We start from the raw sequence: 60,948 nt of genomic DNA on the forward strand, positions 1-60,948 counted from the left end.
CAGATTTAACACTTAGTGTGACCTAGGAAAGTAGTTTTATCCCTCAAATAAGAGGATACTAAGATTCATCAAGATTTCTAAGCATGTCTTGTTCAACAACATTAACATGGTCAGACTATAGAATTCTAATTTATGAGATGCATTAAATATGTTTTTGAAGTGTTAATTATATGCAAAGGATGCTTTCATATGAAATATGACATTTTTTCAAATTTTTCTTAAGTCCAACAAAATAAAAAAGGAGCTATGAAATCAAATTTTTATCAAAGCTTTGAGCTAGGAATGGACTGCAAACCAGAATCTAAGTATCTCTTCTTTTGTTATACTTAAGTTATATCATACACATTACATTAAAACATCATTCTTATGTGATTAAACCCAGTAAATTCCAATATTAAATGATATACAGCATCTAAAATTAATCTCTTTAATTACAACCTGATGTTGGACATGTCAATAACACTTAAATCTCTGTGATAATATTGTCCATAGTAATTTTCTCATAACTCTGATATCTCTGATTTTGTAATGCAAGACATTGAATGAAGATGTATTTTATTGCAAATCATGTTCAATTATAGCAATTATCTACTTCACTGTAAGGAACTGGAGGAATGGCCAATAAAAAAATATGGTTGATTTACTTCATACAAGATGCTCTTGAAACAAGGACTTCTGTCAACTAATATTTAATAAAATTAGAACTAATTGTTTTTATATCTAGCTAATTTTACTGTGAGAGAAGGAGGCTAGAAAGTTGATCTCAAATCTATAACAATGTCATTATTCTGGAAAACTAAAATGAGTTGCATTATTCTGGAAAACTCAAAGTAGCTCTTTGAGTCCTACTCTCAAAAAAGCTGGGAACATACAGTACTAGACATGAAAACAGTATCACAAGCTTTAAGCTTGAGGAAAAGAAAGCTGTGATAACAGCAACCATAAATAGTGTAAGTGGCTACAAGAAGTTATAAATTGCATATACATTATTTCATGTAATCTATATATCTACCTGCAAACTAAATAATTCAGTATTCTTTTATAGATGACACAATTGAGGACCAGCTAGACCTATGAACTGAGCAAGCTCACGTAGTAAATTGCTAGCAGCACCAGGATTATTAAAGTACAAATTTTTCTGTTGCTATACAGTGTGCTGAGCTATTTTCCATTGACTAATCATGACACCCACAATTTTGGAACTGTCATCCCCTAGAAACAATACAAAATAACATGTTTATATATTTGATACTTTTTTTTTCAAATGAAGCTTAGTAGATTAGGAAATTAATATAAAACACACAAAACAAAAACTTTGATGTAGCTTCTAGAGTTATCAGCTAAATAGTGAAATAAATTTTAAATTCACTTAAATCCCTCCATGAGAGAAAAAATAATAATCAAATGGTATATAACCAATAGCTGGTTAATGATTTTCTTTCCTTTCCATAATTTTCCTAAAGTTTAAATACAGCCAATTATTTCTACTCCCCTTATTCTGATTATTATCCCTAATCAAATAAATTAAAATAATTTTCAAATTTATAGCTATTGAGCTAAATATGTAAAGTCTTTCCTATTTCCCATACTGTGTTCCCTTAAATTTCCTCATTCATTCTTTAATTCTGAGTTAACTAAAATAGATATCTCCTAGGTAAATATTAAAACATAAAATCTAGTTTGAGATTCATGGGTATAGCCTCTAAAATATTTTGTAAGTGATGAAAAAAATCTTTCATCTTACCTGAGGAAATGAACTACTAACTCAAAATTATACTCTTTTGGTATAAGAGTCCAATTGCTCAATATTAAGCATTTGGACTCTTATACCAGGTTCTCTGGTTCTTCCTGAAGTCCTCAGGGATGCTTCAAGGACAAAACACACTAATTCACTTCTGGGATAGACAACATGATTTCCTTTTTGTGTGTGATTTAAAAAAGCCTGATTCTATGTGCAATGAACTACATGGTAAAAAATGATTACATGGCTTCACTTTGGCCTCTGGTATAAAATGATGTCTCAGGGGAAGGAAGAGATGCATAGAACTGGAAAAGAGAGCTAATGATATAGGACATAGTCCTAGCTCTGATATTTATAGCTATGCCAATAAGTTGATAATTCACTTTTCCTGAAATCCAGTTCCCTCTTTTGGAGAGTATAAGTTATTATTTTCAGAATTTTATAAGCACTTATATAATGAAATAATATGAAAGCATAACCTAGGGCAGCCTTAATTATCATTAAAGATTACTGTAGATATTTACATTTTAAAGTGCTACTCTTCTAAGTGGTATGAGAGATAGATTTAAGCTTGTTGAGAGTTTAATACTGGAGATATATAAATTAATAAATAGTATCAAAATAACTGTCAAATTTTATGTAGTAAAACATTAGAATATTACAGATCTGGCAGAGATAAAGCTCCAATTTTTGAGTTGTGTTGTCTTGCAGATCCCATGTGATTCTATGGATTATTACCTGGCTTTGTACTAAAAGAAGTTATGTTAATGATTATGAAACTTACACAAATGTTGATATTCTACAGCAAGAGATGCAAAGAAAGAAGAAAGAACAAAAGAAGGAGAAAAAGAAAGAGAGAGAAAGGCTATGGAAAGAAGTGAGGGAGAGAGAAAGGGAGGGAGGAAGGAACAGAAAGAAAGAAAGACAGTGAGAAAAGAAAGGGAAAGAGGGAGGAAGTAAGGAAAAGAAAGAAAGAGAGAGAAAGGAAGGAAGGAAAGAAGGCAGGGAGCAAGGAAGGAAAAAAACAAAGAATGAAAAAATACACTAAACTGAAAATAATCCAAATGTCTATCAACTATTGAATGCATACTGTGTATGCCCTTTGTCTTTACTCATTCTTGAGCATGTTGTTTTATGCTAGAATATCTGACATAGCTACAGTGTTGTCCTGACAATAAGAAACAAAATTTTCTTCAAATGTCATTCTTAGCAAATTAGTCTATCATACCCAACAAACGCATGATTAGGACCCATTTTACTGAAAATAAATAATCACTTATTTAATAACAAATATCATAATAATACCACCCTAAAAATCATTTTGAATATCTTTGTTCCTTTCCTTACTTACTTAGCTATTACATGTTTTGTTTTGTTTTCAAAAAGACATTGGTTAATAAATGTACTGTATAGAAAGTCTTTGGAGAATAATTTATGAATGACTCTAGCTTGTATTTTCAGAAATTTTACCCATTCAACACATCGATGTTAGTTTTTCAGATGTAAAACTTAATCTAATTAAAAATTAGCTTTAGACACTTTACAGAAAGATACTGTATGATTTTGTGTATGGTAACAATTTTTTTTAATGTTTACTCCCCCCAAATTCTAAACTAGGAGAGATTGATCTACCCTAAGAATTGAAGTAGACATCTGAAAAAGGTCAGGTTTTTTTCTTCATCATTTTTTTAATTTCTCTGTTCTACTCTTCTACCGATTAGCCTAAATCTCTGTAGAAATGCTTCAACATATGGCAGAAACATGTTAGTGACATCTCCAGAGTTTTACACCTTATTATTTATTAAATAAAAACACATGAATGTATCCTTTCTTTTTCAAGGAAATAATATGATGTGGATTTAACTATTTTTAACTATTTTGCCCCAATATAGAATTATCTATTTACCAAGATTTCTTGACTTAAGTATGAATTCTTTAGTTGAAGAAATATTAAGAGAAATTAAAATCAATGTACTAGGAAAATTTGTTGCATTATTTTTTCTAACACTTCCTGGTTGAGAAAGATGGCACATGAAAAGCAAGAGTCATTTTAGGGTCTAAACAAACAAAGAGCAATAAGCATTGTTAAGAAAACCAAGTCTTTTCTTTCCTATAGATGTTTTCCTTGAAAACACTATTGACACATTTACATTCATTTTCAATTGAACTGGACTGGTAAATAATGAATGAGGCTCCTTTTAAAAAAATCTATCTCTTCATTAAAAATCATTGTAAAAACAATTTATTTTTGACATAGCCTTTTTTTGCTGTTGTTTTTAGGGTTGCACTGGTGGCATATGGAGGTTCTCAGGCTAGGGGACAAATCTGAGCTGTAGCTGCTGGCCTACTCCACAGCCACAGCAACACCTGATCTGAGCCACATCTGTGACCTACACCACAGCTCGTGGCAATGTTCATGGCAACACTGGATCCTTAACCCACTAAGCATCCTAGGAATCAAACTTACGTCCTCATGAATACTAGACATTCTCCTTTCCACTGAGCCATGATGAGAGCTCCAACATAGCCTTAACGTGTCCAGCTAGTTCTTCTGTTGTTTAGGTACATATCATGGCATCATTAAAATCATCTAAAAAGACAAACATGCAAGCAAATCAAAGCACTAATTTCAGAGGTGAGAATGTTAAATGAGAGTGACTATTGGTCACATGGCTCTATATGGTGCTGATCTAGATGATTAATAGAAGAAAATATACAAAGAAATTTGGTTTTGTAAAAATAATGGGCTGGCTCTATTCCAGTTTTCCATTGTTACACAAAAATATTAGCTTAGAATAATTTTTTTCTGTATCTCATAAATGCTTGGGTCAGGAATTCAGACAGAGCATAGTTAGGGGATTATTTTGTTTCATGTGGTATTAACTGTGGTTGCTCAGGGATATTCAGGTGATGACTGCTGTAACAAAGAACATATAAAATGACTTTGTATTTCTAAATGATATAGTTACAATGGTGTATTAAAGACAAAATCCAGTTGTGTGTAACTTTTATCCTATTGGGGAAAAAATAAAATTGTGTTATTCAATATTTAAAATAATAAAATAAATCAAGTTCAAACTTGTGAATGAGCTTGTATTTGCAGTATTTAGGTGGTGTTAAATTTAGTGTGGATGATCAGAGATTAAGTATTTTCCCCTACCATAACTGGCACTTAATGTACCTCATTTATCAATAAGATTTACAGCTAGAAAACAGATTTAACTTATGATTATGTTAACAAAATAAAGAGGAAGAAGATGCAAAAGAAAATGAAGAAGAGGATAAATAAAAAAATTTTTTAAAATATAATTAAGTGCAGGCCAAGAAGCAGGGAAAATGTGGAGAGTGAAAATTTCTATACTTATATATATATACTTATATATCACTTATATATACTTATATATACTTATATAAGTATATATATATATACTTATATATCACTTTGTCATGTGATATATATAAAGAAAATATATTACAAAATATAAAATGAAATTATCACAGATTATGAATTAGTTTAACATGTTTTCTGAATATAGTAAATAAATAAAAATCAGGAGTTCCCATTGTGGTACAGTGGAAACAAATCCAACTAGGAACCATGATGTTGCAATTTCCATCCCTGGCCTTGCTCAGTGGGTTAAGGATCTGGCATTGTCATGAGCTCTGGTCCTGCATTGCTGTGGCTGTGGCATAGGCCAGCAGCTGTAACTCTGATTCGATCCCTAGACTGAGAACCTCCAATGTGCCATGGGTGCAGCACAAAAATGCAAATAATAATATAAGTTGGTTTCCATATAAAAGATACAAATATAGGTGAATACTAAAATACAATGTAAATATGATTAAATATATAAACTACTTAAGAGTAATTCTAATAAAAATGTGTGAGAAGACTATCCAATAAATTATAAAATAATTTGAGGAAAATTTAAAAGAAATAAATGGATTGATATATCATGTTCCTGTGTTGATTACTGAAAAGAAGTCAATTTTCTCTGATATTAACCACAGATTCAGTGACACACAATAAAATCCCATCTGTGTGTGTAGAGGAGAGGGATGGGAGGGTATGTTTGTGTATAACTTCAGTTGATTGTAAAATTATTATGGAAGTGACAACAACCAATAATAGCCAAGTCATGCTTGATAAAGAGCGAATAAACACACTTCCTATTATGGAATCAAGACTTATCATAGTGCTGCAGAAATCTAATGTGATAGTAATTCAAGGAGAAAAAAAAGGAAGAGTGGAACGAAATATATATCCCATCACTCACAGGACATAGGTGTAAGTGTGCTGAAAAATAAGGAAAGAAAACAAAACAAAACTTAATCCTTAAATCACATCATTTATGCAGAAAATAACTCCAGGTAGTTTTTAAAATTAAATATAAACTATCACACAGAAGAGTATTTAAAGGATAATATAAATAATCTCCATTATTTTTGCAGGGAATTACAAGCCATAGGCAAAAATTAATAAATTGGACTGCATTGAAAAAGAAATAAACTTTATTCAAATAAGGTGGTCAGAGTGAAATTTTTCAGCACAATGTGTTTAAGTATACAACTTATAAATAAATGCTCCATATTAAAATCATAGAAAATGCAAAAGAAAACTTGACAAGAAATTTGAACAAACATCTTATTTAAAAAAAAATCCTAATGGTTAAGAAACAACAGAAGATAACTAGGAAAATTAAAATGACATTCATGACAAGTAAGATCCATGATTGAGAACAAACAAACAAAAACCCCAATCCAAGGTCATGATACACCCATCAGAGTAACACAAACTTAAAAAGCCTGATCATAGCAAGTATATAAAAGATGTGGAGTCATTGGAACCCTCATTCAATGCTGCTGCATAAATTGATACTCAATTATTAAGTACATGCCTTAATCTGGAGAATCTTCTCATAGGTGTGTGTCCAGTAGAATACCATGCATATATACAAGAATGTTCATCTTAGCATCATTCATACTAGTAAACATTTATCAAATTAAAATGGAAAAAAATATTGTGCTAATTTCACATAAAGGAAAAGAAGAGAGTGATAAAAAATGAACAAAACATTTGAGATGAATAAAACATGAGATTGTGCAAAATAAGGCATAAACACAACATGTATGTCTTTAGATCAGGATAGAAGACAATATTTAGGATGCCTACTGATTCAATGACTCTTACTGGGCAGAGGATGAATGGGGTATCTATGTCCCACATATTTTTCTATAACTGACTTGAGCAGGGGTTACAGAATGTTTGCTTTATATAGATTCACATGGCTGACAATTCATAATTTTTTTTTGGAGTGCATATGATTTGAATCAAATAAAACAGTGCCTAGAAAAGATGAAGAGAAATATATCAAAATACTCACACATGAAATTTTTTCTTTTAGTTTTTGCTCTATTGTTTAAATTAACCTTAATCAATACATCACATTCATAATAAAAGCAAAAACCAAAGGCTCTTTACTCTTTTAATGGCATGCTTCTATTTTAGTCCGAAACCAAATCAGTCAAATCAATTTCCCTTTTCTTCAAGACAAACAAACAAATAATTGACTTAAAAATCAATTTTCCAACATTGGTGATACTTCTGCACTATTTTGAGACTAAATCATGAAATCTATAAATGGACATACTTAAAAACAAGCTGCATAAAAATAGGATCATTTAAAACAAGTAGAGAATTAACTTATGATAGTGATACACAGGGTCACAGCAAGCCTTATTTTCCTGCTGAAAACACTAGACAAATTTGGATAAATTATAAAAATTCCATTTTGAGGTCATCAAATACTTTTGGGAGAAAGAGTAGATGACAATATCAAAATGGAAGCCTATTGACACAGGATTAAGATGGAGTAGAGGACTGGAGCTCACCCTCTCTCATAAAAGCAAGAAAATTACCGCAATCAACTACTGAATCACCCTCAACTAAATAGACTGCAAAATACCAAAAAAAAAAAATCCTACTCCAGAAGACAAAGAGGAGGTCACATCAAGGTGGTAGGAGGGGCAATTATTCAATATAAGCAACCCCATACCTGCCAGGTGGGGGGCAAACAGACTGGAAAGTAATAGTATCACAGAGAATCACCTGTGGGAGTAAGAGTTCAGAGCCCTACATCAAGTCCCCATGCCTGGGGACCTGGCATTGGAAGAAGGAGTCCCCAGGGTATTTAGCATTGAAGGCCAGTGGGGCTTGCATGCAGGAGATCCACAGGACTGGGGAAAATGATGACCCCATCCTTGAAAGGCACACACAGGGTTTAATGAGCACTGGGTCCCAGGGCAAAGCAGAGATTCCATAGGAATCTTGGCCATACCTCACTGAAGTTCTTGGAGGATCTCCTGGGAAAACAGGGGGTGACTGTGGCTCATTGTGGGGAAGGATACTGGAGGGAAAAGTCTCTGGAATAATCATCAGTGTGTGTTCCTCTAGAGGTGGCCATTTTGGAAAAATATGGCCCCACCCATCATATCTGAAAAGCCTGAGGCCATACAATAATCCAGGTGGGAACACAGCTCTACCCGTCATCAAACAGGCTGACTAAAGCCCTTCCCCCCAGACACACAGTTGCCTCAAATCTCACCCAGAAAAAACCCCACCCACCAGAGGGATGAGAATCAGCTCCCCCTACCAGTAGGCAGGCACCAGTCCCTCCCATCAGCAAGCCTATACCAAGCCCCTGTACCAACTTTAGTCACAAAGGGGCGAGGCAGACATCAGAAGCAAGAGAGACTACTAACTCTATTGTCAGCAAAAAGGACACATACCAAAAGTCTACACAAATTGAAAAGGCAGAGAATTAAGACTGAGATAAGGGAGAAAGAAGAAACCATAGAAAAACAGCTAACTGATCTGGAGATTATCAAGCTACATGAAAAAGACTTCATACTGATGATAATGAAGATGATTCAAGACTTTGGAAATGAACTTGAGGCAAAGAATGAGAAATTACAAGAAACATTGAACAAAGAAATATAAGATTTAAGGATTGGGCAAGAAGAGATGAAAAATACATTAATGGAAATAAAACATTCATTAGAAGAAACAAAAGCAGAATACAGGAGGCAGAAGAACAAATGAGGTGGAACACAGACTAGCAGACATCACTGATATGTCAGAAAGATAGAAAAGAAATGAAGAAAGTCTAAGAGAACTCTTGAGATAATGTTTAACACACCAACATCCATATTATAGGGGTGCCAGAAGAAGAGAGAGATAAAGGGACAGAAAAAATATTTGAAGTGATAATAGCTGAAAAAGTATCTAACATGGGGAAAGGAATCACTCATTCAAATCCAGGAAGCACAGGTACCATATAAAATAAACCCAAGGATGAACACCCCAAGACACATACTATTCAAACTGACCAAAATTAAAGACAAAGAGAAAATATTGAAAGAAGCTAGGTAAAAGAAACAAATTACATACAAGGAAACCCTGATATGGTAATTGCAGACTTTTCAGCAGAAACTCTACAGGCCAGAAGGGAGTGGCATGAAATACTTAAAGTGATGAAAGGAAAAAACCTTTAACCAAGATTATTTTACCAGCACGGCTCTCATTCAGACTTGATGGAGAAATAAAAAGCTTTACAGATAAACAAAAGCTAAGAGAATTCAGCACCACTAAACCAGCTTTACCACAAATACTAAAGGAACTGCACTAATTGGAAAAGAAAAGGCCACAACTAGAAATGAAAATACTACAAATGACAAGGCTCACCAGAAAAGGTATACATATAGTAAAGGTAAGAAATCATCTGCACACAAATATACTACAAAAATCAGAAACTGTTAGAAGAAGTGAGTACAAATGCAGGACACTGGAGATGCGCTTGCAATTAGGAGACCAACAACTTAAAACAACCTTGTATATATAGAGAGTCCTATATCAAAATTTCAGGGTAACTGCAAACCAAAATCTACAATAGATACATACACAAAAAATAAAAAACAACTCAAATACAGCACTAAGATAGTCATCAAACCACAAGAGAAAAAGGGAAGAAAAAAGACCAACAAAAACAAATCCAAAACAGTTAATAAAATGGCAATGAGAACATACATGTAAACAATTGCCTTAAATGTAAATGCACTAAATGTCCCAATCAAAAAACATAGACTGGCTGAATGGATACAAAAAATAAGACCAATATATATGCTGTCTTCAAGATAGCCACTTCAGTTCTAGGGACACATACAAATTGAAAATGAGAGGATGGCAGAAAATATTCCATACATACAAACAGGAATCAAAAGAAAGCTGGAATAGCAATACTTACCTCAGAAAAAATAGACCTTAAAATAAAAAATATTATAAAATACAAAGAAGGATATTACAAAATGATCAAATGATCATTCCAAGAAGAAGATATAAAAATTGTAAATATATGTGCACCCATCATAGGATCACCTCAATATATAAGGCAACTGCGAATAACTTTAAAATGAGAAATTGACAATAACCCAATAATAGTGGGGAAATTTAACACCTCGCTTGCAGTTATGGACAGATCATCCAGACAGAAAATCAACAAGGAAACACAGGCCCTAAATGATGCATTAGACCATATGGAATTAATAGACATTTATAAAATATTCCACCCAAAACAGCAGAATATACATTCTTTTCAAGTGCACATGGAACATTCTCTAGGATTGATCCATTCTGGGCCACAAATCAAGCCTCAGTATCTAAGAAAATTTAAATCATATCACGCTTCTTTTCCAAGGACAGCACTATAGGATTGGCAATGAACAAAAAGAAAAAAACTACAAAAAACACAAACACATGGTTACTAAACAAGATGCTACTAAGCAACCAATGGATCACTGAAGAAATCAAAGAGGAAATTTAAAAAATATCTAGAAGCAAACAAAAACAAACACAAAAAAATCCAAAACCTATGGGAAGCAGCAAGAGCAGTTGTAAGAAGGAAGTTTATAGCAATACAAGTCTACCCCAGGAAACAAGAAAAAGCTCAAATAAACAACTTAACTTTACATCTAAAGCAACTAGAGAGAGAAGAACAGACAAGACTTCAAGTTAGCAGAAGGGGAGAAATCGTAAAGATCAGAGCAGAAATAAAATAAATAGAAACAAAGAAAACCATAGAAAATATAAATGAAACTAAATCCTGGTTCTTTGAAAAGATCAACAAAATTGATAAACTCTTAGCCAGACTCATCAAGAAAAAAAGAGAGAGAGAACTCAAATCAATCAAATTAGAAATGAAAAAGGAGAAGTTACAACCGATATCACAGAAATACAAAGGATAATAGACTACTACAAGCAACTATATGGCAATAAAATGGACAACCTAGAAGAAATGGACAAATTCTTAGAAAAGTACAATCTTCCAAGACTACACAAAGACAAAATAGAAAAAATGCATGGACCAATCACAAGCACTGAAATTGAAACTGTGATTTAAAAACTTCCAACAAACAAAAGTCTGAGACTAGATGGCTTCATAGGCAAATTCTATCCGACATTTAGAGAAGAGCTAATACGTATGTTTCTGAAACTATCCCAAAAAATTGCAGAGGAAGGAACATTCTTGAACTCATTTTTTTGAGGCCACCATCACCCCGATACCAAAACCAAAGATACCACAAAAAAAGAAAATTACAGGCCAATAACACTGATGCAAAAATCCTTAACACATTACTAGGATTGTGCATCATGATCAAGGGGGATCTATTCCAGTGATGCAAGGATTCTTCAGTACCCACAAATCAATCAGGTGATACTCCACCCTAACAAGCTTAAGAATAAAAACCATTTGACCCTTTCAAGAAATGGAGAAAAAGCTTTTGACAAAATCCAACATGCATTTCTGATTAAAAAAACCCTTCAGAAAGTGGTCATAGAGGGAACATACCTCAACATAATGAAGGCCATATATGACAAACCCACAGCTAACATCATTCTCAATAGTGAAAAGTTGAAAGAATTTCCACTGAGTTCAGGAACAAGACAAGGATGTCCACTCTCACCACTACTGTTCAACATATTTTTTGAAGTCCTAGCCATGGAAATCAGAGAAGTAAAATAAATAAAATGTATTCAAATTAGAAAAGAAGAAGTAAAACTATAATTGTTTGCAGATGACATGATATTACACCTAGAAAACCCTAAAGATGCTACCAGAAAACTGTTAGATCTCATCAATGAATTTGGCAGAGTTGCAGGATACAAAATTAATATACAGAAATCAACTGTATTTCTATTAATAATAACAAAAATCAGAAAGAGAAATTAGGGAAACAATCCCATTTACCATCACACCAAAAATAATGAAATACTTGGGAATAAACCTACCTAAAGAGACAAGAGACCTGTACTCTGAAAAGTATAAGACACTGATGAAAGGAATCAAAGATGACACAAACAGGTGGAAAAATATAGCATTCTCTTGGATTGGAAGAAATAATATTACCGAAATGACTATACTACACAACACAATTCCTAAAAAATTACCAAGGACATTTTTCACAGAACAGGAACAAATTTTTTCTTTGTCTTTTTAGGTCCACACCCATGACATATGGAGGTTCCCAGGCTAGGGGTCAAATGGGAGCTGTAGTTGCTGGCCTATGCCACAGCCACAGTAACACCAGATCTGAGCCATGTCTGCTAGCTACACCACAGCTCCTGGCAATGCCGGATCCTTAATCCACTGAACAAAGCCAGGGATTGAACCCACAACCTCATGGTTCCTACTCTGATTCATTTCTGCTGCGCCATGATGGGAACTCTGAACAAAATATTTTAAAATTTTTATGGAAGCACAGAAGACCCAGAACAACCAAATCTATCCTGAGAAAGAAAAATGAAGTGGAGGAATCAGGCTCCTTGACTTCAGACTATACCACAAAGATACAGTCATCAAAACTATATAGTACTGACACAAAAACAGGAAAATAGTTCAGGGGAACAGGATAGAGAGCCCAGAATTAATCCCACTCACCTACAATAAATGAATCTATGACAAAGGAGGCAAGAATATATAATGGAGAAAAGACAGTCCCTTCAATAAATGGTGCTGGGATAGCTGGAAGCTACATGTAAAAGAATGAAAGCAGAACACTTCTTAACACTGTACACAAAAATAAACTCAAAATGAACTAAAGACCTAAATGTAAGACTGGATGCTATAAAACTCCTAGAGGAAAACATTGGCTGAACACTCTCCAACATAAATAATAGCAATATTTTCTCAGATCCACCACCTAAGAGTAATGACAATAAAAACAAAAATAAACAAATGGGACCTAATTTAACTTAAAGTTTCTGCACAGCAAAGGAAATCCTAAACAAAATGAAAAGACAGCCCAGAGAATTAGAGAAAAATGAAGTGACTGACAAGCAATTAATCTCCAAAATGTATTAACACTTCCTGCAGCTCAATACCAAAAAAACAGAAACAAACCATCAAAAAATGGCCAGAAGATCTAAACAATTTTCCAAAGTATACATACAGATGGCCAAAAAACACATGAAGAAAATGGTCAACATCACTAATTTTATTAGAGAAATGCACATCAAAACTACTATGAGGTACCACATTACACCAGCCAGAATGTCCATCATCGAAAAGTCTATAAACACTAAATGCTGGAGAGGGTGTGGAGAAAAGGCACCTTATTACACTGTTAGTGGGAATGTAAATTGGTGCAACCACTGTGGGAAACAGTATGGAGATTCCTCAGAAAACTAAAAATAAAATTACCATTTGATCCAGCAATCCTACTCCTGAGCATCTATGACTCAAAAAGATACATGTACTCCAATGTTCATTGCAGCACTACATACCATAGCCAAGGCATAGAAACAACCTAAATGCCCATCGACAGAGGAGAGGATAAAGAAGATGTGGTACATATTCATAATGGAATATCACTCAGCTATTAAAACGAACAAAATACCAGCATTTTTAGCAACATGGATGGACATAGAAGTTATCATGCTAAGTGAGGTTAGTTAGACAGTGAGACACCAATATCATATGCTATCACTTACATGTGGCATCTAAAAAAAAAGATACAGAGTTCCCCTCGTGGCTCAGTGATTAACGAATCTGACTAGGAACCATGAGGTTGCAGGTTCGATCCCTGGCCTTCCTCAGTGGGCTAAGGATCCGGCGTTGCTGTGAGCTGTGGTGTAGGTTGCAGACACGCCTTGGATCCCAAGTTGCTGTGGCTGTGGTGTAGGCCGGTGGCTACAGCTCTGATTCAAACCCTAGCCTTGGGAGCGGCCTTAGAAATGGCAAAAAAAAAAAAAAAAAAAAAAAAAAAAAAAAAAAAAAAAAAGATACAAGGAACTTCTTTGCAGAACAGATAGTGACTCAAGGACTTTGGAATATTGATTTCCAAAGGAGACAGTTTGGGGGGTTGGGGAATGGGCTTGGGTTTGGGGATGAAAATGCTACAAAATTGGGTTGCGATGATCATTGTACAACTATCAAATGTAATACAACTCATTGAGCTAAAAAAAATAAAAGCCCATTAATCTGAGAGACAACTCAAGTGATCATTCACACTTGGTTGGTTTATAGTCTTTTGCATGTGTAAACAATGTTGCCAAATGCAAAGTTGCCTAAATTTATATTCTAACAAGTTTTATTGATGAAAAGGAGTAAGTGATGGTTCCTAATTCCTCTCCACAGGGTTTGGGCTTTTGAACTTTCAAAACTACTGTAGCAAATGTATTTTAACACTAGATTATATAGGATATTATTTTAGGCTTTCTTATAAACTAGATCTCTGTCCTCTTAACTATCGTTCCTTTTTTTTTTTTTTGAATGATTTAAGTATCCTCCAAGTGTTTAAAGGAGATTTTTCCCCCTTTGTCTGTGAACTATTACTTCATGTATTTGGCTCATTTTTCTATTTTTGTTTTATTTTGATTTCCTGATAATTAAATAGTGGTTATTACTAAAGGCAAATAGTACTTACCTGATCTATCATGTTTTGTCATCTTTATCAATACATTTTATCTTTACTTTTATAACAAGATTGTTTGTACTCATTAGAATTATTTCTGTGTATTTTTGTCAGTTTTTGTGTTCTGTATTTCCTGAAGTTTCCCCTGCTGTCCCAATACCAGTGTTTTTTAAAAGTCCAATTTCTGTGCTATTCTTATTATATGATACATTTTCATTTCTCTTAGAGTTTTTTTGTCTCAGTGTTGTGTTTTATATCAAATTTGTATGCTATTCTTATTATATGATACATTTTCATTTCTCTTAGAGTTTTTTTTTTTTCAGTGTTGTGTTTTATGGCATCAGAAGATTTTTCTATTTGTGACTGATACTACTTTTTCCACTGTTTTAGGACACTTTCCAAGCATAGCTACTCTTGGATGAGCACCTGCAGGGGCTCAGCTCTGGTTGGGCTCTCACTCCCTTGCTGTGCTTTGTCACATCTTGTCCCCATGTGAAGATTCTCTCACCACTCGCTCCTCACTTGCTTTTCACCCTCTCTGCCACATGGCTCCAAATACTCTGTAATTACCTTCATATTCATTCTCTGTTAGCACATTACTGTAGAAGTTCCCTCTCTTGGAACTATTTTCTCTTCTAATGATAAACACTTTGAAATCACTTTTTACTAAATAACAGGGAAAAAATCCTACTTCTTGACATGAGGAACTGGCTGGAAGCCAAAAATGTTCTTAAACAATCTCAATGTTGTAAATAATTGTCTTTTCCAAAATTGAAGCCCAGGAGACACAGACTATGCTCCTGGCATCTTTCCCACTCTCTCATTTGGGAAATTAAAGTATTTTATTTTATTCCACATAAAGTTTGGTACTATTTCCACCTAAAATTTCATTCATCCTGGAAATGAATTGAGGAAAGATAACATGATGCTGAGTTGGAAAGAAGAGTATTTCCTCTATTAATATTAACAATGATTCCAAAATTAATTTTTAATCTAGGTATAATAATCCAACAGCTGGCTCTTGGATTTCATTTGTGCCCATATAGAAACCAATAATACAATAAAATATAAGCTTTATAGATTAAAATAGTATTTGTCATCAGGACATATACAACTACTACATGTGCAGAACCCTGAATACTCATTAAGGAATCTACTATAGATGTGTTTGTGTGTGTGTGTGTGTGTGTGTGTGTGTGTGTGTACACATATATATATGTGTGTGTGTGTGTGTGTGTATGTATATATATTCTTTCTCTCATACCATCTTCCATCAAGTTCCATGCCAAGAGATTGGATATAACTTCCTGTGATGTGCAGTAGAACCTCACAGATCTTAATGTGGGTGCCCCCTTCCACATTTCACCTGGGCATCTCTTGGCTCACCACTTGCTCCAGCCTGTTTTCAACTCTCTGTCCTGGTGGGATTGGATACTGTCCATCAAGTTTAGTATAGGTTTTATGTAATGAGTGCAGCCCTCCCTGAATGGATTGAATGGAATTATTACCACCTGCTAGTTGTATGAATTCATGCAATTTACACATTCTTCCAGGATGACAGTTCTCCCAGCCAACTACTGTTGCAACATTCTGACTGTCCTGTGACTTAAATAATTTAGTGTACATAAAACGACTTGTACCAGCTCTGGCATTTATATGAAGTCAATATAAGTGTTAGTTACTATTATTATAATGAAAGAAACTAAGTTTTATTCTTCTAGATTTTAATCAAAATACCACACAACATGAAATACTGCTCTAAAATTAGCTTTTCTTTGTATCATGTGATTACTTTGGGAATGGAGTGTGATTTAAAGCAATGGTTAAGGGAGTTCCCATTGTGGCTCAGTGGTTAAAGAAACTGACTTGTATCCATGAGGATATGGGTTCCAATCCCTGGCCTTGCTCAGTGGGTTAAGGATCTGGCATTGCCTCGAGCTGGGCATAGGTCGCAGACATGGCTTGGATCCTATGTTGCTATAGCTATAATGATTGTGGCATAGGCCAGTGGCTACAGCTCTAATTCAACCCCTAGCCTGGGAATTTCCATATGCAATGGGTGCAGCCCTAAAAAAAGACAAAGACATAAATAAATGAATAAATTAATTAATAAATTAATTAATAAAGCAATGGTTAAGTATATGAAAATCCCAAACAAATCAACTTGCAAGTTGCAAATTCTCCATGAATGTTCTGACAATATTGGTTGTTGTAATATTATATTTACTCTGTGTAATCCAACACCTATGCTATGCATCACCATTCAGGTGTTAGTGTTGCAATTTGCCTGGTTGATTTTTTTTTCACCTTTATTGGACATTATGTTATCTGAGAGGTAAAGACTGTGACTGTTTTCCTTCCTGGGATCAATCTAGACCTCCCAAAATTACAGTACACTTAGTACAGTGCTGCGTATTTGATGCTGCAATGAACTAAAGCAGTAGACAGTATTTAAGTGAAATCAGACATTTTATGTTTTCAGTTAAAACCATCATTTGGCACTCTTTATTTTATTTAATTGTTCCCATTCATCTCTCACTCTGCCTAGAGCATGTCCTCTTCAGTCTCTCCGTGGAACAGAATGCAAAGCACATTTTATATCCTGGACATGAACATGTTCTGAGCAACATGAACCCACTGAGCAAGGCCAATCCCTGGCCTTGCTCAGTGGGTTAAGGATCTGGCATTGTAGACCACCCAAAATTGACACACATCCAATTCACTTTATTGTGAGCATTCCTTTTAGAGCCAATGTTCTATGAAACTGAGATCCTACAATTCCCTGAATATGTTTTCCTTATATTCTCCTCTATAGTAGATTCCTTAATGAGTATTCAGGGTTCTGCACATGTAGTAGTTGTATATGTCCTGATGACAAACACTATTTTAATCTATAGAGCTTATATTTTATTGTATTATTGATTTCTACATGGGCACAAGTGAAATCCGAGAGCTAGCTGTTGGATTATTATACCTAGATTAAAAATTAATTTTGGAATCATTGTTAATATTAATAGAGGAAATACTCTTCTTTCCAACTCAGCATCATATTCTTTCCTCAATTGCGGGGAGCCAAGAAGATACAAGGAGCCGAGGAAGGGAGCTTGCCTGAATGGTGAAATTCTGAGGGCAGGCTCCTAATCAGAATAAGGGGCCTGCCAGAACTGTGCAGTTCTGAGGGCAAGCTCCTAATCAGGAAAAAGGACCTGTCTGAACGCTGCAATTCCGAGGGCAGGTTCCTAATCAGAATAAGGGGCCTGCCTGAACAGTGCAATTCTGAGGGCAAGCTCCTAATCAGGAAAAGGGGCCTGTGTGAACGGTACAAATTCAAGGGAAGGTTCCTGAACAAGGGGATGCCTGCCTGCACGGTGCAATTCTGAAGGACAGGCCCCAGAAGACAATAAGGCTTGCCCACGGACATAGGTGGGAAACTAAATTTCCCAAAAAATAATTTCCACTTTGTGTTGCTGAGTGGGGATTGTTCCATGGATGGCTTAGTCTTTTCTGTTATTCACTTGTTATTCAGTTTTCCTCAGTTTTTCCTGATTATTTACTTATTATTTTTATTTCCTATTCTTATTTTCCTGTGGCGATTTGTGATTTAGCAAAATTACAACAATAATATAATAAAAATTTCACCCTGAAGGACTTTTCCCTATTCATATCCAAACTAATTAAAACATAGTGTTTATCTACTAACCAGTTATACAGTAAACTTTAGAGTTAGGATTTTAATGAGGTTCATAGAAGTTAGACATATATTATTCTTGATCAAAAGAAACCCAGCTGTGAGTTTTTTCCTTGATTTTAGAATCTTTTAGCAGTAGCTAGCTAAGTTGATTTGTATTTTCTCACACTGTCTCTCTTCCAAGGACACTTTGAAGATAGACACTAGTCTGAAGACAGGAATTTTTTTGTCTGTAACTTCTTCAGCTTGTGGGAATTGGCTGGCCATGAGATGGTTTGTGCTGGGTCTCCTCTTTCCCACATGATATGATGCACCTGTTTGTCCTTGAATTCTACTCATTAAATTTAGTTAAGTTGAAGATTTTAAAATGCGATGTATCACTACTAACCATGTGATCAAAAAAAAAAAAAAACCTAATAGCTAACCAATGTACTTTTAACACTATGATGCAATCTGTAGTGAAAAACTGTCTATATAATCAATAAAATTTGAGCAGTCCAGCGCCATGAAAGAAGGGACAAAGAGGCTGTCTCCATTGCAAAAGCTGACACTCGTCCCTCTCCTTCAGGAAAAGTGTATACTCCCTGGCAGCTGGAGCTGGCCTCCGGCACTCAATTCATTTCCAGGATGAAGGAAATTTTAGATGTTTAACCCCCTGATACACAGTCTGAGAAATAAGACTGTCTTAATGGCTTTGAGAAAATTGTTACCTAAATGTTTAATACCTCCACTCTGATTTGAACTCATTTTCAGTTTTCCTATTTAATTCTGATATTGTATAATCATAAATTATTGTTTAGTTTATTTCCCTAACTTATTATAGACTCATTATCTCTATTCCTTCCTGAACTTATCATTTTATGCTGGAGTTTAAGATATTCAGGGTTATACCCACAGAGCTGTCCTGTCAATAAGAAACAACATATTCATGCAACCTAATATTCAGTCCTCAGATTTACTGGAAAGTTTATGAAAAATATAGTATATTTTATCTAGGAATGGGTTTCATATACTTTTTTCCCCTAATACCATAATGAAGGCTTTTGACAACCACTTATGTAACTATCGTTTACTTTTTTTTTCTCTTCACAATGGTATTAATAGCAAATGTATTAAGCCTTTAGAGAACATTTATTAAATGTCTATGTGCTGATATTTTTAGACATTTGAACTTTCATCAAATTCAACTGGACTCTTTGTGATTTAGGGAACACCTAAGGAATAATTAAAATGAGAAACTCCCTATAATGATAATTAAAAGTTTTAAATGTAAGAACATATTTTGTACTCTTTGCTTCTCTCTGCATGGCAGTCTGAACTTCTCTTTGTAGACATGCTTTGCATATATATGGCTGAATCATGACTAGGGACATCTTGATATTTTTTTTTGCCTTATCCTTTACTGATGAAATCTATATAAATGCATCTTTGCATTTCAGAGGTCTGATGAGATTGAACTATTTTTCCCCTATAAGGACTCACCAATTCTCTAAGATGTCTTGAGGTTTTCAACATTTTTGGGTGGAGTATATAATTGAAATTAAAAGAGAAATGCATAGATATTTAGAGCATTATTTTGCCAAGTCTTCCTGGTTGAAAACAATGATGCCTGAGAAGAGAGAATAATTACACTAAATAGTTACTACCCCAAAGCAAAAGTATTATATTTCTTCAGATATTTCCCATTGATTATGGACAATCCATTGGATCCATTTTTCAGTCAAACTGGATTGGAAAATGACGCAAACTCTAACATTTCCTTCCTTTTATTTTAGATATGTTTTTAAATCTTTCCCTCTAACATGTGTGTTTAAAAATATTTTTCACATAACCAAAATTTCTCCACCAGCTAGTTTTCTTGTTGAAGAGGATATCATGACATCAGCAAAGATGTTTAAAAATATAGCCCTAAATCAAGGCAGTTGTTTCAGGAGAGAGAATATTCAGATGACAATTGTGGCTAAAACATAGCATCCCTCTAGCAGAATAATGGAAGAAAGGTATGAAAGTTGGTCTTTTAACCATTTTGAAGTTCCTTGTTTCAGTTTTTTAGTGCCCATAACAAATTACATCAAAAGTTTGTAGCTGAGAACAATTTTACATTGTTGTATGATATACATTGTGAGCGATGGAAGCAGCCACCAGCTGTATGACTTCTCAGTTACATGTAGCATTTTCTGCGTTCACTAAGAGTCATTCGGATTGTCACTGGTCTGATTGGTAATGTCTACAATAGTTTTGTATTACTTTACGATGTGCTTACAGTGATGGATTTCAGAGAAGAAAATTACAGTTCTTATATAACTAATACACTCATGGAAAATGTTAAATAATTAGATAAACAAAGTAATAAAACAGTTTAGCATAAAATTATAAAAATAAATCATATAGAATTAAGTGATTTGTATTGCACTGGTAATGTTAGAACTTTCTTTTGGGTAAAGAGAAGTTAAAGAACATTTCATTCCAGGATGTCACTAAATTACTTTCATTTAGCTCATGGATAGGATTCTCTCCTAGAATATAGGATCTTACCTATTATCAAGTAAGGAGTGATCATTAAATGCAAACCATTCAGAAAGGATTAAAAGAGGAAAGGAAGGGTCCCTATATTCAATATTCCATATAGTGGATAGCACATATAGGTGACAATAAGAAGAGACATGTATTATAACATGGGGTGATAAAAATAATTTAGTGAAAAAAAGTTGAAATATATCTTTCTGCAATTAGGACCAAGAAAAGGATGCTCTTTCACAGTTTCATGCAACATTTCACTGTTGATACTAGAGAAAAATGATATACCTTAGACTTGGAATGTCAATTTAATGTAATTTTTTTATTTTTATTTTATTATTTATTTATTTTTATATTTTTTGCTTTTTAGGACTGCACCCACAGCATATGGAGGTTCCCAGGCTAGGGGCCAAATTGAAGGTACAGTGGCTGGCCTACACCAGACCCACAGCAATGCCAGATCCGAGCCACATCTGTGACCTACACCACAGCTCACAGCAATGCTGGATCCTTAACCCACTGAGCGAGGCCAGGGATTGAACCCACAATCTCATGGTTCCTAGTTGGATTTATTTCCACTATGCCATGACAGAAACTCCTAATGTAATTTTTGATAGAGGATATATAATATATATAGAGAAAATATTTCAAAATCTGATGAAATTATTTGAATTAATAATGAATTCAACATGAAAGCTGGATACAGAGTCAATACATAAAATTATTTTACATGTAAAAGTAGCAAAAATAAGGTTGAGATTAAAATGACTGTGTAAATTAGATCAGATATATCAAATACTTGAGAGTAACGAATAAAAAACCTGTAGGAAGTCTATTCAATCAACTATAAAACAGTTTGAAGGAAATTTAGGATAAGGGTAGGTGGATTGCTATAACATGTTCATATATTTGAAACTTCAGTATTAAAATTAATTGATTTTTCCCAATACAAATCACAAGTTTAACATGGAATAAAGTCCCACCTGTGTGTATGTGAGGGAGGATATTTTTGTGTGTAACTTAACAAGGTGATGGTAATATTGTTGTGGAAAATACAACGGTCAATAATAACTAAAGTGTTCTTTTGTTTTTCTGACTATGGAAGTTCCTAGGCCAGGGATCAAACCCATACCATAGCAGTAAACTGAGCCATGGCAGGGATAATGCTGGTTCTTAACCTGCTAAGCTACAAGGGAATTCCTAAAACACTTGACAAGAGCAAATGAAAGAACTTTCTCTCCCAGAATCAAGACATTCTATTTTGATGCAGAAATCCGTTTTTGTCGTCGTTATTGTTGTCTTTTTAGGGCTACCCCTGGGACATATGTAAGTTCCCAGGCTAGGGGGCTAATTGGAGCTATAGCTACTGACCTACACCACAGCTCTGGCAATGCCAGATCCTTAACCACTGAGTGAGGCCAGGGATCAAACTCACATCCTCACAGATACTAGTCAGGTTTGTTATGGCTGAGCCATGATGACAACTCTGATTTTTTTTTTAATTGCAGTGTAGTTGATTTACAATATTATATCAGCAATTTTACAGATTATACTCAAAAATTATTTCAAGATAAGGGATATAAGTTCCTGTGCTATGCAAAATATCCTTATTGCTTACCTATTTTATATGTAGTAGTTTGCATTCTTTAAAATTCAAGAAAATTAAAATAACCACTGGAACATAATAGAGATCCCTACATAAATTGGTACACCTTGTTAGAAAATGTGGCACTGCATAATTGTGGAGAAAAGATGATCTTCAATAACTAACACTATGAAAAGTAGATGCAAATATGCCAAGAAAATGAAATGTTACCCTTACCTCATGTCATTTATGAAAAAAAATTATTTTTAGCTTGTAAACCTAAGAAATGAAACATGGTAAATCTTTTAAAGGATGATATAGATTATCTTCAAAATATTGTTCGGAAAATATTTTTAAATTAAAAACATAGCACAAAGATCCATAATTTTTTTTTGTCTTTTTGCAATTTCTTGGGCTGCTCCCATAGCATATGGAGGTTCCCAGGCTAGGGGATTAATCGGAGCTGTAGCAGCCAGCCTACACCAGGGCCACAGCAATGCGGGATCTGAGCCGAGTCTGCAACCTACACCACAGCTCACGGCAATGCCGGATCCTTAACCCACTGAGCAAGGCCAGGGATCGAACCTATAACCTCATGGTTCCTAGTCTGATTTGTTAACCACTGAGCCACAAAGGGAACTCTAAAATGTCCATAATTTGAACTCTATTGAGTAACACATGATCTTCATCCAATTAAGTCATTCAGCACAGAAGTGCTCCAAATTAAAAACAAAATTCAAAAGAAAAATGTACAAGTAAGTTGAACAAGGACTTTATAAAAAAATAATGATGGGAATTACTGTTGTGGCTCAGTGGGTTAAGGACCCAGTGTTGCCTCCGTGAGGATGCAGGTTCAATCCATGACCTTGCTCAGTGGGTTCAGGATACTGCATTGCCATAAGCTGCAGCATAGGTGACAGATGCTTCTTGGATCCAGTGCTGCTATGGCTATGGCTTAGGCCCCAGCTGCAGCTACAATTCCACCCCTAGCCCAGGACCTTCCATATGCTGTCAATGCAGCTGTAAAATATAAAGAAAAAAATTGCAACAGCTAAAAACAACAGAGAATAACTCATCTGTAACTAAAAAATGCAAATGATGTTCATGACAAATGACATCCATGACCTTAAAAAAAACTGAGTCATGATACACCCATCAAAATGACAAAAACTTGAATAGACTGATCTTAGAGTATATAAAAGATGGACCACTGGATCTCTCATTGAACATTCTTAATACTCCAATTAGAAATTAGCCTTCCTTCACCCAGAGAATCTTATTCACGGGTATGTATTTGGCAGAATTGCATGCACCTCTGTGCCAGGGGACACCTACCAAAATGTTCCTGTATGCATCATACAGGATGGCAAACCTTTATCAAATCTAAATGGAAAAATAGTTTTGTTAATTTCGCATATAGGAAAAGAGGAGAATGATAAAAAAAAAACCCACCATTATATGCAAGATAAAAGAGACATATGGTTGAACATAATGGGCCCTAAACATACTTCATATTTCTTTTAGATCAAATTAGAAGACAATGTATTTGGATACCTATTGATTTCAGGACTCTTACTGGAAAGAAAAATGGATCGGACCTCTGAATGTCTACTTTCTAATGATTCACATGGCTGTCCATTCATAAGTGTTTTCTGTAGAGCTGAGTATTTGAATCAAACAAACGTGTGACTGGGAAATACGAAAAGAAATATATCAAAATGTTCACACGTGAGAGAATTTTTCTTGTTTTATTTTCCCCTCTATTTTCTAAATTTTCTTTAATGAATACATCATGTCTATAATGCAAACCTAATGTTCTTTACTCTTCTGATGTCATGCTTCTATCTTAGCCTAAAACCAAATCAGTCATATCAATCACCCTTTTCCTTGAAACAGGCAATCACATACACACACACAAAAAAAACCATGATCAAACCCTGATGAATTGTTTTGGACATATGAACAAAACCTTATATAAATGAAATACTTAAAAATAATCTGCATAGGAGTTCCCATTGTGGTGCAGTGGTTAATGAATCCAACTAGGAACCATGAGGTTGCAGGTTCGATCCCTACCCTTGCTCAGTGGGTTAAGGATCTGGCTTTTCCATGAGCTGTGGTGAAGGTCACAGATGTGGCTCAGATCCCGAGTTGCTATGGCTCTGGTATAGGCCAGTGGCTACAGCTCCGATTCGACCCCTAGCCTGGGAACCTCCATATGCCATGGGAGCGGCCCTAGAAAAGGCAAAAAGACAGAATAATAATAATAATAATCTGCATATAATTTTCAATATTTAAAACTGATAAAGAAATAACTTCCATTTCTAGTTGTGATGTTCAGGGTCACAGTCAGTCCATCTCCATGCCAAAACTATTAGACAAATTAGAATAAATTACAGAACTCCTATTTTGGAGGTGTCGTGACTGTGGAAGAAAAAAACATAGGTGACAATATCAAGTATATATTCATTCAAGCCACAAGTGATCATTCACACTGGGATATAAACAAGGCTGCCAAGTGCAAAACTACATAAACTGGTACATATGCAAGTTTTATGGGTTCAAGAAGTAAGTGATGGTGCCCAATTACTCTCCAAAGGATGTGGGCACTTGAATTCTCACAAGGGTACATGATGTGTTTTCCCAAGATACTGCAATGCCTTCCTAATAACCTTTATCTCTGTACTCTTTAAAGTTTCATTCCTTTACAATACAAAAAAAAACTTTTAAAAAAGAACTTATTTACAAAACAGAAACAGATTCACAGATTACAGAATCAAATTTACGATTACCAAAGGGGAAACATGGCGGGGGGATAAAAAGGCATTGGAGATTAACATATACACACACTATTTATATACAAAATACACAATTAACAAGGACCTACTGTAGAGCACAGGGAGACTATTCAATATTCTGTTTTACCTATGGTGAAATTGAAAAAGAATAGATACATTGTATGTATAAGTGAATCACTTGGTTGTACACCTGAAATTAACACAATATTGTAAGTCAACTATACTCCAATATATTTTTTAAATTCATTCCTTTTACTTGAAAGTAGCTGAGGATTCCCCCACATATAATGGATGATTTTTCTTCCTTTTCTGTGAGCACTTATTCATCTGTTTGGCCCATTTTTTTATTTTTTTTTAATTCTGATTTAACCAATATTCAATAGTAGTTATTCATAAAGGCAAATAGAACTTTATGTTAGATATTAAATTTTTGTCAACTTTATAAATATATTTTATATTACTTTGGTGCAAGTTTGTTCCTCCCAAATAGAATTACTAATTTTTACGTAGTTTTTTTTTTTCAAATTTTGTGTCCTGCTTTCTAATCTTAAGCCAAGATTAGATAAATTTTCTGTGCTTCAAATTTACAAAAATTTATACTTTGAACTCTTTTATTATTAAATTTTATAAAATATGTAAACATGTGTCATTAAACATGTTTCCATCATGGTCTGAGGTATTAATAAAAATCTATTTTCTTCTCAAAGGTTTCCCAGCTTTGTCAGTAAAGTTTTTTAATGTCCATATTTTGCCAATTTGGTATGCTATTTTTATTGTAGATAAATTTTCATTTGTATTAGAATAATTTTACTTGATATTTTATGTTATGGCATTAGAAGATTTTCTACTAGTGCATAATACCACACTCTGCTGATACAAGGTTTTAGGACATCTTCCCAGCATAGCTTCTTCTTTGATGAGCATTTCCTTTGCTGTACTCTGTCACCTCCTGTCCCCATGTGAAGCCTCTCTCACCTCCTACTCCTCACTTAGCTTCCACAATCTCTACCACATGGCTCCAGATAGTTTACAATTAACTTTCCTAGTCACTCTGTTTTATCACATTTCTAGAAGAGTTATGTATACTGGTGATGTTTTCTTTTTTTCTTTTTTTTTCTTTTGTCTTTTTATCTTTTGAGGGCCACTCCCACAGCATATGGAGGTTCCCAAGCTAGGGGTCAGATGTGAGCTGTAGCTGCCAGCCTATGCCACAGCCACAGCAATGCCAGATCCTTAACCCACTGAGGGAAGCCATGGATCGAACCTGAAACCTCATGGTTCCTAGTCAGATTTGTTTCCGCTGTGCCATGACAGGAACTCCATATTTTCTCTTTGTAATCATAAACCTTTAGAGTCAGTATTTACTAAATAATAGAAAGGAAATCCTATTTTTGATAGGAGGAACTGGGACCAAGCCGAGATTCTTAAATAATCTAAATGTTGGAAATAATTGTCTTTACTAGAATTGAAGCCTGGAAGACATGTACTGTTTTCCTGACAGTCTTCTACTACCTGAGCTGGGAAATTCAATTATTTTATTTTGTGCCACATGAAGTTTTTGGTATTATTTCCACTTCAAACCGCATTCACACTTGGAAATTAAATTGAAGAAAGATGATAAAATGCTGCATTAAAAAGAAGAACCTTTCTCTGTTAATGTTAACATTGATTCCAAATTTAATTTTTAAACTAGGTATAATAATCCAACAGCTACTTTTCATGGTGCTTTGGTGTCCATGAAGAAATCAATAAAATATAAGCATTATAAGTTAAAATAATTGTTTTTATCAGAGCTTATAACTACTACATGTGCAGAGCATTGAATACTGATTATGAAATCTGTTATAGAGAGAATATAAGAAAAACATGTTCAGGAATTTGTGATAGGATCTCAGTTTGATAGAATAGAGCCTGTAGAAGGAGTGTTTATAATAGAGCATGAATTGAATGTGCCTCGGTTTTAAATGGTCTCCAATTTTGATGCTCAGCACCCTATTCATGTCCAAGAAATAAAATGTACTGTGAACCCTATTCCATGGAGAGGCTGAAGAGGAAGTGGTCTGGGCAGAGGGAGAGCTCTTGGGGAAAAATGAAATATAACACAATATAAAGCACTAAAGATGATTTTAATTGGAAATGCTAAGTGTCTGGTCAAAGAGACCTCATGGGGTAGAGAAAGTATTTATTAAGGACCCATTTATTTTTGGAAAGAACAGAATATTTAAGTGAAATGTCTTTGATTAAATATGTGGTTTCAGTCAAAGTAATATAAATATTTAAACTCTCGAAAATAATCATCATCTCAATGAAAATCGTAAATATGAACCATTTTAAACTCATAAGACTTAGTTCATTATTTTTAATTTAAAAATAAATATTTACCATGTAATAGCAAAAGTGTCACCTTAAAATATATTCTACATGTCTCTTATTCAACATAACTTATATTTAAATAATTATCTTAATGAAAAATACTAAATTGTTTTGAAAACTTGAATACCTCATACAATTTTATAAATGTGAGAAATAAGTTAGATAAAATTTATTTTAAGATAAGACTTGGTAACAAGTATTTTTTAACAAATTTTATACTTCATGATATTTTAAAAAGAGATTTACATCAATCCAGTTAATCATTTACAATTTGGGGGGAATCCAAGGAACATTTATTTTAAAGGAAAACATACATTTTAATTTAAAATGTATAAAATAATGTTTTAATCTCAAAATTATTTTTAATCATATATAACTTTATAATTAATCCTAAATATACAGGCATAACTAAGGTAGGTAGAGAAGCTTAATTAATATGACCAATATTAAACCGATTTAAGATCTTGTCACGTATTCCCTTAAACACTGTATTTTTCCAGGGAATAGAGACATGGGTTTAAACACAACAACATTAGAATATTGTTTTATTTTACTTGATTAAAAAAACATATAAACATTTACAAGAAAAGAGAATAATATACTTTTGTGGGTTCACAGAAAGTAATTATTTGCTTTTTCTATTTTGTTTCCTAATGAGCATAATATACATAAATCTTGTGTGTTTTATATTATATGTTGATAAATTAAGTATGAAAAGTTGGACTCATCTGATTAGAAATTATATTTTATTTATCACTGGAAGTGGTTATATTCAGGTAAGAAGAGTGAAATTACTGAAATTAAATTCTACTGATCTTCAAAGTGATACATAAAATTGCTTATTTTTTGTTCTCACCTGTATTAATTATTTTCTCCCTTTTTTGAGCAATGATTTCATTTATTTTTTTATTTTTTTTAATTTTTTTGTTTCTTTTAGGGCTTCACTGGGGCATATGAAAATTCCCTGTCTAGGGGTCGAATTGGAGCTGCAGGTGTACAGCACAACCACAGCAATGCGAGATCCAAGCTGCTTCTGCAACCTACACCTCAGGTCATGGCAACCAGGATCCTGCACCCACTGAATGAGGCCAGGGATTGAACCCCCATTCTCATGGCTGCTAGTTGGGTTCATTACCACTGAGCCACAGCAGGAACTACAAATATTTCATTTAAATAATGTCTACTGCTTTAGTTCATTTCAGGATCTAATACTGAGCACCATATTAAGTGTACTGTAACTTTCTTGGATCTGTATTGGATCCAAGTAGAAAAATGGTAACAGCCCTTTCCACGCACGTAATTTAGTGTCTCTTAAAGAAAAGGCGAATGAAAGGAATTGATGAAATTGCAATACTAAGATCTAAATAGTGATGCATACTATAGATGTTAGAGTCTGCAAAGTAAAGATGATAGCACAAAAAAACTATACTGGCAGAAAATTCATGGAGAATTTACAGCTTGAAAGGTGAATTGCTTAGGGATTTTATAATATTTGATAACTGCTTTAAATCTTACTCCATTCCCATAATCTTCATGTGATACAAAAAAGTTAATTTTAGGTAATGCTTTCAAGTTGTGTAGAAGGCTGAGTAAAATTCAGAAAATAAAATCTTAGTTTTTATTTATAATAACTAGCACACATAGATCTTTATAAATGCCAGAGCTTCTTCAAGGTATTGTACATGAATTAATTGTCTGAAGTCTCATGACTAACCTGAATGTTGGAACAGAAGCTGGGTCACTTAGCTGAGAGCACTGTGGTCCTGGGAGATTGTATAACCTGCATGAGCCCACAGAATTAGCAGGCAGTGAGGAAATAATGCAATTTGGTCATCTGGGGAAAAGTGCACTCCTTACTGGTAATGCTGTATCCATGCTAAATTTGGTCGACAGTGTCCAATCCCACCAGGACAGAGAACTGAAAGTGTCTGGGGCAAGTGGTGAGCCAAGAGATGCTTAGGTGAAATATGGATGGGGGCACCCACATTAAGATCTGTGCAAGTGTGGGATGAGCCCTGAGCAGGACTGAGAACCTGGGAAACTTTGCTTTTTAAGATCCTGGTTCTCTTGATCTAGACCTTACCCAGATGAAAGGTGAGACTGCAAAAAAGTGATTATCAACAGGTGGCCTGATGATTTGTGTTAAATACAGGTTTGCTAGTTATGAGCTATAACAAACAAAAACATAATATAATAATCATAATAATTATACTATATGTCCTAAGTAATAAATAATCAATCTATTTAAATTTGAAAGGTCATAATTTTATCAGCATTATCTCATTTGATTTTCACAAATAAGGAAGCAAAATGTAGAAAAATTTTAAAACTACTTAATATCACCTGAATAAAAAATCAAGGATATGGGATTTAAAACTAAAAAAATTAAAAGGCACTAGTTTGCAATCACAAAGCTACGTAAAATTGGTCAAATTATTCACTTTTAGTGAGTCTCAATATCCTTGTCTCTAAAGAAAGGTGAGTTTAGGGAATTTTATTTTATTTTTCTGAAGTCAGCTCCGTCAGAAGATAATCTAAATAAATTGGTGGAATTTCTTCTCTTGGCCTTAGTTGATGTTCTGCCATTTCCAGTGGTTGCTATTTGGATTGTTTTTCATCATCTATATCATTATCTTCATTGGCAATAGCACCATATTTCTAATAAAAAAATGACCCTGACCTCCAGAAAGCCACATTTTTTTCCTTGTCAATTTTTCTATCTTAGAAATCTGCTATATATGAATTAAGTTCCACACAGTGCTCATGACACTTGGAGGTCGAATAATTTTTTTTTAGTTTAGTCATGTAAATCTTTGAACCTCAGTTTCTTTATCTACAATATAATGTGAGGACATTCACACAATTCAAGATTATTTTAAAATAAGAAAATATTATTAACACAATAGTTGCTTAGTTAAAATCGTCTTTGCTTTGCCAAATATTATTGAATGCTAAAATATGTTAATCACCTGTCTTGCTTAAATACTCATATTGTCCAAGTATATTCCAATATATGGGAAAGTTGAGGCTCTGTACATCCAACTACCTACAGTAACAATATATTTGATCCCATACACTCCAGCTAAAATATATTTTAAACAAATGCCTATTAGCCATAAATAATTCATAATTTCGGTTTTGATTTCCTTCTGTCTTTCCTCATATATTAGTAAAATAATAAAATTTAGTCAAAAATAATTCATCTCACATAGCAAGAAACTGGATAGTAGATTTACTAGGCAGAGTTTCAGAAATCACATCAGTGCAATTCCTTCAAATATGTCATGGTTAATTGAACAGTCAAATAGGTTAGAAAAACATTTTTCAAGCATCTGCTGCATGTTTGGATAACAGGTCTTGCATTATAATGCCTAATGACAGTGGTGTTTATTTTGACAGATAAACGCAAATAGAATGGTTTCAAATAAAGTGTATGCACATATAGTAAGAGTTACAGCTGCACCATAAGAAAGGGAAGAAATGCTGTGTACACTAAAACCATCCATGGAAGAGTTGGGAAATTATCAAAAACTACCATTTCAAAATTTGGCGGTGCTCAACCACTGAAAAAATGTGGTACAAATGTTTCTGCCTCAGAACACCATGTGCTAACATGAGTAGTAAAATGGACTAATTTTTCTGTGTCCCAAAAAGATGAAAAATAAAAACGTAGCATTCTCAAACATCACTTTCATCTGATGTCGAGCCTAGTGTTAGATATTAAATATGTATATACATTTAGAATTTAACATGTGTTCTCCACTGGATCTCAATTGTGGTCTTTGAGATCAGGATATAAAATGCAGTGAAATAGTTGAAGATAGAGTCATATGTGCAGATTCCCCAAAATCCTCTAAGTTTTTAGAATTAGAAAAAAGATCTACAAAGGTTAAGGTCTAATTGCACTGCTTTCACAGATGGACCACCAAAAAGACCTCGTGGATGTAAATCTCACTTCAATAATGGAATTTGTTCTTCTTGGGTTCTCTGATATTCCCAATCTCCAAATGTTTCTTTTTGTGACATTTTTCTTTGTTTATGTGATAACTCTGATGGGAAATGGCATCATCATTTTCATAACCAGGACTGACAAAGCTCTCCAGACACCTATGTATTTTTCCTCAGTAATTTTTCCTTCTTGGAAATCTGTTATGTATCGGTCACTCTCCCCAGAATGCTCGTAAACCTTTGGACTCAGAAAAGACACATTTCTCTGTTTGCCTGTGCCACACAAATGAGTTTTGTTTTCACGTTTGGAAACATAGAGTGCCTCCTTCTTACAGTGATGGCCTATGACTGCTATGTGGCCATTTGTAACCCTTTGCACTATCCTCTAGTCATGAACCACAAGGCCTGTGTCCAGCTGGTGGCTGCCTGCTGGATCACTAGTGCTCTGATTGAGATAGGGCAGACATGCCAGATTTTCTCTCTGCCCTTTTGTAGATCCAACCAAATCAACCACTTCTTCTGTGACATCCCCCCAATACTCAAGCTGGCCTGTGGAGACACTTTTCTGAATGAGATGCTGCTCTTCACAATTGCTGTGGTGTTTATTATGACCCCTTTTCTGTTGATACTTGGGTCCTACAGTCAGATCGCCTCCACCATCCTGAAGTTGCCATAAGCAAGAGGAAAAGCAAAGGCCTTCTCCACTTGCTCTTCACATGTCATGGTTGTGACTTTATTCTTTGGAACTGCAGTCATTGCATACTTACGACCTAAATCCAAACATTCATCCAGAATGGACAAGTTTCTCTCTCTTTTCTACACTCTTGTCACCCCAATGTTTAACCCCCTGATATACAGTCTGAGAAATAAGGATGTCTTGATGGCCTTGAGGAAATTGGTACCTTAATATTTATTTAATCGCCTGCTTGATTTCAACTCAATTTTTGTTTTCTTATTTCATTCTGCTATTGTATAATCAGAAAATACTGTTCAGTTTTTTTCACCCTTTAATATGATTTATTATCTTTACTTATTCCTAGCTTAATGTTTTATGCTGAATTTTATGATATCAGGATTTTATCCACAGGGTGTCTTGCTGATAAGAAACTATGTATTTGGAAATCTTGTATTCAGTTCACAAATTTACTGGTGATTGGAATTTTTATGAGAAAATTAATATTTCTTACTTAGGAATTGATGTCATATACCTCTCCTATACCACAATGGATTTTAATACTTCCCCTCTTATATAACTGTCATTCACTTTTTTCTTTTAATGATTTTTAGATAATAAAATGATAAGCCTTTGGAGAGCATTTGTTAAATATCTATGTGCTTATAATTTTAGACATTTTTACCTTTCAAAAAACTCAATTTAATTCTTTATGATTTATAGCACATCTAAGTAAAGATTAAAAATAGAAAGTCTGCATAAGAATTCTTAAAATGTGGTGGTGTGATAATACAATTCTTACCCTCTACTTATCTCTGAATTCATCTTTGTAGACTTACTTTGTATGCTTGGCTAAATAATGCTTCTGGCATCTCAATAATTTGTTACTTTAATTTTTACTAATGCAAAAAATATGAAAGCATGTTTGCTTCTAGTGATATATTATGTATGGGATTGAACTATTTTTCCCCCATATAGATTCACCCATTGTCTAAGGTTTCTTGACTTATTTTTTATTCTTCTGGTAGAGTATATTGAAATTATATAGAATTATTAAAAAACAAAAACAAAAATTTACCATTAAAAAAAAAGAGTCCTGTATTTCTTCAGATGTTTCCAGTTGATATACAGACAATCCATTGGACCCATTTTCAGTCAAACTGGTTTGGAAATGATGCAATCTGCGTAAGGTTTTTTATTTTAATTTGTCTTTAAAATCTGTCTTTCCTTTAAAGTAATATGCGTTTAAATGATTTATTTTTCACAAAGCCATAATTTATCCACCATTTAGTTCTTTTGTTCAAGTAGGTGTCATGGCATCAAGAAAGGTGTCTAAAAAACACATGCAAAAATTAAGGTAATCATTCGAAAGGAGATAATGTTCAGATGACAGTGACAGATGACAATTGTGTTAATAACATATTACCCATCTTGAAGAAGAATAGAAGTAAAGTTTCAAAAGTTGGCTTTGTAACAATTTGGAAGTGTCCTATTTCAGTTTTCTAGCACTACTTAACAAATTACCTCCAAAGTTTGTGGCTTAGAACAATACCATTTCATTGTATCTCATAGATATCCAGGAATTGAGGCAGGGATCAGCTGCATGGTTATTTTGTCCAATGTAGCATTGAATGTGGTCACTAAGGAGTATTCATAAGGTAACAGGTTTGGTTTTAATGTCTAAAATAGCATTGGCCTACTATATCATGTGGTTATAATGATGCATTACAGAGAATAAAAAACCTGGTTCTTATATAATTTGCATATTCATGGAGAATAAACCATTGAATAACTAGATAAATTAATAAACTTTATTATTAATAAACTTTATTGCTAAAATTTAATTTAGCATAAAATTATAAAATGTCATCTACAGTACATTGATTCACAGTAAATTTGCAATATTAAAATGATGTTCAACCTAGTTTGGGGAGTAACAGGTTAAAGAACATTTTCCATCAAGAGTGATACTGAAGTACCTTTCTTTATCACACCCATAGGGTTGATAAATATAATTAAGTTAAAAATTTTGAAAGGTCTTTCTGAAATTTGGACCAAGAAAGTGATTTTCTCTGTTATAGTATTTATTCAACATTTTACTAGAGATTAGCCTACACAGAGAAAAAAATATAAAGATGAGCAATGGAAAAGTAGATATTAACCTAATTATTGGAAGACGTTACTAATGTACATATGGAAAATATTATTAGACTAATAAATGAATTCTGGATGCAGAGCCAACAAACAAAATCAATTTATTTCCATATAAAAGAAACAAAAATAAGAGGACATTAAGAATACTATTTAAGGAGTTCCCATCATGGTTCAGTGATTAACAAATACAACCAGGATCCATGAGGTTGTGGGTTCAGTCCATGACCTTGCTCAGTGGGTTAAGGATCCATTGTGGCCATGAGCTCTGGTGTAGGTCACAGACGCGGCTGGGATCTGGTGTCGCTGTGGCTGTGGTGTAGGCAGGCAGCTAAAGCTCTGATTAAACCCCTAGCCTGGGAACCTCCATATGCCAAGGGTTTGGCCCTAGAAAAGGCAGAAAGACAAAACAATAAAAAAGAAAGAATACTATTTAAATAGGAATATATCAAAATCTTAAAAGTAATGATAATTTAAAAAAACTGCAGGAAGTTCACAGTGAATCAGAAAATAATCTGAGAGAAATTTAAGATAAAGAAGTAAATGGATCCTATAACACGTTCATGTACTAGAAAACTCAATATTGAAAAGCTGTCAGTTTTCCCCAATACAAATCAATTCAGTGAAATAGAAATTCAACAACAAAGAATAAAATTCCATCAGTGTGTGGGAGGGTGAGGTGGAGGGTGGGGAAGTGTATATTTGTAATTTAGGCTGATTCCAAAACTGTCGTGAAAACAAATACAGTAATTACAGCCAAGGCACACTTGAAGAACAGTAAATTGACAGAACCTACTTTATTGGACAACATTCCTTAGTATAATAGTGTGGAATTCAAACATTGAGATATAACTCAACAATTGACAAGGACAGGAGTGATATATAGTAGAGAGCACAACACATACCCAACACATGCACACACTTGCATATGCAAAAGGGAATACTGCCAAAAAAAAATGTAGAAAAGGTGATCCTTTCACAAACTGTACTAATTTAATTAGAATCAAGTGTATTTAAATAAAAGAGAGAACTCGACCTATAATCATATCATTTCTGAGAAAAAAGGATTACAGAATTCCAGAATTCCACTTTGTAAATCTGATATGAATACAACATATGTAAGCTTTAGATAATAAGATATGTTATCTTCATGACGTTGGTATGAAATAATATTGCATAGATTATTAACTGTAAGGAGAAACAGTGATTGCTCAAACTGCGTTAATTAGGTCATGTTCATCATAAAGGAAACCATTCAGAGTGAAAATTTTCAACAGAAAGGAGTTAGATGCATCGTTAATAAGTGTTCCAGATCAAAACTCAGAAAACTCAGATGAAAAGTTGACAAGAAACTACAGAGTTATAATCCAAATGGCCAGAAAACAAAAGAAAATAACTCATTAGTAGCCAGGAAAATTTAAATAATAACCAAATGAAATCCATCATATATCTATCTGCACAATAAAAATTAAAATGGACTAACTATAGAAAGTATGTGAAACATGAAGCCATAGGAACACTCCTATGAGGCTGGCACATGAATTGGTGTCCAAATTAAAAACAGCGTACACTCATCACAAAAATTTTGCTCCTAGATATGCATCCAGCAGGATTGCATTCACCTGTGTGTTAGGGGATACTATCAAGAATGTTTATCTTAGTGTTATTCAGAATACTAACTACTTGTCCTACTAGTATGGAAAAATGATTCTGATTATTTTATACTAAGGAAAAGCAGAGAGTGATCAAATGGAACAAAACACAATTACAAAAACATGAATGAAACATATTGTTGAGCATAAGCTGTCATTAATATTGTTTATGCCTCTTTAGAAAAGCTTAAAAGACATTATTTAAGGATACCTGCTCATTTAATAACTTATTGGAAAGATGAATGTATGGGGGCATCTGTAACCTCCATATTTTTCCATAGCTGACTTGTGTGGTGGTTGCAAAGGTGTTTGCTTCATAATGTTATACGTATCTGACAATTCATACATTTTTTTTGGTAGGGCATAGGATTTAAATAAAACAAAAATATGCCTACAATAAATGGAAGAAAATACAAAAAGTGCACATGAGAGATAGTTTTATTTTAGTTTTCTATATATATCTACTTTTTAACGAACACATCATGCTTATAATGAAAATAAATCTAATTCTCTTTTTCCTTTTAATGTCATGCTTCCATTTCATGCTACCAGTTAAATAAATTTTCCTTTTCCTTAAAATAAATGCTCACCCATTGAAAAAACATGTGATGCTATTTTATAATTCTAGATAAATAAATGAATCAGTCTTAAATGGAAATACTTGAAGCCATGTATAATTTCCAACATTCAAAACAAATAATGAAATAAGTTCTATTTCTGATTGTGATCGCAGCAAACCACTCTTCCTAATGAAACTGCTAGATACATTTGGATAAATTATAAAACTCTTATTTGGAGGGCATCATATAGCTTTAGAGGAAAAAAGAATAGATGACAATATCAAAATGTCTCATTAATCAGACAGAGATAGCTCATGGGATCATTTATGCTTGGTTGGATTACAGTCTTTTGCAAGTAAAATCAATGCTGACAAATGCAAAATTTATAAATTTTATAAACTCAAGGTTACAAATTTTATTGATTCAGGGGTATTGCTCAATGCCCCTTCCTTGCCAATTGGCCTGTGGATTTGCACTCTCCCTGTCAGTATGCAAATGTGTTTTCCCAGGAGATTACAAAGAGATTGTCAGATATATTAACAACTGAGCTTATATGGTTTAAATTTTATTCTTTTTTCATGAGTGAGTTAAGTAACTTCCCATATGTTTAAAGATTATTTCCCTCCCTTTTCATCTGTTTGTTATGTTTTTCTAATTTTCTTTTTCTTTCTCCCTTCCTTGCTTGCTTGCTTACTTGCTTGTTTTTAGGGCTGCATCTGTGGCACATGGAAGTTCCCAGTCTAGGGGTTGAATCAGAGCTGCAGCTGCCATCCTACACCACAGCAACAGCAATGCCAGATCCAAGCTGTGTCTGCAAACTACACCACAGTTCACAGCAACCCCAGATCCTTAACACACTGAGCAAGGCGAGATTGAACCTGCGTCCTCATGGATTCTAGTCATCTTCGTTTCCCCTGAGCCATGATGGGAAATTCCTATTTTTCTGATTTTGTTTGGACCCTTCCTTGATATATTAAAACAAGTTATTCACAATGAAAAATAGCAAAATATCTGTTTTACAACTTCATCAGTGCTAATTTAACTTTATCTTTGGTGTGTATTTTTTTCCATGAGGTAGAATTACTAACTTTCATGTAGCCATTTTTTCTTCTTTTTTTGCCTTTTTTACTTTTTAATTAAAGTATCACTGATTTACAATGCTGTACCAATTTTTGTTGTACAGCAAAGTGACCCAGTCAAAAATATATATTGTAGTCAATTTTTTTTCAATTCTTGTGTCTTGCATTTTAATTTTGAGCCAAAGTTAAACTTTCCTCGCTTCACCAACAAATGTTCAAATTATACAATATTCAGTTTAGAATGCTTTTCATTATTTCACTTTGTACTATATTTAAGTCTGGGCATCATTTAAAGTTTTCCTATTATAGTATGAAGTAAAATATTAATTAAAAAATCTATAATTTTCCTCAAAGTCTACCATGCTGTGCCAGTAACACTAATGTAAATGTTTCTAATTTGTAGGTTTGTTATGCCATCTTGGTATTGGATGATGAATTCTCATTTCCATTTGAATGCTTTTTACCTGAATTTTCTTCTCTTAACCCCAAGGTAAACATTCTAGGGAGCAAGGATATCATAATGACACTGAAAATTGTTATATAAATAATTTACTTTATTAAAAATGGAGTTATGTTTACAGAGATTGATTTCTGATATTTTGGTATTGAAATTTCAGCAGACAGTTGTTATCAATTATGCTTCTAGTGTGTACAATGATAATTATTTTCAAATTAAATATTAGTCGTATTTTTAAGAAACATCTATCTCCCTTTATATGTTATCAATATAGAGATATTAATATGTGTCAGTAAACAGTAAAACATTCTATGTATAGTTCTTTAACTTCACTGTGCAATGTCTGCTCTCAGTAAAACCTTTGACAAGGGATGACATCATTAATTGTAAAATAGACTCTGCTATTTTTCATCTTGGAATCTGTATCATTCCTTTCCACGTAGTTGTGACTACCATTTAAAAAAAAATCATTTTGCGAAAGGTTTTATTTTATTTTATTTTGGTTTATTGTATTTGGAGGGCTGCATCCATAGCTGTGGCATGTGGAGGTTCCCAAGCTCAGAACTGAATCAGAGCTATAGCTACCAGCCTACACCACAGCCACAGCAACATGGGATCCAAGCCACATCTGTGACCTACACTACAGATAACTAAGCAATGCCAGATCATTAACCCACTGAGTGGGGCAAAGGATTGAACGTGCATCCTCATGGATAATAGTCAGGTTCATTACCACTGAGCCACGATGGGAACTCTATGTTGCAAGAGGTTTTAAAGAAAAAGCCACTTTTGGCCTAGAGATAACTCTCTGGAGAAAACATTTCTTAGAGAAAGAGCTATGTGTTTACTAATACACTAGTGAATGTTAGGCACAATTTATGTATATTTTTAATTAAATATTTCTATATACTAAAATCCTAGGGCATAATAAATCTAATATTACTATTAAAGTGTTTGCATATAATCAGAAGAGCATGGGGAAAAGTTACAATACAATTTGCAAGATTTAAAAATATAATACATACAATTTTTCCTGGAGACTTTTAGAAGGGATTGGTAAATTTGTCATTTTATAACTGTCATATCTATAAATAATTATATAATTTAAAATTAACAACTACTATTAATATGTGTCATGTAACTACATCACATATACATATTGATTATATATACTCATTTATATAATTATAATATATATTTTAACATATTATATTTAAAGCTAAGCATCTGATATAAAAACTATGGATATCAAACACAAACCTGTGCTCCACACACATGCACATACACAGGTTGAAAATCATGAATGTGAATATAATCAATGATGTCATTGTGGATATCTCAGAGTAAATTTTTCCATTTTCATTTTTCTTGTTTAACAGAAATTTTGCTGTTGAATACTATGAGACTGTGTTTTCTTTCTTCTTTGTTTTTCGTTTTAAGTCTGTACCCATGGCATACAGAAGTTTCCAGGCTAAAGGTCAAATTGGAGCTGTAGCTGTCATCCTAGCAACAGCCACAGCAATGGGGAACCCAGCCATTTCTGTGACCTACACCTCAGCTCATGGCAATGCAGGATCCTTAAGCCAGTGAGCGAGGCCAGGGATCAAACATGCATCCATAAGGATATTAGCTGGGTTCATTACCACACCAGGAACTCCAGAAAATTATAAATATAAATATAATCAATGATGCCATTGTGGAGAGCTCATAGTAAATTTTTCCATTTGTTCTTTATTTAAAAGAAATTTTACTGTTGAATACTATGAACCTGTGTTTTTTGGGTAATCAAAAAAAAAGCAAACAATAAATCTGTATTTATTGTGGTTAGGGAAAATAATGAAAGTTGCTTGTGCTGTTTCCCTGTTCACAGGGACTAAAGAACTTTTTCATTTTTAATATTGCATGTTTATCTAATAGATACTTCTTATATGCAAGCAACAGATCTCTAAGGAACCATGATATATCACCAGCATTTTTTTGTTTTGTTTTTTTGCCATTTCTGGGCCACTCCCACAGCATATGGAGGTTCCCAGGATAGGGGTCTAATTGGAGCTGTAGCTGCCAGCCTACACCAGAACCACAGCAACGTGGGATCCAAGCCGTATCTGGGACCTACACCACAGCTCACGGCAACGCAGGATTAACCCACTAAGCAAGGGCAGGGATTGAACCAGCAACCTCATGGTTCGTAGTTGGATTCGTTAACCACTGTGCCACGATGGGAACTCCTGTCACCAGCTCTTATGGTTAAAAAAGAATGTGCTGGAGAGACAAATGGCAGAAGAGTAGGAGGAAACACTTGCCCTCTCCCACAGACACAACAACAACAAAAAAACACATCTACACGATAAATTTCTCCCACAGAACAGTAGCCAATCGCTGGCAGAAGAACCTAAACTCCAATAATGGCAAGAATTCCGTGATATTACTAGGTAAAACAAGAGAAAAGAGGAGAGGGAGAGAAGGTGAATCCGAGGTGGACAGGCACTCCTGAAAGGGAACTGCAGAGGAGAAAAGGATCCTGCACCCTGGAAAGTCACCTACTCAGGGGAAAGATCAAACGAACTGGAGGAATCTTCAGATGCAGAGAAGAGTGTAGCAGTAAGTCAGAGTTCTGAAAAGCAGATCGATAACCAAATGGATCATCTGAACTGCAGGCACAGTCACCAAAAATTGAGATGCCTGGGTGGGGGCTGGGCACCAAGACCTCAGTTCTGGAGGTTAGTCCCTGGAAAAGGCTGGGGGTGGGGGGGCACAGAGCAGAGACTGCTTGGGAGGTCCAGAAACTGGCCTGTCTAGTTTAATGGGGAAGAGACTGCCTAGGACACCAGAAAGCAAAGCTGATGCAGGGGAAGGGAGCAATACCCTAGGGACAGGGAAGTGGAGAGCCACATCATGGGGAACCTGGGAGAAGAGCCTGGTCTGCGCCCATGTTGGGGAGGGGAGAGAAGAAGGGGTGGGTCCCCATAGAATACTCCCCACACCACAGCAAGCTTACAGGCCTGCTAGCTAGCTGAAAGCTGTGCTTCCCAGTGAATCCCCTCCCACCACCCCCATCACCCCCTACGCACTTGCCAGACCTGGGGCTGCCTGCCATCTGGGAGGACTGGCCTCAACAATTGCCAGAAGCCTACCATTGCAGGGGCTGTCCCTGCACTGGCCTGCTTGCCCTTTGGAGGGGCTACACCCCCACAGAGCAGCACCAAACACCGCCAGCCCCCAAGAAAAGGCCTGCACCCAGAAAAGCTACAACAAGCTTGGCCAGGCCATGAAAAGATCTGCCTAATTCGCGTACAGTCTTTCTGAGTCGGCCTGCCCTGGGGAAGAGCCACTTGCATTCGCAGCAGCCCAGCTAGCCAACCCAGCTATCAGGGGTGCTGCACTCTTTAGGCACAGATGCACAGGACTGCCAGCTCCATGCAGGACCTCTTGCAGCCCAGAGAAGTTACAACAAGCCTGGCTAGGACATGAAAAGACCTGCCTAATTCTCAGACAATCCTTCCAAGTCGGGCTGCCTTGGGGAAGAAACTCTTTGGTTCACAGCAGCTCTTGGGGGGTGCCGCACTCTCATGGAACAGCTGCAAAGGACTGCCAGCTCCAGGCATGTCCCCGCACACCCCAAAAAAGCTACAACAAGCCTGGCCGGGCTGTGAAAAGATCTGCCTAATTCTCAGACAGTCTTTCTGAGTTGGCCTGACCTGGGGAAGAGCCTCTTGGTTTCGCAGCAGCCCAGCTAGCCGCCCCAGCTATCAGGGGGTGCCACACTCTCATGGAACAGCTGCACAGGAATGCCAGCTCCTGGCAGGACCGACTGCAGCCCAGAAAAGCTACAACAAGCCTGTCTGGAACATGAAAAGATCTTCCTGATTCTCGGACAGTTCTTCTGAATCGAGTTGTCCTGGGGAAGAGCCTCTTGAGTTAGCAGTGACCCAGCTAGCCGCCCCAGCTCTCAGGGGGTGCCACACTCTCACAAAACAGCTGCACAGGAATGCCAGCTCCAGGCACGTCCCCCCACACCCCAGAAAAGCTACAACAAGCTTGGCCAGAATGTGAAAAGATCCGCCTACATTCTCTGGCCGTCCTTCTGAGTTGGGCTGCCATAGGGAAGAGCCTCTTAGGTTCTCAGTGACCCAGATAGCTGCTCCAGCCCCCAGGGGGTGCTGCACTCCTGAGGAACAGCTGCCCAACACCGCCAACACCCTGCAAGAACCCCACAGCCTAAAAACAAAAGAGAAAGCTCTGCCTGACCGAGTGAAATCTGCTACCATCGTGGTGTGGACCTCCCAGTCCTGTCTGCACTCAGGAAGTCCTCCTTTGCTTCAAAGAAACACTGTTAGCCCCATTAACACTCCAGAAAAGCCACACTGCCTCAAAAAGACTGACCAACAATGCCAGCCCTCAGGAAACATTCCATGGTAGTGACAAGGCAAACACTGCCCGATAACAGAGAGTACAACTCCCTCAGGAGAAAGAAAACAACAAGCAAGATGAAGAAGCTGAGAAACCACCCCCAGTCAAACCAACAGGAGAAATCACCTAAAACAGTCAACAATGAAACAGATCTCTGCAGTCTGACAGACCTGGAATTCAAAAGAGAAATACTGAAAATACTGAAGGAATTAAGAGAAGATATGAACAGTAATGCAGACACCCTCAGAAAGGAGATAGAAAATATAAAGAGGACCCAGGAAAAACTAGAAAATTCATTTGCAGAGATACAAACAGAACTACTGGCAGCAAAAAACAGAATTAATAATGCAGAAGAACGAATCAGTGATATGGAAGATGGAATAATGGAAATCACCCAATCAGGTCAGCAGACAGAAAACCAAATCAAAAAACAGGAAAGTAATATAAGAGACCTATGGGATAATATAAAGTGGGCCAATCTACGCATAGTAAGAATTCCAGACAGAGTAGAAAAAGATAAGGGAATGGAAAATATATTTGAAGAAATTATCACTGGAAACTTCCCAAATCTAAAGGATACTGAGTTCAAGGTACACGAAGCACAGAGGGCCCCAAACAAATTGAACCCAAATAGACCCACACCAAAACACATTATATAAAAATGGCAAAAGTTAGTGATAAAGAGAGGATCGTAAAGGCAGCAAGAGAAAAGAAGAATGTTACCTACAAGGGAACCCCCAGAAGGTTATCAGCTGATTTCTCTACAGAAACACTACAGGCCAGGAGGGAATGGCAAGAGATATTTAAAGAGCTAAAAGGAAAAAATATGCAACCTAGAACACTCTATCCAGCAAGAATATTATTTAAAATAGAAGGGGAAATAAAAATTTTTCCAACAAACAAAAGCTGAAAGAATACAGCAATACAAAACCCAGGCTAAAAGAAATACTGAAAGGGCTTCTCTAAACCAAAAATAAAGGAAGGAAGGAAAGGGAAGAAAAAGAAAAACAAAAAAAGAAGAGGAAGAAATAGGATTGAGGAAACCACAATCAGAGAGCAGACACTCAAATAAGCCAGCATACATATTTAATCATTAAAATGTTTCAAACAAAATAAAATTTAAAAAATCATCAAAATCATAAAATGTGGGCAAGGGATGTTAGGAAATAAATAGACGCTTTTTGTTTGCTTGTTTGTATGTTTCTCTTCTTAATTTAAAGATAGTAATGAAGTGTTTCAACCTATAGGACCATCAGGCTAAAACACACAATTACAGGAAGGGGTTAGCATACTTGAAAAACAGGGAAACCACAAGCCAAAACCAAACAATGCATTCACAAAAAATGAAAAAAAAATCAAATCATTCAAGCAGATAATAACAGGAGACCATCCAACCAAAAAAAAGAAAGGAAGAATGGAGAACCATAGAATCAACTGGAACACGAGGTTCAAAATGACAATAAATAATCATCTATCAATTATCGCCTTAAATATCAATGGACTGAATCCCCCAATCAAAAGACACAGAGTGGCTGAGTGGACCAAAAGGCAAAAACTGTCAATATGCTGCCTACAAGAAAATCACCTCAGGACAAATGATACATTAAGATATAAAGTGAAAGAAAGGGTGGGGAAAAATATTTCATGCCAATAGACATGATAGAAAAGCAGAAGTTGCAACACTCACATCAGACAAAATAGACTTTAAATAAAAAATATAAAGAAAGACAAAGAAGGACACTACTTAATGATTAAGGGATCCATTCAAGGAGAGGATGTGACTATCGTCAACATATATGCCCCAAATACAGGAGTATACATATACATACAACAAATGTTACAAGACATAAAGAGAGAAATTGATGGAATACAATCGTAGTAGGAGACATTAATACCCCCCTCACATCAATGGACAGATCCTCTAGACAGAAAACCAATAAAGCAACAGAGATCCTAAAGGAAACAATAGAAAAGGTAGACTTCATTGATATCTTCAGGACACCACATCCAAAAACATCAGAATACACATTCTTCTCAAATGCTCATGGAACATTCTCAAGAATTGAACACATATTGGGACTCAAAGCTAACCTCAACAAATTTAGGAGCATAGAAATTATCTCAAGTATCTTCTCTGACCACAATGCCATGAAATTAGAAATCAACCATGGGAAAAGGAAAGAGAAGAAACCTACTACATGGAGACTAAACAATCTGCTACTAAAAAACCAATGGGTCAATGAGGAAATCAAGAAGGAAATTAAAAACTACCTTGAAACAAATGATAATGAAGACACAACCTCTCAAAATCTATGGGATGCTGCAAAAGCAGTGCTCAGAGGGAAATTTATAGCAATACAGGCCTTTCTCAAAAAAGAAGAAAGATCCCAAATGGACAACTTAACCCTCCACCTAAACGAATAAGAAAAAGAAGAACAAAGAAGTCCTAAAGCCAGCAGAAGGAAGGAAATGATAAAGATCAAAGAAGAAATCAATAAAATAGAGACTCAAAAAACAATAGAGAAAATTAATAAAACCAAGAGCTGGTTCTTTGAACAGGTAAACAAAATTGACAAACCCCTGGCCAGACTCACTAAAAAGAGGAGAGAAAGAACCCAAATCACCAAAATGTTAAGTGAAAAAGGAGAAATCACAATGGATACAGCAGAAATACAAAAAACCATAAGAGAATACTATGAACAATTATATGCCAACATGTTTGACAATCTGGAAGAAATGGACAATTTTCTAGAATCTTACAGCCTGCCAAAACTGAATCAAGAAGAAACAGACCAACTGAACAGACCCATCACTAGAAATGAAATTGAAGAGGTCACAAAATCATTCCCTACAAATAAAAGTCCAGGACCAGATGGCTTCACAGGTGAATTTTATCAAACATATAAAGAGGAACTGGTGCCCATCCTCCTTAAACTCTTTCAAAAGTTTGAAGAAGAAGGAATACTCCTAAACACATTCTATGATACCACCATCACCCTCATTCCAAAACCAGACAGAGATACCACCAAAAAAGAAAACTATCGCCCAATATCATTGATGAATATAGATGCAAAAATTCTCAACAAAATCTTAACCAACCGAATCCAACAACATACCAAAAAAATTATACACAATGACCAGGTTGGGTTCATCCCAGGTTCACAAGGATGGTTCAACATACACAAATCTATCAACATCATACACCACATTAACAAAAGAAAAGTTAAAAATCATATGATCATCTCAATAGAGGCGGAAAAAGCATGTGACAAAGTGCAACATACATTCACGATCAAGAACCTTGCCAAAGTGGGTATAGAGGGAACATTCCTGAACATAATCAAAGCCATTTATGATAAACCCACAGCAAATATAATCCTCAATGGGGAAAAACTGAAAGCCTTCTCACTCAAATCTGGAACAAGACAGAGATGCCCACTCTCAACACTGCTCTTCAACATAGTTTTGGAAGTCCTAGCCACAGCAATTAGACAAACAAAAGACATAAAAGACATCCATATAGGAAGAGAAGAGATAAAATTGTCACTGTATGCAGATGTCATGATGCTATACATAGAAAACCCTAAGGACTCAACCCCAAAACTACTTGAACTGATTCATAAATTCAGCAAAGTGGCAGGATATAAGATTAACATTCAGAAGTCAGTTGCAATTCTGTATACCAGCAATGAAATATTAGAAAAGGAATACAAAAATACGATACCTTTTAGAATTGCACCTCACAAATTCAAATACCTCGGAATACACCTGACCAAGGAGGGAAAGGATCTATATGCCGAGCACTATAAAACTTTAATCAAAGAAATCAAAGAAGATGTAAAGAAATGGAAAGATATTCCATGTTCCTGGATTGGGAAAATCCATATTGTAAAAATGGCCAAACTACCCAAAGCAATCTACAGATTCAATGCAATCCCTATCAAATTACCCATGATATTTTTCACAGAACTAGAACAAACAATCTAAAAAATCTATATGGAAGCAAAAAAGACCCAGAATCACCAAAGCAATCCTGCGAAACAAATCCAAGCAGGGGGCAAACTCTCTCAGACTTCAAGAAATACTACAAAGCCACAGTCATCAAAACAGTGTGGTACTGGTATCAAAATAGACAGACAGACCAATGGAACAGAATAGAGAACCCAGAAATAAACCTAACACCTATGGTCAATTAATCTTTGACAAGGGAGGCAAGAACATAAAATGGGACAAAGAAAGTCTATTCAGCAAGCATTGCTGAGAAACCTGGACAGCTGCATGCAAAGCAATGAAATGAGGAGACACCTTCATACCATGCACAAAAATAAACTCAAAATGGCTGAAAGACTTAAATATACGACAGGACACCATCAAACTCCTAGAAGAAAACATAGGCAAAACACTCTCTGACATCAACATCATGAATATTTTCTCAGGTCAGTCTCCTAAAGCAATAGAAATTAGAACAAAAATAAACCCATTGGACCTAATCAAACTGAAAAGCTTTTGCACAGCAAAGGAAACCAAAAAGAAAACAAAAAGATAACTTACAGAATGGGAGAATATAATCTCAGATGATGCAACCGACAAGGGCTTAATCTCTAGAATATATAAGCACCTTACACAAATGAACATCAAAAACGCCAATCAATCAGTGGAAAATAGGGCAAAAGTCTTTAATAGACATTTATCCAAGGAAGATATATAGATGGCCAGCAAACACATGAGTAAATGCTCAACATCGCTGATCATAAGAGAAATGCAAATCAAAACTACCACGAGATACCACCTCACAACAGTCAGAATGGCCATCATTAATAAATCCACAAATAACAAGTGCTGGAGGGGCTGTGGAGAAAATGGAACCCTCCTGCACTGCTGGTGGGAATGTAAACTGGTACAGCCACTATGGAGAACAGTTTGGAGATACCTTAGAAATCTATACATAGAACTTCCATATGACCCCACAATCCCACTCTTGGGCATCTCTCCAGACAAAACTCTACTTAAAAGAGACACGTGCACCCGCATGTTCATTGCAACACTGTTCACTATAGCCAGGACATGGAAACAACCCAAATATCCATCAACAGATGAATGGATTCGGAAGATGTAGTATATATACACAATGGAATACTACTCAGCCATAAAAAATCAACATAATGCCATTTGCAGCAACATGGATGGAACTAGTGAATCTTATATTGTGTGAAATGAGGCAGGAAGACAAAGACAAATACTGTATGATTTCACTTATAACTGGAATCTAATATCCATCACAAATGAACATCTCCACAGAAAAGAAAATCATGGACTTGGAGAGTAGACTTGTGGCTGCCTGATGGGAGGTTGGAAGGAGTGGGAGGGATCGGGAGCTTGGGCTTATCAGACACAATTTAGAATAGATTTACAAGGAGATCCTGCTGAGTAGCATTGAGAACTATCTCTGGATACTCATGTTGCAACAGAACAAAGGGTGGGTAAAAAATATATAAATGTAATGTATACATGTAAGGATAACTTGATCCCCTTGCTGTACAGTGGGAAAATAAAATAAAAAAAAGAAAATAATACCATTCACTGCATTTAAATTTCATTTTTTTCCATTAAAATAATTTATGCTAATATTAAAAAAAATAATGTGCTAATTCATTGCTCAGAGATTTCTCAGAGATTTGCTCACAATCACAGGAATACCCCTAATTGCAATGCAGTAGAGAAGTGCATGACAACTTTCTACTTGGAAAAAAGAGTAAGAATGTGTATTATCCACCCTGATGACAAAATGAGTAGATTATCTGTTGCAGCCAAGAGCAAAGCAAAGAATGAATGAATTGCCAATAATTTTAGTTAATAACCCCATCAGAAATGTTTTTTCAAAGTAATAGAAAAAATAGAAATATTTGGATACCAGCGATGAATAGACAAAAGTAATATACCAACAAGGATGGTTGCATAAAATTTTTTTTGCCGATATTATTGAACACAGGCCAGCCAACTGCGTGAAATGCAGAGAAAATTGCAGTGGGACAGAATCGTGAGGGAATAAATTGTTAATATTTTAAGCCAGCGATTCTGAGGCTGGTTTTTAAGCATAGCACTAGAGAATGGGCTAGTTCCTATGAAGGGAGCGCTGGCAAAATAAAAACCTGCAACATGGGGTTCTGTGACCTGGTTGGAGGAGGAGTGCAGAAAAGCTGAGAGTTAAGGTCTTAGTGAAAACAGAATAAATCTTGGACTTGTTATTTGGTGCTGGAAAATTAGAGACAAGGAAGGAATCTGTGCCAATGACTAGCCATTGTTCTACAGTGTCTAGAAACCACTGGCAACACTGCTACCTGCAGTAACTTGGAAGACATTAAATGTGCCTAATGAATTTGTGAATCTGGCTAAAGAAATTTCCAGGAGAAATTCTGAAGTGCCAATTCAATCATTTTAGATGGCTACTATCAGGAATGAAAACAAAACAGATCATCTAAATACAGAACTGTTCAGTTTGCCAGCAGAATTTAGAGAAATCTTAGGAAAAAAACAGGACCCACTGGTTTATAAATAAAATTGTTTCATATTCCAATTTTCAGGAAAAATGATTAAATTGAATTTGATTCTGAGATAGTAACTCTGAAATTTTGAAGACAGTTCTATCTCAGACAAAGAAACAACCTAACAATTCTAAATGTATTGTCCTACAGCTGCCTGATAAATTGATATAGAGAATTATATATTGAAATGGCATACAAGTGGCTATTAGAAGATGTCCTAAACACAAATATGAATCAGAGCAACCCACAAAGAAAAAGGTGTATTTATGGATGCACCATGAGTATGAACTGAAAGGGACTGAGATCCTTCAAAATGAAAAAAGATTTATTTGAAACCTGATTTTTTTCTTAAAAGGAAGGGAATAAAATCCATACACACAGAAACATAATAACTATAATGAGCAGCATACACACAAAAATACTTCATATGTCACAAAGCAGGAAAAATGTGATCCATAAAAATGGAAGAATTTAATCAATAGAAATAAACCACCAATAAAAAGGAGTAATGGTATTAGTACCCAGGGGCATAAATTAAATATTTACAACTGTGAACAATTTCTTAAAGGGAAACATGTTCAATAAAGAAAAGTGAGAAAAAACATATTTTGGAGATGAAATAACTAAAATTAAATAAAAAATAAATTATAAATAAAATAAATTTTTAGAAAGTATTCATAAAAATAAGTAAAATAATAAAAACAAAAAGAAATTAAAGTTATCTAAGATATCTAAAATTAAAATTTGCTGTGAAATTAATATCTCATTATTCACTGAAGGAGATAATTTTAGAGAAATTGAAAACAGAAATAGTGTTAATTAGAAATAAGAATAAATATATAGATTTAATAACAAAAACAGAACTTCAGAAACATTCAGTTCAGTGTCTTACTATTTATTGTACATATTATTGGAATCTCAGAATGGTAGACTTGAAAAGCATTTAAACCATAACAGAAAAAAAAATTAAAAATAAAAGTTAGAACTATAAACCCCCAAATTAAATAATGTCAATAAAGTGTAAGAAGCATAAACATTCAGGAGTGCCAATAACAATGAAATTACAAAAAAAAGGTGATAAAAAGGTAAAAGTAGGCAGAGGAAAAATTATATCATGACAGTGGTAAAGATTTGATTAATGCAGATTTCAATTCAGAAATTAGAACAGAGAGAATGGATGACATTTTTAAAGATCTGGCCAAAAACATTGTCAATCTAAAATGATTTGTCTAATGAGATAATTTTGCAAAACAGAAAGTGAAATTTAAAGAAAATAATTTTATACAACTTTAAGGGAAAATATAGCACCAACTAATTTGCAAACAAAAAATATTAAAGGAAGGTCTCTGACTGGGACAAAATAATACAGATTAAAATTTGGATCACCAAAAAGAGTGAAAAGATATCAAAATGGAAAATAAGACTGCTGATATTAATAGCATTTTTCATATTTTAAATGACATTTAAATTATAAATAGTGGTTGCAAACCAACAACAACAACAAAAACAGTATCATGGTATTTATAAATTAATAAGAATAAAATGTCAATAATTCAAAACAAAAGATAGGATTGTGGAATTGGAGTATATTCTTGGCTTGATGCTCTCCACATGCATTTCTGTTTTATTGACATATAGTAAACAACATTCCCTAACCTTCTCCTAATGAAATCAGGTCACAGTGGATTGACATGTAGATAGATGTGATATGCCTATTATACATAAAGGCTCTTACGAATATCTTTGCTTCCTTATTTTCTGTCTCTCTTTCCTTCTCAGTTTTCTGCATGCTGAAGATCCAAGAGGATGCTGCCAAGAGAACTTGGCAATGGGGACTCTTAGATGAACACAGTCAGAGTTTCTTCATCACTGACAGCAAAAATTGTACTGTGATATGTTTGCAAGATGCTTCTTTATTTTGTTAACTGCTAATACATTTGATGCCTTGTCTCAGTTTTTAGCTTTGTTTTAAAGGGATGGTGATATTTAATGGAATAATGAAATATCCAATTTATTATCCTAATTATAGAATCAGGATTAGATCAGTAAAATCCAATAGACAATGGATGTTCAATTTGTCCCAGCCTGTAAGTAGCTGACAACATTATGTGAGGCGAATCCCTGAGTGCAGTTCTCATTTTTAAATCAACAAGGAACACCTACATGGATACCAAATCAGTCCTGAGAAAGAGTTCAGAGGGTCAACGTGTGAGAGGCATGCTGTAAAGAGTGAAGAGAAGGCTTAAAATACCAAAAAAAAGCCAGTTTTAGAAACACTAATAGTGTTTCAAATTGTCAAAGCATCTAAAAATAGGAAGAAATGAATATGATGATAAATAGAAGTGGATATTGGACTTTTAACTTCGTACCTGATATATTACCTCCATACTTTCCTGGAAGTTGCTAAAATGGAAAAGGGCTTTTGACAGAAAAGCCTCTTTTATTTTCCTTAAATAATCTTGTTTAATATTTGTTTTGGTTATTCATATATGTTTATTTTCCTTGAAAGTGAATGATGGAAACATGTTTTTTTTTCTTTTAAAATGATTATTTTTAAGATGTCTTGATTTTGAATCAGCTAGATACCTTCACTAATGCCTAAGTAAACATCCTACAGATAAATAGAACTATCTAAATTTTTGTCAGCAGATAAAATGTGCTCTAATTTCCACAAAAGTTAATCTAAGAACAAAAAGTTCCATTTCTGAAAAGGGATCTCACAACCTGATATAGTGAAGAGACCAAGCATATTACATTCATGTGATAAAACATGAGACACATTTTTCTAAAGGTATGAAAATTCTAGGGGTAAATTATTGGAGTAAAAACAGCAAAGGCCAAGTCCACCCTGATTATTAAAAGTCTGAAATACAATAAGTAGAATTTTTTTAAACTTTTTCCAGAAAATACTACCAGATGAGAAAGTGGTATTTTTCCACTAAGTTTCTACCCCTACGAAGGGGGAGGTTTTTGCCCAGAGAAGGATGGTTCATCTGCAGAGAAAATAGTTTTAAAAAATAAATTCAGGTGATTGCCAAACAGAAGGAGTCTTGTAGAAATTAAGTTGATACACCAGAGAAGATGTTCCCCAGGGTGAGCCAAACTATGTCCTATTTAAGAGCAGCTGATGTTCAAAATTCGCCTGAATATTGTAGAATGACAGTGACTTCCTGATTCAAAGCAGGGTAAAAATTTACAGGTTGAAAAAACACGCACGGAGTTCCCATTGTGGCTGAGTGGTTAACAAATCCAAGTAGGAACCATGAGGTTGTGAGTTCATCCTTGGCCTTGCTCAGTGGGTTAAGGGTCCGGCATTGCTGTGAGCTATGGTGTAGCTCGTAGATGTGGCTTGGATGCCAGGTTGCTGTGGATCTGGCATAGGCTGGTGGCTTCAGCTCTGTTTAGACCCCTAGCCTGGGAACCTCCATATGCCAATGGGTTGGCCCTAAAAGGACAAAAAGACAATAAATAAGTAAATAAAATAAAATTAAAATTAAAAAACGCCCACACTCGCATAGACTGCTTCATGCAAATCCATGAGGTAAGCTATAATTTTGCTTTTATCCTGTTTTATTTAAGAATAGTTCTAAATCTGAGGTTCAAGATACAAAGAAAAATACAGGAAATTATGAAATTCTGTGATCTTTATCTGAAAACAAGTTAATGGCTTATGCTAACTAATATGATTCTTAACCTACTTAATAGTCAAATAAAATTAGATGTATGTCAAATTATAATAATAATGACATTTATAATTAAAATATTCACTTAAGGTAATTTTGAAAACTAGTGTTAATGGAAATAGGGAAATATGGTAGAATATTTGTGTTTTATTTGTCAAAGTATTAAGACAAAAACAATAGTTCATGGGATGAAAGGTGGAAATGGGTATAGCAGATTTAATGAAATGGGGAAATATATATTGGCTTGGGGAAGTTAGAGAACAAATGTCAGTAAAGTGTAAGGAGGATTGTCAGTAAGTGTTGACTGCCTGCTACTGAATGACATGAACATGAAGTGATGTAAGACAGCATATGTGTTTGTGTGCATTTTAGTGTCACTCATATACTTTGACCATTTTTATGTCCAGAAGTAATAGTATTTAATTCAAGTTTCATTTCTTAGATAAAATTGCAAAGGAAAAATAGAGGAAAGGAGTTGTATTTTGCTACAAGATCTATGACAACAGATCACAGAATCTCACATAAGTAAAGAGAAAAATATTTTAATATTTATAATAAATGGATAATATATATGAATTGAGTCAAAGGTTAATTCTTATTTGTCATACACTGTATGGTGGGTGTAAATAGGGAAAACTATTGGATAGTTTGATGGGACTAAGTCCTTCCATATTTAGCAAAACTAATGGGAAAGACACAAAAAAGAGAACAATAATATTACACACATTTATTCCCTCATTAACAAAAGATTGCTTTAAGAAAATTGATTCTCATTGGAATGTAAATGGAAGGACTTAGAACATTTTGAATAAGAATTAAACAAATGCTTTAAGGGAAAAGCTTTGAATTGAAAGAAGAGGGAATAAGTCAACTAATACAGAAAAGAAAATGATGGCTCCAAGGAAAAACAATAGAAAAAAAACCTGTATCATAATTCCACTTTTAATAGAGGTGAAATTAATGCCTCTTAATAGACATTAAGTACTAATGCACACTTATTATTTCTGGTATTATTACATCCAAGTGTAAAATATATGATTTTATTTCTTAGATTGATTTTAACCACACATCAGTTCATTTCTAAGGTTTCAAATCTCTTCTCTTAGAAACAGAGCAAGGCAACAGTGACAATACTTTAAGAGACTTTATAAATAAACTCATACATTTAATCCAATTAATAGAACAGGAAAAGCATTAATTAATTAACCATCTTGAATTTACCATATTTGCAGATGGGGAACAAATTAAAACCAGAAAACTCAAACATCACTACAATAATGGAATTTGTTCTCTTGGGTTTTTCCGATATTCCCAATCTCCAGTGGATCCTTTTCGGGATATTTTCAGTCATCTACCTGACCATCCTGATGTGCAATAGCGTCATAATACTGATAACAAGAATTGACTCCACTCTCCATATCCCCATGTATTTTTTTCTCAACAATTTTTCCTTTTTAGAAATCTGTTATGTAACAGTAACTATCCCAAGGATGCTCATGGACATTTTGACCCAGAAAGGACACATTTCTTTCATTGCTTGTGCTACACAAATGTGTTTCGTCCTCATGTTTGGAGGCTCAGAGTGTCTGCTTCTGACCGTGATGGCCTATGAGCGCTATGTGGCCATTTGTAACCCTCTTCACTACTGTCTCGTCATGAATCACAAGGTCTGTGTCCAGCTGGTCACTGCTTCCTGGCTCAGTGTGGTTCCTGTCGTAATTGGGCAAACATGGCAGATTTTCTCTCTGCCCTTTTGTGGGTCCAATACAATTAATCATTTCTTCTGTGACCTCCCCCCAATATTCAAGCTTGCTTGTGGGGACACATTTGTGAATGAGATAGCAGTCTATGCAGTTGCTGTGGTGTTTATTATGGTTCCGTTTCTGTTGATCGGTGTCTCCTATGGCCACATTATCTCCAACATTCTGAAACTGTCATCAGCCAGAGGAAGGGCTAAAGCCTTCTCCACCTGCTCCTCCCACCTGACTGTTGTGGTTTTATTCTATGGAACAGCAAGCATCACTTATTTGCAACCCAAACCAAATCAAGCCGAAGGGACTGGGAAACTGATTTCTCTTTTCTACACTGTTTTGATCCCAACCTTGAATCCCATTATATATACTCTGAGGAACAAAGACATCATGGTGGCACTGAGAAAACTACTAACTAAGTTATTAACCTGATTTAAAGACTCAACATTACAGAAGGGGATTGCTTATCTTTGTCATGTAAATACATCAGAAAGATTTATTTTTGTGTTTCTATGTTCCTAAAAAATGATAGTTAATATCATCACTGCCACCTTGCATTATGTTAAAGGATTTTGTTTCATAGTATTGAGCTTCTGGGTAATCAAAGCACAAATTTTATCTCCATGGCAACCATCTAATCTGAAGACCCATCTTTCCCCTCACTGGGAACCATTGAGTTAAGAGATTGCCTGAGCATTATCATTAACTCAGAGCATCATATAACCAAGGGTTAGGGTTATGCTCTGTGAGAACTTTTCTTTATCTTTCCCTTCACTTCAGATATATTTTCTGCCTTTCTCTGTACCTATCATTGGATTTAACCAATGAGGAAAAAAAAAAAACAGCAGCAGCCAAAGATGGGGGGAGCAGGGGAATCAATGTTGTCTTGCATTTTTTTTTCTTTGTTTCTATGTCTTGCAATTGTCCATGTACCTTTAAGACTACAAATTTTTGTCTTCCTTCCTTTATTATGCCAACCCTGATTGTTCTCTCCTAACATCATTTTCTTCCTCTTGTAGCTTCAAGTTTTACTTTGGTAATGTCTATTTAGTATTAGAATTTTGGAAATTTTCACTATAAATCCATGTCAATGTGTGTTAGGTTCATGATGGCCCCTCTAAATATGTGTCCATTTAGAATCTGCAAATGTGAATTTTTGTAGCTGTAATTAAGCGAAGGAGTGTGAAATAAGCTTATCCTAGTTTAAGGTGGGCATTAAATCCTATGACCAGTGTTCTTCGTTCTTATAAGGGTCAGAAAGAGAGATGAAGTTAAGAAAAGAGATACAGAGATGCAGAGAACATCACATGAAGATGGAAGCAGTGAATGGGAGTGATGCAACCATGAAGCAAAGCCTTCTCCACATGCTCTTCCCACCTGACCAGGATTTCTTCTCTTTGGAGAGAAATCCTGCCAGCACTGTGATTTTGGGCTCTGGCTTCCAGAAATGTGAGGCGAATTTTTGTTGTTTTAAGCGACTCAATTTCCGATCGTTTGTTAGAGTAGATGGAGGAAAGTAATACACCATGTAAACAATGTTTCATTAAAGTGTTTTTCTTTAGGAGTTCCCACTGTAGTGCAATGCGTTAAGAATCCGACTGCAGCTGCCAGGGTTGCTGTGGATGCTTGGGTGGTCCCCAGCCCAGCACAGTGGGTTACATTATCCTGTGGTTCTCATTCAGTCCCTGGCCTGCGAACTTCCATATACTGAGGGTATGGCCAAAAAAAAAAAAAAAGAAAAAGTGTTTAACTCTGAATCCTCTGGAATAAATTGTGTCCTTTTGAAGGCAGTGTTTTGTTTTTAATTTAAATATTTATTCTTTTATTAAAAAACACTGTATCAATGAAATCTAATTTTGTAAAAATAATATTTGCCCAAGAATGACTACTACCTGTTTCTTCAAAAGTGTTTGTTAAAGTTTTTTTTTTATTTTTTTATTTTTTTAGTAGTGCAAATGACAAGGTAAGCAAAAGGAAGGTGTTCTCGGCTGAAACATATTTGAAACTGGAGTACATCAACCACGTAACACTTCACGGCCTCGACTGCAATGTCTTAAAGCCGCTTCACTGAAGAAATCCTAAGCTTTCCTGGCATGTGAGAAAAAAATGTAAAGATTGGTGTAACAGGAGTTCATTTGTGCCATATATTAGATTCCAGATAAAAGTGAGCTGTAGCATAGGTCACAGAGCCGGCTCAGAGCAGATGTTGCCCTGGCTGTGATGTAGGCCGGCAGGCAGTTCCAGCTCTGATTTGACCCCTAGCCTGGGAATTTCCATATGCCACAGGTGTGGACCTAAAAAAGAGAAAAAGGAAAAGAGAAAAAGAAACTAATTTTTAAGTAGGTCTCATATTTGCTCTTGATTAGAGACTGTTTACTAAAAAAATATAGTATATTTTATCCAGTCATTAAATACTGGACAAGATTTTGGGGGACACGTCCAAGAATGTCCATTTTTGCATTACTCACAATGTCAAATGTGGATTGGAATATGTTTGAGATAATTTCATATGGAGAAAAACCAAAGATTGACAGAAATTAATCAAAATGCCATTACATTTAAGATGGAGCATATTTTTGAGTGAACAAGCCATAATGATAGCGTTCAGAATATTTCCATTAAGGTAAAAAGCAGAATTTAGAATACTCATTAAGTATGTATTTTTTCTATGTTTCTATTTCCAATTTTTTTAAATGAACATGTTTAAAATGAAAAGAAAAACATAATATCCTTTATTATATTTATGTCACACTTCTATTTTTTCCTGAAACTAAATCAGAAATACAAATTGTGTTTTACCTAAAAAAATCATCATCATCATCAATAGAAATATGATTCAAGATTGGTGATAGTGGAGTTCTCATCACGACTCAGTGGTTAACGAATCTAAGAACCATGAGGTTGCGGGTTCGATCCCTGGCCTTGCTCAGTGGGTTAAGGATCTGACGTTGCTGTGAGCTGCGGTGTAGGTTGCATATGCAGCTGGAATCCCATGCTGCTGTGGGCGTGGCATAGGCCAGCAGCTATAGCTCTGATTGGACCCCTAGACTGGGGACTTCCATATGCTGCGGGTGTGGCCCTGGAAAAGGCATAAAGAAAAAAAAAAAAGATTGGTGATAGTATTGTATTGTTTTGGACAAATGAATCAATATTTCTATAAATGGACTTACCAAAAACTACATCACATATAATTCTCCAACATTTAAAACAAATGAAGACATGACATCCTTCTCTGGTTAACATGCACTGTTAGGCTTTTTGTTACTAGCACTATAATTAATTTGATAATTTTCATAAATTTGGTAAATTATAAACCTCATATTTTGAAGGCACCATAGCTCTGGTATAAGAAAGAATAGAAAACAATATCAAAATTGCCTCATTAAGTTAGACAACCCATGTGATTATTCACACTTAAGAGTCCCACAATCTTTTGCAAGCACAAATTTGTTGCAATATCATGCTATTGCATATCTTCATATCTTGCATGCTTTATTGATTAGTTCAAGTAAACACAAATGTGATATTGGTCAATAGTGCCTGCTTCCTCTCCACATACACAATGCATAGGAAAATGTCTCAGATATTTTAAAGACTAAATCATTGTTCAGATTACAATGTAATTAGTTTTTTTTTTTTTTTCATAAATGAAGTTGTGTATCTGTCCCTTTCTTGAAAGGATAATTTATATCTCCTTTTTGTGAACTGTTACTTCAGCTTTTTCGTCTTTTATTCTATTTTGAATTTTTTCTCCATATTCAAGAATGAGCCAAGAGCATGTTATTTCAGATCCAAGGTATAATTATTTTTTCCATTATATAAATTCTATTTTAATTTATTTATGGGATTTCTTTTAATTATCCAGAATCATTTATTTGAACACAGGTGTTTTTGTTTCAATTTTTGTGTCCTGCATTCTAAAGAATGTCAAACTGTGCTTACTCCAAAATGATTCCAAAACTATAAAACCTTTTTCTTAGAATGCTTTCATCACCTCACCCTCTAAAATATTTAAATCTGTGTGTCATTTGGGGTTTTTCCTATATAGCATAAGGTATTAAGAAAAGATTGCTGTTTTTTCCTGCCCAGTCGTCCCAATATCCTTTATTTTAAATGTCTGTATTTTACCAATTTGGTAGGTTATCTTTATTAAATGAAAAATTCTCACTTGTATTTGAGCCTTTTCTGGAATTTCTAGTCTACTCCATCAGAAGATTTCTCTATTTATGCATAATACTGCACTGTCCCAATTACGGGGTTTTAGGACTCCAATTCAACATAGCTGAACAGCTTGGACGAGCATCTTCAGCAGCTCAGTCCTGGCCGGGCTCCCCACTCTTGCTTTGCTCTGTCTGTCACCTTTGGTCCACATGTGAAACTTTTCCCACCACTCACTCCTCTCTCAGATTATGGGAATAATCACTGCCAGGTAGTTCCTGATGCTTTGTAACTATCTTTCCAAATACTCCCTGTTATATATGTGTCTTGCAAATATTGTCTCCTCATAATCATAGACTCTTATAAATTACTACTTACTGAATAATAGGAAGTAACCTCCCATTTTTTTTTGTCATGAAAAATTGGCTCTAAGCCAAGGTATTTAAACAATTTAACTGTTGAAAAAAATTCTCCTCCCCACGTTTGAAGCCGACAACTCACAGACTATTGGTTTGGTATCTTCCCCAGTATCTTAGCTGGACGTATTCCAGATCCTCATTTGATCATATGTAAAGTTCAAAAGCATTCACACCTTAAAAATATAAAATAAATTCAGGAAAGGATGGTGACAGGCTGCAAAAGGAAGGAAATTTTTTCTCCTATTCTGATTAATCTTGGGTTAAATTTTTAATTTTGAGCTACATTTCATATATTCGATGGCTAAATTTGGGGTTGCTGAAGTCAATGCCATGCTAGTTGTGTAGAGAAAAATATTTGCCATCAGAACATGTATCACAACAAATACACAGGCCAACCCTCTAACTAGGAATTAAGGAACCTATCAAACAGTTGGATCCATGTGACATATTCATAATCAATAAGGTAATAATTGGATATGGGTCAATTTTGAATGGTCCCAAATAATGTTAATCAACACCCTATTTGTATCTAGGAAATAGAATGCACTGTACCCCCTATTCCATGGAGAGGCTGAAGAAAAAGTAGTATGGGCAGAGTGAGAGCAATCTGGGGAAAATACTATACAACAAATCAGAGTATACCAAAGTGATGGTTCTAATTAGAAATTTAAATGTATCAGGTGGAAGAGATCCCTGGGGTAGAGATAACTATTTTTACTTTGAAAGTACTTTATGTTTAGAAAGAACAGGGTATTTTAAAGGTGGATTGAAGAGCCTTGAGATACAAGTAATTTCACCTGCAGTAATTTAAATATTCAAATTCTCTCTAGTGAGAAAAATCAGCAACATCTCAAGAAAGGTAAAAAATTACTTTATACTGAAATTAAGCTTTACTTCGTATTTTAAAATGTAAAAATAATATTTAACACCTGGTAGAAAATGTGTACTTTTTAAAAAACAACTCCTGTATATTTCTTATTCTATGAAATAATATTTACAACAAAATAATGGCAATAAATAACAGTATTACATCATTTTGAATACTATAAATTGTAAAGATTGTAATTTTTTTTCTAGGTGTAGATAATATTACCGGAAGCTTAATTTCAAGCCAATATATTGTAACTAATAAATGTTACATTTATGTATTCAGCTTAATATTGTAATAGGATAGCTGAAGTAAAGCAATCCATAAAATAGGATTACAATCATTGGGGAATCCAACAAACAACTATTTTAAAGAAAAAAAAAGATATATTTGAGGACTAATAATAAAAATTGTCTTAAGTCAATATTTATTTTAAGTTAATTTCAAGGATTAAGTTGCTAATTTATATCTCATATACAAACATGTTTGAAGTGTGCTTTATTTCACTCTTAGAAATACATACACAAATCTTGCCTATTTCATGTTATACAAGATTTCATCACCAAAATGTTGGATTTGTACAGTCAGAAATTATATTCTATTCAGCACTAGAATAATTATATTTATGAAATAAGGAGGAAACCATTTATGTTAATTTTTTCATTTATAAAAGTGATACATAGGGATTTCCTGTTGTGGCAGAGCAGAAACAAATCTAATTAGTATCCATGAGGATGAGGGTTCGTTCCCTGGCCTTAATCAGTGGGTTAAGGATCTGGCATTGCTGTGAGCTGTGGTGTAGGTCACAGACGCCACTCAGATCCAGCATTGCTATGGCTATGGAATAGGCCAGCAGCTGTAGCTCCTATTTGACCCCTAGCCTGGGAACTTCCATGAACCAAAGGTTCGTCCCTAAAAAAAGCAAA

The 60,948-nt window shown here is 34.8% G+C and overlaps 1 protein-coding gene and 1 pseudogene across 1 annotated transcript; both read left to right on the forward strand.

Moving 5' to 3' along the window:
* The first annotated feature begins 31,618 nt into the window (after window positions 1-31,618).
* LOC110258259 lies at window positions 31,619-32,526 on the forward strand (annotated as a pseudogene).
* Window positions 32,527-53,328: 20,802 nt separating this feature from the next.
* Window positions 53,329-56,290, forward strand: LOC110258257 (olfactory receptor 10AG1-like). Its single transcript, XM_021081441.1, has one exon. The coding sequence runs from the start codon at window positions 54,059-54,061 to the stop codon at window positions 55,007-55,009; it is 951 nt and encodes a 316-aa protein (XP_020937100.1). The 5' UTR covers window positions 53,329-54,058; the 3' UTR covers window positions 55,010-56,290.
* Window positions 56,291-60,948: the final 4,658 nt, after the last annotated feature.

Source organism: Sus scrofa, unplaced genomic scaffold (genome assembly GCF_000003025.6).
Source record: "Sus scrofa isolate TJ Tabasco breed Duroc unplaced genomic scaffold, Sscrofa11.1 Contig1734, whole genome shotgun sequence".
In the NCBI taxonomy this organism is placed as follows: Eukaryota; Metazoa; Chordata; class Mammalia; order Artiodactyla; family Suidae; genus Sus; species Sus scrofa.

Excerpts from the sequence above, each read along its gene's own strand:
- LOC110258257 (XM_021081441.1), top strand. The coding sequence starts at position 54,059 with ATGGGGAACAAATTAAAACCAGAAAACTCAAACATCACTACAATAATG.